The sequence below is a fragment of the Corvus moneduloides genome, chromosome 4 (genome assembly GCF_009650955.1).
Source record: "Corvus moneduloides isolate bCorMon1 chromosome 4, bCorMon1.pri, whole genome shotgun sequence".
Classification (NCBI taxonomy): Eukaryota; Metazoa; Chordata; class Aves; order Passeriformes; family Corvidae; genus Corvus; species Corvus moneduloides.
The window spans coordinates 48,329,855-48,401,943 of NC_045479.1; the positions used below are offsets into that span (position 1 = coordinate 48,329,855).

General features: G+C 39.1%; 1 long non-coding RNA gene across 1 annotated transcript; it reads right to left on the bottom strand.

Moving 5' to 3' along the window:
- Positions 1 to 14,966: 14,966 nt before the first annotated feature.
- LOC116442441 lies at positions 14,967 to 43,209 on the bottom strand. Its single transcript, XR_004239551.1, has 3 exons — positions 27,292 to 43,209; positions 24,561 to 24,623; positions 14,967 to 19,278 (listed from the first exon to the last, which is right to left on the bottom strand). It is a non-coding gene; the product is annotated as an uncharacterized LOC116442441 (long non-coding RNA).
- Positions 43,210 to 72,089: the final 28,880 nt, after the last annotated feature.

Below are 72,089 nucleotides of genomic sequence, written 5' to 3' on the forward strand. Positions count from 1 at the left end.
TAAATAAACACATTAGGTTCAAGGTCACCTTCCTCTTGTATAAGGCCCTGAAGGATGTTTTATGGTATGCATCTGGGTTAAGACAGCAGCTGTCAACTCAGGTACAAAGAATCTGACTATCACAACAGAGAAGTCGGGGGGATGAGGCAGCACTTTCCTGGAGACTGATCCAGGATAACGTCTGATCTCATTACTCTCTGGGCTAGACAGATGAGGAACTTGAGGCCTGCCTTCATGTATAAAAGCTCATGGACTTCATGATGAATGAACACATATGCAACTTTTATTGTGAAAAACAGGGTGGACTCTGTACATGACAGATGCTGTGGTTTGTGGCTCTTTGTTTTTTTTTTTTTTGCCTTGCTGTGTTATGATTTGAAAGCATGGCACAAAAAATGACATAGAAATCTGAATGGTGCTGCATAGTCAGGCCTACTGTTAATGCAAATTGTCTTTTTTCAAAGGCCTGGTCCAAGGCAGAAGTAAGGGTTCTATATAGACATAAACATATGAATATCTTCTATGTATGTAGATGCATCTTTCTCCCCCTTCACTGTACATTTTGATGGGGGCCTTGTGACCTAGGAGGCCATTCAGATGAGGACTGCAAGGTTCTCTTTCTTCGGTTTTATGCCTTTTCATACGGATATTTTTTCTGAACAATGGCCTCATAGTAATTCCGTGTCCTTTGGCACAAATGGTTTGCCGATATTTGGAAGCTCTTCTGGCGTCCTTCAATAATTAGCAGATTTTGATAATCTTTGGTAATTATTTCCAACTCTGTTAGCTTAATTCTCCTAACACATTATACAAATAGACTTCCACAAGCAACTTTTTAACTTACGGTAGCCAAGCATGACCTTCCAACTGGTTCTCTACAACACTAAGCCCTGCATTTGCTCCCAATGAACACAATTTGTGCTGTCTGCCAGGTGGCTTTTAGTGTTTCAGTTTCCCTCAACTGCTAATAATGCATAGCTAAAAACATCTATGCCTCTACCCATTGCCTGGCAATCAACTGAGAAATCAGAGAAGCCTTTTGAGTAAACTGGCTTAACTGCTTACAATACTGACTTTAACCTTAGGCAGGAGTTTCTGTTTCAGGTGTCATCATACATGGGAATATTTAATTACTCCTTCCTTCATCTGAATGAAGGGTACTTACCAGACTTGTGTGAGTAATGGATATTGTTGTGGGGCAAGCATAAAAATCAGATTTAAAATTGTTTGGATTTACTCCACATTAAATGTATCATTCTGACTGGGAATGAAATTGTAATTTTGGGATGACAATTGTTTTAATAAAAAAACCCCATTAAAACTATTCACTTAATTCAAACTAGTTGTAATTCTTTCAAGATTTGCCTTTGCTCTTGTAATTTCTAATCTCTAAAACTTCTATCTCTAGTGTTCAGTATATGCATTTACTTTAATGGTACTGGTGAATTAGTGGCAGTCTTTCTTATGAATATTAAAACTAGACTTTTGGGGATCATAGTTTGAAAGCATCTTTTTCCATCTGACATTAGTTTTGAAATCCATTTTTTTGAGGAGGATTTATTTTCTGATTCCTCCTTTCAATGGTTGCTCTCCCCAAATACAGAAAATGCTGTCAAATGCTCTTTTCCTAGCACTTCATGTAAATGTGAAGGTCCTCATGTTTTCCTATAATTTTTGTCAACTTATATTAATGTCTCATCTTCTCTTACCACATGCTTGGATTTCCCGACTCCGTTTTGTATCAAATGACTGTAGTTATTTCTGAATCATTGTTAATTTCTCAACCTATTGCTCTTTCACATATGTACGTGATAAAGCTCTTCATAATCCTTTTACCCATTTGCCCAGCATTACTAACATGGATTCCTTTTTTTGATGTTCTTGCTCTTTCTGAAGTCCTTGAAATTTGCTTCTTGGAATATAGCTGTTTACATTCTGAAAATGGATCTTCTCATGTTATGCCAAGAAAATGGTGATCATTTGGATTAGTTCTTCAGAAAGGTGGATTCTCCCTTGCTTGAAATCTTTGATTTTAGGATCACAAAATTGTAGCCTGTGTAACCTTGAATGTTTATGCTAACTTTGACTCATGATCAGAAAAAATATGCAGCTGGAGAATCCGCATCTACTGCTAGCTTTCACAGATTTCCACAGAAAGATGTGAGGTTTAGATGTTTTAGTAGACTAGACTAGATAGTCACTCATACACTTAAGGCCTATGATGATACAGTTATGTCTGCTGTTTACTGTTCATGGTCTGTCAGCAGGGCCTTGGAGCTTTTCTGATATGCAGGTTAACTCCTCGTGTTTTGCTTTTTGAAGCTTTCAATTGTTTCTATTTTTGTAAATGGTATCGTGATATTCTCTGAAGATGTGATCTGGTACCTTTATTATACACTAAGCAAGACAGGCTTTGTGTGACTTTGCATGCTAAATTCTGTATAATCTTAATGTATTCTATAAACAACTCATAATCTAAAAAGAATTGAGATGTATAACGTTGATGTATAATTCATGCACTGATTTATGGAGGGTGCAATATGCACATGCTAGCAGTTTCCTCTGGGGCCTGCAAACTGAACGGAATATGGTTTTGACTTATGTTCAATGTAGTGTATAGTTTAGTAATTTTCCAAGATAAATCTTAATTGTTGGAGGAAGAGGTGAATTACTATCTAAAGTAGAAAGTAGAACAACAAAATCTATGTTGTGTCAAAGTCATTAGTCCAATCAGCATATGAACAAAGAGGAGGGATGGTGGAAGTGCTAACCTTGTCAATCATAAAGGAGAACAACCTCAAAATTGAGATTAATCACATAGTGATTATTTATATGTTATGAGTGTCTTCTTTTATAAAGTGTTTTCAACTCGTAAGAGTGGTGTCTGACAAAGTATATAAGGAATTCTAATGGATGATTGGTTGGGAATAAGAGAATAAAATCATTATGTATTGAAATAATACTCATTTAGTCTTCAAATTTGTAAGACTAATTGGAAAAGCAGATACCAGTCCTATTCTAGAACTTAGATAGTATTTTTCCTGGCCTTTTTATCAAGGAGGAGATCTATATTATCCATATTTGATTAACCAGATCTTGTGATTTTAAAAGTACATGTAGTACTTTTAAGTAGGAATGAACAGAAAGTGTTAACAGGAAGAACCAAGAGTATTGTGGGAAAACCACTTGCAAATGTTTGGGGAACTTTTTATTTCTGTTCTTTTTTTTTTTGTGCTGGTTTGGTTTTTCATTTGGTTTGGTTTTTCTTTTTTTTTTTTTTTTTTTTAATTCTAGTGTGTTGGCTTTCCTCAACATTTTGGGTTTTTTTTTAATTTGTAATTTTTACCTCTGAAAAGGCTTTCCTATTCTTGGCTTTTTTCCTTTCTTAGTTAAATTTTCATACTTTTTTTTTCCTTGTCCACTTCCTCTCTTTCCCATCCTCTCTAGCTCCATTACCTTGAAAAGCCCTTGTCTCTGTAGCATCGTCTCTTTGAGATCAAGCATGACCTTTCTTACCTTTCTTTCTATTGCTCAATGTTTGTAACAATTTAGAAATGCTTATTTCCACTATGATTCACATCTTATCCATCAATGTTAACGTCAGTTACTAGAGTACAAGGGTTTACGCTGTTGCATTGTTCTGTAAGTATTACATCATCCCACTGTGGGCAGATATCTTGCTCTGTAGCTGAGGACTCTGGAACAGGAACTTCATTCCTTCAGTCAGCAGCAGAGTCCGGTTGGAGCTGGTCCTGACGTGCATCTCTCCTTCCCTGAGCTGTTAGTGTTTATTCCTTTGGACTGAGCCATGTACTGGTCAGAACAGATGTTATGCACATTTGCAAGTGACTCCTGCAGATTTAGCAGGGAGCATGTGGTGGCACTAACAGTCCTGGAAATTTCAAAATTGGTTTCAAGCTGCCTTCAGTAACAGAGGAGTTGTAGCTATAAACTGCCCTGCCTGGATACATGGAAGAAAACTAAAATAAATTTTTCAGAGAACTCTGTCTGTTAAGTACAAAACATTATGGGAAGATCTGTGAACACACCTGAAGTGAATTTTGACATTTCTAGCAACTCCAAAACAGGAGAGTAACTGGACCTCATAGGTCAGCTCTTAAATGAGCAGTCTGGCTTGGGAAGGTTTAGGGACACCAGACTCCACTTGTGTGTGCTTGGGTGAGCTGGTGCTAATGTCAGGCACATCAGCCGGATTTCCTCCACTGCAACAGAATTAAAAGAATATATCTCAGTGCTTTGGAGACATACCTCTGTGGAGGTTTTGTCCCAGTTCTGCTTCTCTTGTCATTATGGGGCATGTGAGTTTAACCACTACAATAAGCAAAGTCATGATGTTTAAGAAATAAAATCCCCTCTGTGCATACTTCTACAGGGCTTCTTTTGACCATGGGCTTTCTTCCTCCTGCTCATGACAGTATTGGCAGCGTAAGTCTACAGGTATTAGATAAATATGTGAGTGTGGTGCATTAATTTTAATGAGCTGGTCAACTTAGGGCAGCATATGACTGCCATAATTTGGATGAATTCGGAGATCTGAACATCTTTGTTGGAGCCCTGTCTGGGGCAGTTACTGTGCCCGTGGCAGACAAGCACGTATAGGCTAAAACCAGGGCTGTGCTGGCTCATGTCCAGCTGTGTCAGCTCTTCCAGAGCTGTGTCCTATGTGCTTTGCCACTGGGGTAATCATGAGGGGAGTGAATGCAAATCTCCCTGCCTGTCAAAGCAGGCATGGCCTAAGTGAGTTCTCAGTTGGACTAACTGCCCATTACAACCATATTTTGACACTGGTCCACATGCCCTGTTTTCCTCTGAAGCATAGCACCTGAACATCTGAGTACATTCCTTTTGCATAAGGAAACAGTGGATGGTAAGAAATAGATATATCATAACTGTAGATACCTTAAAATGACACGATTCTGTGAACATAAATTCAGCCACTGTCCCATGAAGTAAACAGTTCGTGTGTAAACTAAAGCACAGCACAGGAATAAAGTAAAAAAGGAGCAGGGAGCACAAGCTGTCAGTGAGCATAATGGACAATGGTGTAACTGTGAGCCAAACCTGCTGTTCTGTGGACAGTGCTGTGGAAGAGAAGTTTTAGGAGGTTTTAGAAGACTTTGCAGACTTTTATACTGAAGTGCACTTCACTGAGGAGTAAAACGTTCAGCAGATTTTTGAAGACTTGGCAGACTTTTATACTGAAATCCACTTGTACATGAACGAGGCGTGGGGGAAAAAAAAAGCGAGCCATGAAAACCTTAGACATAGCTGCTCAAAAACTGCTTATGAAGTTAAGAAAGGGGGGAAGTAAACGCCAGGCACAGCAGAGAGTAGAAGAGAGTACAGCAGAGAGTTCAAGAGTTTAGAATAAAAAGAATGCTGGAAAGGGGAAGAACAGGTATTTAATCATCACCTTTCATCTGTGGTCATCACAAGTCCTACAGGTATGCTGGAGACATTTTTGTGCCCTACGGCACAGCGATGGTGGAGTGGGCAAGTGGTGAAGGGCTGCATTTCTCCGCTCTCCCCCTCCTCCTCTGCGCTCTCCATAGCAAGGGCTCTACCACCTCTAGGCTCTGCTCCCGCCCTGACTTTGCTTTTCTCACCCTACAGAGCCAGTATGACAGCCCCACCACCTGGGAAGGCTTTGGCAATGTATTTTCCCACTGTCTGCAGCTCCACCTCCAATAGCAGTTGTCAGACACTCTCTTGCCCCTTTTGTGATCCCTCACACAACCCTACAGAGTGCTATGAAATACTGTCAAGCAGAATAGCACTTTATACCCACTTTACCCAGACTTAGTGACTGTGCAGAAGTCACTAAAGTCCACAGAAGCAGAGAACAAGTACACAGTGTTCTGAAAAGTAATTAGTCACTGTATGTGAAATACCAGTGAAGCCTTAAAGGGAGAAATTGCTAAATGAATCAGTCTTGAAAAAGTACACCCATTTAATCAAGTGAATTTAAAAATCAATCTGGTTCATGTTGGTTTCTGTCAATCCTTTTAACCCTTGTGTACATCAGTTTTGATTGTGTCAGTAAGTTACTGATGGTGAGCAGATAAAATACAGGGCTTAATACCCATGAATCAAGTGCTCCAGTGCCTGAATTCTAAGTGCTTGGAGTAAATTGCAATCATATATGAAAGCATCCAGGCTCCTCGTACAGGCAATGGGAAGAATTAAGTGCCTGAGATGGGGTTTGAACCAGCCCTTGTGCAACAGGAATCTCCTCTGAGTTAGTGATGGGGAATGTTGAGTACAAAGTTATGTCGGAACATTTGCTCCTTTTTGGAGTTTTAATGTCTAGCCTCAAAAAAGAGGTTGTGAACCTGTATCAAGAACTCCAACCCATTTTTGGATGTCTGCAAACACACAGTTTTAGAAGCCTTGCCTTCTGTCTGGTTGTGCTTCCCACTTTCTGCATAACAGCTGAGCAGATGGAGCAGTTGCCCAGAGAAGGGGAGCAAACCCAGGCCATCAGCTTTCTTGGCCTGGAAAACCACAGTGGTTACTGCCTGATTCACCAGGGGAGGCACCTCCCGCCCCTTGTGCAGCTGTGGGATACTAGGGAGCAAGGAGCACAGTCATCATGTGTTTGTAGAGCAGATAGCTGCGAGTCTAGGGTGGCAACACAGGGGTGGGGAGTTTCCCCAGAACAAGAAAATTCTAGTTCCATAGCAAAGTCACAGGGTTTTAGCTAGTGAATGCAAACCAACATGCAACACATCAAATTTTCAGGGAACGGGACGGCTGGTTGGAGGCACCTGCCTCTCCAGTGTAATGCATTGATGATTCTGTGCCTTATCCTGGGCTCCCTTTAGAGCCAAGGGACTAAGGATTCATTTTAAAATGGCCACAAGTTTACTTAGACTGAGGTCTGAGGCCTTGCCTATGCAGATGTTTGGAGCTGCCCTTTTTTTACACCTCCTTCATGTTCATGATGTGTTTTCATATGTAAGGTAAAGCCCTGCTTCTGCTTTCAAGTGCAAAGGGGGGATGTGCAGAAGAGGAAAGGCAGGGCAGATTGCTGAAACATGGCTCAGGATTGCTGCTACCTGGACCCTTTGGCTTCACGTATGTGTCTGAAACAGTGTTGTCTGGGGAAGAAACAGGACTGAAGGGAAAAAAGCACAAGGTCAACCTCATATTGCACCTAGCAGATCAGCAGAATATCTGTGTGAGAATGGATGAGAGATTCAAGTGGCAAGTGGAGAGGTTTATAGAATAAACAATGAGGCATCATTTTGCCTTTGACGGTTATTGAAAGCATATGCTATTTGACCTCAACTAAGCAATCCTAGTGCTGTTTTCATCAAGCTCATGGAGAGTTTTGCTTAGAGACCTCTTGGAGAGTGCTGGGTTAGGCTGATGTCTAATTGAGTTACCTGAGTCTAATTCTGTTGTTGTAATTGCCTGGGGGAAGTAGAAGGGGCTGGTTACCAATTAAGATCTAAATGTTATTAATTTAAGAGGGTTTGAAGGGCATATGTAGTCCAAGGAATCTATTTAATAGATAGAAAAACACAGTAAATATCCTCCTGCCTCAAATTCTAGCTGTATTCTCTCTCCAGGGAATTCAGTTTTCTATTTTTGCTTTTGAAAGGTCATTTCTTTGCAGCCTGCAGGAGGGCTGGCATAGTCATGTCACGAGAAGCTGAAATCCAATCTGCAGCTCTGACTTTCCACAATGAGGGGCTGGGTGATGAATGGGGAGACATCCTCTTCTGCAGAACAGCTGTAATTCATGTAACAGCTTGGTGTAACATCAGTGTTTAGATGTCTCAAAATCTAACTGCTGTCTTCCAGTAGAGAGAGTAACAGAAGAAGAAAACCGCTTAGCAGAAAGAAACAGTAAGGACTGATAGATTGCCTTCAGCTTCACAGTGCTTTGTTGAGAAGAGATGAACCCTCTTCTAGAAATCATAAGGGAAATGTTATGTAAAATTTTTGCTATATACCCCATCCCGTTCATTTTTGTGAATTTCGGCTCACAACTGACCTGGGGTACAGAGTACTACATAGTTACAAGGAGAACTACTAAAATGTGTCAACCATCCTTTTGCAGGTAAAGATTACTAAATCTTCATGACTTAATGGCTGCTCCAGATGTTTGTGATAGTGCAAAAAAACCCCCAACAAAACAACACCACAATTAAATACTAAGAAAATTCCTATTATTTTTTTCCCCAAATTTATTAAATAAGAGAGAGGATGGAAACTGTTAGCTCTGAAGTTGTATAAACTGCAGCCAAAACATAATCCTGCGGTACATTTTGGGTTTGTGTTTGTCAGCCCATAAGCAACTCCTGTATAGGCAGTGCATTCACTGAGCCTAGTAAGTCTTATGCTACTGAAGTGACTTTTGAGATGCTGAGGCTTGTTTTAGTAAGGTAGCAGTGACTTTATAAGGAGTGAAATTGCAATTTATAATAGAAGCTGCAGAGTTCAGTTTCCCAGAGTCTGACATAGGGCAGGTCTGTCTTTGTGATCCAGAGGGACTCCACTTGTATGACCTGAAGGGCAGACCATTGTCTACTAGTCTTCAAGAATGAAGCACTGCTGTCAAAGCAGAGCTCTGTGCCCTTAATGGGCTCTTTGAAGCCACAGCAGCAGAGAAGGTGAAGTACAGCAGCTCCCTCCCTCCTCCTGAAGAAAAGCCAGCACAGCACGGCTCTCTAGAAGTTACATCTATAAAAGTAAAGAAACTAAATATGATTTTGTGGAATGCGCTGCTCTTGGAGAGTTCCTGTTTCCATTTAGTTACCTTATTTGTCACTGAAACTTTAACTGTAAAGCCCTGCTCTGCTTTTGATAACACTTCTCTGGTCTGCAACTGGCGAAACCTTGTGTTGCCTTCTCTACCACTGCAGTCACTTGTACCAACAGTCACTTGTACAAACCTCCATGATGTTCATGTAAATGAATACACAATATGAAAAAAACAACAAAAAATTAATTTGACTCTACAGTGAATAAAGATTGGCTGATGCTTTAGCTACCCCATTTGTTAAGAAACTCATGTAGCCTATTTTCATACTGTTTTGGTGGTTTCATTCTGCAGGGATAGCAACTAAGTTAGCTAGTAGGAGTGATTGCCAAAATGGAGAATAACTGAATATTGCGAAATATTGGTGAAACACGCTACTGAATTCCTGCCCTCATAGGGGTAAATTTATTGTCTGATTTACATCAGTGCAATCAAGGTTTGAAAAAAAAGCCCAACAAAGCAACATGACTAATCTATTGAAATAGTTCATTTTTAATACAGACTACTGGCAGCAAACTACTTACTAATGAGGTTCAGGATGTCAATTATTGTTGAAATGAATCATTGAATAGTTTTATATAATGTGTTGAAGAAAATCACAATCTGTTTGCAACATATTTCAAAGCAGAAAGAGATTAAATTAATTTCACATGTTATATTTCTTTCCAAAAAGCCCCTGGCCCTAATAAGCATTTCCTACTGGTCTTTTATTTTTTATTCCTGGTAAGGGAAGATGTACCTAAAATAGAAATTAAATAAGCAACTTCAGTGAGTATTCTACTAAGTACTGCAATAATAATATGGTTTCTTTCCCATGAGAAATAGGTACCAAAATGTTAACATTAAGGAATTTTGTTTTTTGGTGTAACTTTACTCTAATGTATATTCAAAGATAAATCAGCCACTGATAATCCTGTTACGAATTATAATTTTCTGTGTCTTTTCAGTTTGATCCTTCCTCACTTATAGCAATTTATTACCTAGCAGTTAAATTATTAGAACTTGTTTTCAGAACTGTGAAGGAAAAAAGTCTATTCTGTTTTCTTTCTGGTCATGCTTCAGCCTTGGAAGTTCAAAAGAACCCTCTGGGTTATATTCATGCCTGCAGACTTTATGCTGGATGAGAAAACGTTTGCTTGTGCTATGGTGGTACAATCTTTATAAAAGTCTGAAGAATAACTCCTGGCTTGACTTGCAACCAAACTTGTGAAGTTATCCTTTCAGTTAATAAAGTGCCTTTGGGAATTCCAGTGACTGCCCACTGAGCACTCAGAGTTTACTCTGAATATTGTGAAATATATATGCCAAAGAATAAATAATATTAATATGCTTTTATAGCTTTGTACATAGCTGATGAATTGGGATACAGTATTTCAGACTGGAGCTGGCAATGTTAATAGCGATGGAGCAAAGACAAACGTTAATGAAACACTTTCGTGCTCTGATGGTGGCAGGTAAGACTTGAAATCAGTGTCTTTGTAGAAGTCACCTTCATTTTAGTGTCCCTGCTTCTTGAACACGTAGGAGTTGCCTCAGAAAAGATACACAAGAGCCAGAACATACAAGCAGGGACGTGCCTAAATCTCCCAGTTAAAAAAAAAAAAAAAGTTACAATTTTTTGCGTTAATCTTTGTCTTGGGGGAACTCATATCAGTTATTTTTCTTATGGCAAGAGTTCCCGTGTCTCCGAGCTAGGTGGCAGAGGAAAAGGAAGCTTGGGGCATGAGCCTGCCTCCATCACAACTTTGAACTATTGTTTTCATTTGCCCTCGCTCCAGCTGTGGGTGCCGCGGGTGCCGCCTGACGGGGCCGTGCTGGGGCAGGGGCTGCAGCACGGCCGCTGCTCCCCCGGCAGCGGCCGCTTCCTCCCTCCGGCAGCCCGCGGCGATGCCCGGCGGGGAGCGGAGCTGGCTGGGCTCCCACCGCACTCCCAGGGCTGCAGGAGCAGCCCCTGTGCAAACACGCCTTGCTGGAAGGCTCCAGTGTGGCCACTGTCAGAGAGAAGTGAAAGGAGATGGCCAGAGCTAAGGATTAAGAGAAGATGAGGAAAACCAACGTCCTCAACTCCGGAGTGGAGTTAGCACATGGGGAGGCATGGCCAGACATGTGTGCACCTATTTGGTCAGGAGGGCTGCTGGCATAAACTATAGGATCTGTTGGCTGATGTCTTGGGTTTGGGTCATTTCATGCATTTTGATTTGCCCTAGCTTTCCTCTGTTTAACGAAAACCAGCTGGTTTAATGCAGAAACCTATTTAAATTGCTAATATATTTTCTATCCCTCACTATTGGAGACTGAATGTGAAGTTACCCCATTCTAATTATTTGGTAATGTTTTGTTTGTTTTCTTTCAGCACTCCAGTTGTGCACTGAAAGCAAAACCTACATGTAATTTTCTCTAGCTTTTTTAATTTGTCATTTGCTCTTATAGATTATTCAGTAAACTCAAATTGCTTTTTGTTTTAATTGGGTCTTATCTGCATTCTGCCCCAGCCAATTTTCAGCCTATCACCTAAATTGCTTTGTGCCCTAATAAGAATGACTGGTTGATAAGGGTAGTAAAACATTTATTTTACACCTCAGATTCCCCTCAGCTTGTGTAGAAAATTAATTCTAGAATTAACATATTTTACATCTGATTCTAGCAGACACCAGTTTGCCAGAATGTCTGGCTAGCTAAAAGTAACTGGGAGAAGACTGTTCAGTCAGACTCTCCGTTCAAACATTTAATTTTTTTTTGCCATCACCCATCTAACAGTAAAATTTTCTGAAATCAATTTTTGGAACTTTGATACTTTTCTCAAGATTGAACTAAACTTTCCTGGTATACACTCTGGGTTGGTTTTGTTGGCATAGAAATCTGAGGTTGCTGGAGTTTAATGGTTCTGTTTTCTCAGTAACTAATAAACAACTGTTGACCTACCTCTTCAGCTCAGGCCTCTCCCTCTCTTGGGTCTGTTGTTAGTTTTTAATGCACTTAAGTAACTTCATATATTTTATTGAAACTAAATGTTATATCATGGGTAATAGGCACTTTGAATACTCCAATCCAGTCATAATAAATCTGCTGATCCTTATTCTAAAAAAGGACATATCCTTGTTTCTAATTTCTCTCAACTCATAAGAAAAACTACAGTGAAACTCAAAAGGGATACATCAAAGGAATACATTTTGGTATACAAATATAACTGGTTCTATCTAACTTATATAAAAATTATCCAGAGATCATTTGTGTGTGACACATAAGAGAGAAGGTATCAGAACAGTGAAATTATAGTTTATTTATTTTCAGATAATCATCCCAGAAATCTTGTGAGTTTGGAGTTTGTCAGGTTTTTTTTGCAAATGAAGTGAATCTGTAAGTTTACCTCACAAACGGAAGTTAGAAATTACGTCTTTATGGGAACAGAGGGACTGTGAGATGAGTTATAACTTGTTGGCTCTGGAGAGGTGGCTTAGCTGTTCTGTTTGGCTACCTCCAATGGTTATCTCCATATGCACTCTGTGTGTCAGGGGCCTGGTTTAGGTGGGCATTAGGCTTCAGAGCCGCCTGGTACCAGCCAGCTGAAGCAAGGAGCAGATTAAGCCGTGCTGGTCCCTCCCTGGCAAGGAGAAACACCTGCTTCCCAGAGCCACTCCTGTTCTTCTGTGTGTGAAGAGTCTCCTGCAGCAGTGTCCTTCTGTCCTCCACATCCAGCTGTGCTGTGTGGAACACCAGCTGTCTTTGCACTCAGTGCACTCAGAATCAGAAGGGGGTTTGGGGGGCCACACTGAAATTTTCTGTCCCTTCCTGCTTAGCAGAAATCTGCTCTAATGGGGAACGCAAGCAGTGTTGCATGTGGTTTCTTCCTCCTCACAGATCCCGTTGGCTGGGACTGAAATGAGCCTTCACTGAGTCTCAGTCAACAGAAATCTGCATGTGAAATCTGTCTCTTTTTTGCCAGCCATGATTATATGGTAATCATCAGCTATCCTTCCTTATGTTCTCTTCCCTTGCTTACTTGTAGGTGTCGTGCTCTCTTTTCTCACTTGTGTTTCAGCTGTTAAATAGTCAAAAAAGGCTAATGGTTTCATAGTGTTGAAGCCACATTCAGGGTTTTACAGATTTTGTTTTTATTGTGGTTTTTTTTTCCTTACCTGTTAAAAATGGTAACTTTTTTTTCTATTTCCATGCAGTATAAAAATTAATAGGTGGCAGCATGGCTGCATTCTTCCACAACCTGGTTAGGAAACACAGAAAAAAAAGAAAATTTTCCAGTAGTTACTTTTTCATGAAAGCTAATCTCTAGTAGAAGAGCAAGAAATATACATATAACTTACTTACCAGTATTATCAGCACTGTATATTCATAACTAAGAATACATACATCTTTAAATTGGTGCATACAATGTATTTAAAAAAAGGTTTTTTTCTGTTTATATATCCCTACAATAACAAAATGAAAAGCAGAAAGTGTCATTATCAATGACCTGTAAGCAAGTAAAAAGCTTGTGTGGTCCAGAAACAGGATTTAAAAAGAGACCCAATTTTATGGTGCTGATACAGAAGAAACATGTATCCATTTTTCTTTGACAGCACATGATTTCTGTGTAGATTCATTATAAAGTTTTAGAAATAACACTGTGTTATCAAACAACCTTAAAACTCAGGATATATAGGGTTTGTTATTATTGCCAACCACTTCAATAGAATATAAATGTCATCACTGTACACAAAGCCAACCGTCCTATAAAGCAGTGTAACACATCAGGGTGTTACAGCTGTATATTTTATAGGAATTTTCATATGCAAGCTTAAATTAAAATAACTTGTCTTTCCATAATTAGTATGTCAAAATGGGTGAGAAACTGAAGTGCAACTCAAAGAGTAGAATTTCAAATGTTATTTTAAATTTTTGTCACTTTTCTGTGAAAAAGTACTTCACGTAAGTGTTCCCTTCCAAATTCCCCCCACCTGTACTTCCATATTTCATTTTAGGCTTGGGAAGAAAATCTAATTTTTCTTTTTTTTTTTTTGCATTATTGTGGATTTTGTGCAAATATGGGTTCTTTTTCCATAATATAGGAAATTTGCTCTAGTGTAGTATGGAGAAGAATATAAGTTTTTTTCTGCTGATGTTTTCTTCATATTTTGATGCAAGTATGAGGCAGATAGATTGTAATTTTAATGCCCACAGCTGCCAGAAGCATTGATTAGAAGATGAGGAACAATAGGCCTTATTTCTCCTCCCAGTTCAAACTAACTATAAAACTTCTTGTTATACCAAATTAAAAACGTGGTACTCCCTTTGAGGGAGGAGAGTTTAGGTGTGGTGTTGCACTGGTTGATATGTGACCTCGATGTTGCAAGAAATTTTGGGACCCATGGGAAAAAGGTGGTTTTACCCCAGTCTGCATTGGAGCCGTGGAGAGGATTTTTGCTAGCCTGTACTTCTAAATTCTCTCTTCAGACAGTTGTACTAAGGAGATAAAGCTGGTGTCATTATGCAGAACCTCCCTGCTGAGAATAAGGTATACCATGGCAATGCATCAGAAGATGAAGCTATTTGAATAGTTTAGGCTCCAGCTATTTCTCACCATTCAGAGTTTGCAAAGAAGCCAGTTGCTTTGACCAGACCTGTACTTCTGCTCAGCATGTTGGAAAAGTCCTCCTCAGCCTGGGGGCTTCTCCTGCTTCTACTTTCCAGGTTTAACTGTTATAACACCTTGTTTCATTCCTCTGACAAGAAACAGGGCACCATGTAACTATCCGGTATTTTAGGCCTGAGTTTAGAGGAGCTGTCCAGATCCAGCAAGTGACTCAAGGCAGGCACCTGGTGTGCTCTGCCCCTGCCATTCCAGCACCGTGCACCAGGCTGCTCCTGGCTTGGGTTTTGAGGGCTCCTGTGGGTTTGTAGCTTTTACAGAGTGCATGTGTCTCTTTTGCTACTTTACTTGTCCTGCTGTTGGCCCTGTGGTCTTTAAGGAAGGCTATTTCTGGGCTATTTACTTAACTGTTGATCGTTAATGGTAGGATAATTTCCTTCTAACCAGAGATATAAACTGGTAAGTTTGACTAATTATTATATCTTACTCAACATTGCCTACTTTTCAATTGTGCAGCTAGGAGTTTTGTGTATTGTTCTATTGACAAAATCAGTTGGTTTTTTTTTTTTTTAAAAAAGCAAAAGTCATTAATGTGAGTAAAGCAACAGCTGTTAGTTGTTTATTGTGGTATTTTTCATTACAAATAAGTAGAACACATTCTTCCCAGCTGCCTTTTAGCAAATTTCGGCTCTGTCACCCATCTTTCTTGAGCATATAATGCTTTCTTTGTACAAAATCAGTGTGGCTTTTAGTATTGAAGCAATGAAAAAAAATCTGCCCTATTTAACAGCTGTCCTGTGGATATTAATTTTTCTGCACACTGAATGAAAAGGCACTCCCTCAATGCTTTTCACATCATTCTGTTTCTGACTGAATTGCTTCTGTCCACTGAACCTCATAGGGATTGAACAAAATTTAAATATCAATTGCATCTTAAGCATATATAAAGTATTTGAATAAAAGCAAAAAAAATAGTGTATGGAAATAAATGCAAGGTTTCTGGAAGGAAATTTTTTGAAGGACCTCTTTTTCTATTGAAGATTACAGTGCAGTTTTAGCTAATTTTACTCAGACATCTTATTTTCTATATCCTTTTTGTAGTACAGCTACTCTGGTTGTGTGTAATGGTGTTCGTTCTCCCCTTAGTGCTGTGAATCTCAAGCCTACAGACTTTATTTGACTTTCATCAATTTTTTGGTATTCTGGAACTTCTTGAGTACAAGTTCTCATATGAAAGGTTCTGCTTTGGCCCCTGGGGACTGCAACACAATATTGGATGTGGGGGCAGTGGAGAGCTGACATAGCCTATTCTTTGATCTGCTGGAACTTCTATTGACTTCTCATCCTTCTCCTGCCTGACAAACTACTGGGGATAGAGAGGAATCACTGAAACAGAGATATGAAAGCAGGGATTTGTAGTGCTCCAAACTCAAACATGCAGAAATACAGGGATACACCCTTTATTAAAGGTAGTGATAGTACCAAATTAAAAAACCAAACAAACCCATACTTTCAGGAAAAGAAAAGGAAAGGCTAAATAATTGATCAAGGAGGAAACCTGTTAAACTGACTGAGTGCTCATCCTGCATTGCTGCAAACAGCAGATATCTTTAAAAACAGCTCCAGGATTGCTTGTTTGTCTTGCTAGAAGCTTTGTGTTCATACACATTGTTGTAGCATGTGAACTCCAATAAAATTGTTGTGTTCAACTGATTTTTTTACACTGTTATATCTTGCTTTGCAAATAAATTTGAAATAGCTAGGATTTTAAGAAGAGCACATCTCTCTGCAAGCAACTAGAGCAGAAAATCTTTGTAGTAATTGACCTGCTGAGATTAATTCAAATATTCAGTGGTTCTAATGTCTTCTGCCTTCACCAAAACCTGAACACAACAGTTGTCAAGAGTAACTACAGCAACTACTCATTTCCCCAGGACATTGTTTTTTGGGTAAGGGAGGGAGGCAGGGAAGTGAGAGGCGGGAAAGATGCTTGTATTTGAATTGCATGGTCAGGTTTCAGTGGCAGGGGTCTACAGGGGTGGTTTCTATGGGAAGTTGCCAGAAGCTTCCTGTGTGTTGGATCGAGCCAATGCCAGCTGGCTCCAAGAAAGACTCGTCATTAGCCAAGGCTGGGCCCATTGGCGATGGTGGTAGTGCCTCTAGGATAATGTATTTAAGGGGCCAAAAAGCCTGTCTGAACAGCAATTGCACCAGAGCAGTGATTCCCCTGCAGCCCGTGGGGAAGACCCTGGTCAGTCAGGCTGTCCCCTGGCAGCCCATGGAGATTCATGATGATGCAGAGATCCACCTGCAGCCTGTAAAGCACTCCACACTGGAGTAGAGGGATGCCCAAAGGAGGCTGTGAATCGGTGGGAAGCCCATGCTGGAGCAGGTTCCTGGCAGGACTTGTGATGCTGTGGGGAACCCACGCTGAAACAGTCTGTTCCTGAAGGACTGCACCCATTGAAAAACCCGTGCTGGAGACGTTTTTGAGGAACTGCAGCCCGTGGGAAGGACTCACAGTGGAGAAGTACATGGAGAACTGTCTCCTGTGGGAGGGATCCCACCCTGGAGCAGGGGAAGAGTGTGAGGAGTCCTCCCTCCGAGGAGGAAGAAGCAGCAGAGAAAACATGTGATGAACTGACCACAACACCCATGCCCTGTCCCTGTGCTGCTGTGGAGGAGGAGGGAGAAAAAATTGTGAGTGAAATTAAACCCAGGAAGAAAGAAGGGGTGTGGGGGAGGTGTTAAAGATTTGGTTTTATTTCTCATTATCCTACTCTGATTTGATTGTCAATAAATTAAGCTAATTTCCCCAAGTCAAGTGATTTTGCCCATGGCAGTAACGGATGAGTGATCTCTCCTTATCTCAATCCACGAGTCTTTCATACTATTTTCTCTCCCCTGTCCAGCTGAGGGGGAGAGCGATGGAGAGGCTTTGCTGGACATGTGGTGTCCAGCCAGGGTCAACCCACTACCACAGTGCTGTACTTGAGTAGAGTTCCATCTGAAAAAACATTTTCAAGTTTGCTTTCTTTATGGAGTTTTGGGGAAATATGTTTTGTATTTGAGAGATGTTGGTGCATTTGTTTTACCTTCCTAAGAGGAAAAGCCATTCTGGAGCACTTTGGGATGGCATGTGTGAGAGACTGAAATGTTATGGCAGCTGCTGTACATTGCTTACCTACCTGCTTTTATGACTTTTTGCAAACCCTGAAAAAACTGGTTTTGGAAATAATTTCTTCAGGCTTAAATGCAGCTCTATTTTCCTCCATGGCCAACTTTTCTTTCAAAGGAAATTCAATTGAAATATATTCATTGTCATCTTCACTGCCGTGGTTGATGGGTAAAATGTCCACTGGGTGTTAATTTCCCAGAACCTGCCACCTCCAAAAAGCGCTTGTGAAGCAGAGGAAAGTGTGCTGCTCTAGCTCTTGTCAGGGGCCTTGCTACCCTGGGTTTGGTGAGCATTGGACCTCTCCCTGGGCACAAACCCCTGTCCTGCAGCTGCTGCTGCTGGCCAAACCAAGGGTAACCCTGAGGTGTGTGGTGTGATTCAGTGTGTCTCACTCAGACCTTCTTGACAAGATCCATGGCTGCAAAGCCCAGGCTCTGGGCACTGGTCTGGAAGGGCCTGCAAGGTAGCACAGCTGCTGCTAGGGTTGCCATAGATCAGAGAAAAGGTAAGATTTCCTCTACTACAGGTTTTAATCCCATGCACTGCACAAAAAACATACGGGACATAGCTTTCCATGCGCTTTTGCATATAAGGCATCTGGAAAAGGAGTTTCTGTACATCTGGAGCTGAGTGGCCCTATGCTGCCCATATGAACATTTTTTTTGTGCCCATGATTGACCTGTGTGCTGGCAGTTATGGCTCTTCCAACTTTTCATGATAAATCATGCAGCCAATAGAGACTTCCCCAGACAGAATACTAATATCAATGTTGCTAGACAGCAACTATTTATTTGCCATAGATTCACTGCTCTGAGAGATTGGAGAAAGGCAGCCGTTGGTTTCCCAGCTTGAAGTCATTCACCAAAAGCTTTTTGTGGTTTTGAGAACCTCAAAACCCAATTTTTCCAGGGCAAGTCTGGATACTTTGGAGGCACCTGGTCTTGAGAAGTCCTGGGTGGGATTTTCCAAGTTCATCTTACTTGATGTCAGACATGACATAAAGTGAGTATTTTAATCAGATGAAGTGAATGGAAGAAGGAACAGAGGTGATGTGGAAGAGCCAGCAGATTTTGCAGCGACTCAACTGTATTTGTAATTGATTTGCCATTACTATATATAATTTTAGTCTCTTTATTTATTTCTGCATTTTTATTGTGGTTTCATATTTGTGATTACTTCAGCTCCTCACAACCAGCTTTTGACCTGTTCAACCAGAATTGGCCACACCTGGGAATGCCATCAGTTTAGTGATGTTTAAGGAGCTCTTGTAAGGGACCAGCACACAACATGTTTTGCTCACAAAGCCTTCTCCTCCCTGGGATGAGGGATGAGCAGAGTGGCTCTCTTTGGCTCACATGGACATGCAGAAGCAGGAGATCCTCAGTCTGTCGGTACCCATGCCCACTCCCAGCTCCCCACACCTCATCAAAGTGTGACGAGAGATTTGAGAAGTACCAGAAAGAAGGTAAAGCTAATATAATTCAACTGTGAGACATAAAAACATATAAAATAATAAAAATATATATATATCTCAAGGAGAGCCATTAATTCCGGTGCTCATAAATGGCTTTTCATTTTCCCTTATAAAACATAACTTGCTTCATTTTTCATTGTCTTTCCTGGCTCCATGTGAAATCCACAGACAGTAATTGTTCCTCATTTCCTTCTGTCAAACAGGTGGCATACTGAACAATTAAGGTTTCTGTTCATAATAAGCTGTAATGTCTAAAAGAAGAGAAAAAGTCTTCATTTTAAAATAATCTGAAAAATTAGAGGACAGTCTGCTGTGTCATAGAAACCGGGCCTTACTTTGTAATAAAGTAGAAGCCTTTTTTAGGACTATGAAATAAATTTTACCACTCACCACTTTTGATTTTCAGCATTTGCAATTGCTGGGGGAGGTAATCTACTTTCTATTGTCCCAACCTGAGATGATCAGTGGTATATCGTTATCTAAGAGGGTTTTCTTTGCTATTAGAAATCCTGTCCTCAAAGAATACAACACTCTCTCAGTGAAGCCAGTCTCAGTAGTGCTCCAGTTCAGGCTGCCTGCACTGTGTGCCACTACAAAACCAATTACAAAGTTGTTATCAGGAGACAGACAGTGAAAAAAACCCTGCACGTGTACTGGTGATTCTGTGCAACTCAGTTCACTTCGTAGGGCTGGCTGCTTCAAAACCAGCCCACACATAAACTGAAAAACCAATTTTAATTATTGTTCACTTACTTGAAGTCTTAAACAGCTGAACACAGCAGTAACAATTTAAATGAAATTATAACGCATGATATATAGGAGATAATATTGCTGATTAGTGAGCAGATTAGTCCAAAATGTGTTTTTCAACTCAGTTATGAACATTTGGAGTCATGTTTTCCTCTCAATTTGAGCATGAAAAGGGGAAAAATTACTAAACTTGAAGTAACCTTGTATGAATGGCAGATGAGATGCAAGTGAAACATGTTGCAATAAATAAATATACAATTTGGGTTCTATAATTTTCCATTGCATTAATTTGTCTGAATATATTTAGAGCACTAATTTAGTCTGGAAATTAAGGCTGTTTATGGCAACTGCTGCATGTTGATGGAAATATTGTTTCATGTGCTATATTTTAAAACCATGTCATTGACTTTTTAAAACTGCTTCAAAGTTAACTGCACAAAATTACTTTAGCAAAATGTTTTGCCATACAATTAAAACATAAAAGATGAGAAGTTAAAGGTCTTACATATTTTATGCATAAGTTTTAATTATTCCAAGAGCAATTTAACTGACCTGGAATTACTTTTATAGAAAGACACTGTCAGATGTAGTAAAAAAATCTTAGCTAAATCTTGCTTTGTCACTATTTTCAGTTTGAAATTCTGCATTTGCTAATATTTGCTCAAATTTATTTTTGGCATTTTAATTTTTCAAAGCCTAATTAAACCATCCTATGGTTATAGAATAAGAGCAGAGTCTCAAGAAACTCTGCGAGAACTCTGATTTAATGTTTCATTCCTGGGAGAACATACTGAAATAGTGGATTTTCCTTCATAGTGCCCAGGACTGCTTCTGAGTGAGAGAATTCTTTGCCTGTGCACCTATATGTGGGAGGCTTTTGTTCTACCATTTCATTGCCCATTTCATCATGAGTGATTCCAAAACCTTCACAAAATCATTACTTCTTGGAGGGGACAGTGTTAATTTCAGTTTTATCCACATCAAGGATGGATAGCACATAAGTGAGTCAAATTTTGCCAGTGTCCTGGGTGTCCAGAGGAATCAGTGGAAACAAATGATCACTTCCTACCAGGATACCTGCCTCAAGAACAGTTGCTCAGACTCAGGAGGACAGACATGTTTTGCCTGCTCCTAGAGATAGGTAGTAGTGAGGAGGCAGAGGGGAGGCAGATAGAAGATACTTGTTCCTGCAGTTCTTGGTGGGGGAAACCAATAGACTCCAAACATTACCCATGGTGGCAAGGGGAGGCTGGGATTGTCTTCAAAGAGAAAAGCAAGAGGTTGGGTATTTGAGGTGAGAGAAGGGAACAGCGCAAGCAGTAGGGGAAGAAAGCAAATAATGGTAAAAATAAGACCCTCAAAAAGAAACGTCGATACTTGTAAAATTGAATGCTGTTCCTAAAGTAACAAGTAAGGCTTTGCCATGGTTAAAAATTTCATTTCAGTGGGAGAGAAGAGTGGAATGAAAGAATTATATTTCATTAAATACAGAGAGAGCTTTTATTCTGTATTGTCAATTGTTGACTCTGAAGGGGTGCTCAGAAGAAAATGAAAACCTGAATAAATATATGAAAGGTTCTCGACTATAAAGGTTCTCTTTCTAATTGAAAATCATGCATGGCAAAGCCTCTGGCTGATGGACAACTCTTGGAGAGATAGCCACTGAATCTGAGTGTCTCTGTTCTTGATTGCCTTTTCTGATATGCTCTATAATATGCAATAAATATAAATACATAACTGGGCAGGGCTGATGACTGACAATGACTGGCATGCAGACCCACAAGCTGCAATTGCTTGACAATTACACTGTTTGTAAAGACACTGTTTGAAATTGTTATCCATTGTAATGAGTACTGCAGTACTTAAAAAGAGAGAAATGCAGAGATAGCTGTAAGCAATTACCACAATTAACAAATGTGCCACTATCAATATTCTATCCAATTTAACAGAGACATTATTCTTCATCCTAAAGATCTGCTCAGTTTTTTTTAGTGGTAAGTTATCTTATATTCCCCCCTCTTTTTACACTGAAAGGCACTTAAAATTACTTGAACCTGTTTAAAAAGTGGTTTGATTATAGCAAGAAGGACAACTTGGATAAGTGCTTTGAAAATGCTTAGAAATCAATCATCACTTTCAAACAGATTTAACTCTCATATTCTGTCTCCTGCACTTATTATTGCACAAATTAAAAAAAATTATACAATTCCTTCCATAACCTGCATTTTAAAAACATTTGGAGCTCTCATAAGCCATGATATTACAGCTGAAAAGTTGTTGCAAAAGTTCAGTTTTGTTTAGATATTCTTTCTAATCTTTCCTTCTAATTTCTAGGATGTAAGTAATTAATACTCACTTGTTTTTTGTGTCAGTTTGTTTTGTGAATTGGTGGTTCTGTTCCCTTCCTGCAGTTAATCACTGAGTCACATCCTTTCTAATCCTTAGTTCTAATAACCAAACCAATTTTTTCTGGTATGATAAACTGGGCTTCCCTAGTCATTCAAGCAGTTTCCTCTGCATCTACCTGACTTAAAAGTGGTGGTGCTGAGGAGCCAGTGCTCACATATTTTTGTTTCCGTTTTGGACTTCACTTGTCTCTTTCTGTGAGCTGAATGCCCATTAGCAGTCAGGGCACTTTCAGTGTGCCTCTTGGGTGTATCTTCCAGTCTAGTTTCTCCTCTATGAATCAGGTCCATGTGCTCTTTGACCACTCTGTGGTGTGAACCAAGGCATGGTACACAATGACCCACTTAAAAAACATCCGCCTTGTCCAGACCGAACTGCTGCTGTAGACAATCCCCAAGAGCTCCACTGGACTTTCTTGAGGAAGTGGGGTTTAGTATTGTGTCCTTTTCCAAAACTCTTCCGTCTGTGTACTGAGTCACACGTGGTAATTGCTTGTCGCCCTCCACAGCTATCCATTATAATGAGCAATTGGGGTTTTTTAATGGAGAAGAGAATGTTGAGATTGCTGTAGGCAGTTTAAAAATATGCCACTTCTTACCAAATGTCTTGATATTATATTTTTTACATAGGATAAATAAATTAATAGGAAATCCATTTTTAATAGGAAACAATTCTAAAATACAAGTGCTAAAAGGAGTGATCATTTAGACACTTCAAATAAACAGGCTTCTCGGTTTTTGTTTTAAGAGTTTCTTTGTTGGTTTTTTTTTTTTTTGTTTGTTTGTTTGGCTATTCCAAAATGGCATGATTTTACTTGGATCTAAATGTGTTGAAAGGCACATTAACCAAGAGAGGGGGAAAAAAGGAGCTGTATATAGTTTTACTGTCCCTTTAGGGAATCATTGCTTGAGCTTCATTAATATGCATTTTAGCACAATCTAATTTACTCATATGGCTGGCCCCAGGTGTTTGGAAAGGCAACCAGAGGAAAATCAGATCATACTAAAATTAGAGACAAGAAATATTGAATGCCTTCCCTTTTAGGTCCTTGAAAGGCACGTATTAATTATAACTGTATGAATTTATGAAAACTAACACTATGAACAGCTCCAGTAGTAATTATTTTTGAAAAATTGTCTTTACCAATAAGTGTATGTGGCCAAAGTGCAGGGAAAATTTTCTATTTAAGAACATATGTATCTACTTCCCCCTCCAAACATTAAATTTTTAGTGCAGTGTCCCTGTGACATCTTTCTGATATATATTTAATCACTGAAAATCACAATGAAAACCCTTATTTCATGTATGCTGTTTTTTGAACAGTTTCAAATGGGGCATTAGAATTTGATGGATTTGTCCATTTTTTCTAAGAATGCATCTCTGCTGGGTTATGAAACGCCAAGGCCAGCACATTGGGGAAGGAAAAGTGGTGGGGGAAAAGGTTAAAAAATTATCTCTGTGTGGTCTGATTAAAAGCTTCATGCTTTCACGATGTCAATAGGGAGCTTTGGCAAGCAAGTGTTCACAGCTGGTCTCTGAGCTGCTAACGGGATGTAGTGGTTCAATAAAGGGGCTTTATATATTAATTTCCTAAGTGTCATCTTGATTTGCAGCAGGAAGTGTAAGCAAAACAATGTCAAACACATCAGCCCTGAAGGTGCCTTTGGAGCAACACTCATTGGTCTACCCTTGCCCGGGTACTCTGAACTCTTCAACTGGGGAGATGCTTGCCTGGGGAAGAGACTATTTCAGAATCAGTCTTTAGGGGTTGAACAGCCTGAATTACAGTGGTAGCAGGCTACTGAGGGATGCATATGTTATGAAAACACTTAGTCATCACTAGTGAGATTGTGATCTGAAATATCTGACCTTCCTATGATTCAAAAATAGTGAGACTCCAGGACAAAGGGCAGTAACCACATGTGTAGTAGCACAGGGGCCTGTATGACCTGTGCTTGGAGAAGCAGTGCTGACTAACAGGACTGCTTCCCCCTGCCATTCCCACCCAGAAGACAGTCTACAAGGCTTCAGAGGAGCTCAGTTCTCTCCAGGCTTCATGTGTCTCGCCACAGGGTGCTCTGAGGAGTTTTAATCCTCTAGACAGGAATTTGGGAAGAGATCCTGTTATTTCAGCTGGGAGACAAATTTGGTTGTTTGGAAAGGAGCGTAGTTAGCTCTGTTTCAAGCAGGGTGTGATTTCAGGAGATACCCCACTGAAATGTGCTCACATGCACATCGTCGGATGTTTGTCGGGCACACTGCTCATTACAGCCCAGTGGAGCACTACGGACACACGTTACTTTGATGTGATGAGCAGGGTGACATTAAAGGTGAATACTAGAGTGCACTATTAAGAAGGAGCTTAAAATGTACTTACGGAAAGGAACAGAGTCTTCACAGAGGGTGTCATTTAAGAATAGTCCATCTAAAGAACATTCCCCTAAAGCAAAACATCAAAGAGAGGATAGGAAATATGTTTTAGGCTGCAATTCTGGAAAGAAATCAAAGTCATATGAATTTCATTAAATCACCAAGGACATTAAGAAGTAGATTCAAAATGTACATGAAAAATATTGCAGTAAGTGAAAAATAAAGTATCCAGTGACTGGAAAAAATAGAGAAAAGAAGATGATGAAAAAATGATTATTCAGAAGTAACTTAGGGAAAGATGGGAAAACATATCTGTGGGAAGCAGTTTTTGCTCCTATCTGACCACAAACCGAAACAAAATCTATTCCCAGAACCAACCTATATATAAAGGTGATCCTTCAACCTTGGCACACGAATAGGGCCTTATTAAAAAAAAAAAATATTGTTGAATCCTTTTGCTGTCTATATGCATTGTTTCTTCTAGACTAAGCCAATGAGCTCATTTACAGGCATGAGAATATTGCCTTTAATAGTTCAACTACCTGTTAGCAAAAGTACATGCTTTTGCAGTATGTCAACGAACCACCCTTCTCCAAGTGTCTCAGTAACATTGCTGCATTAGTAGGAATGACCACAAATCTTAATGAGATGGAGATTTGTTCTGCCCTGGCACTCCAGCATCCACCCACATGCAGCTGCGACCCATGGCCACGTGTGCAGGACTAGCTGTGACTTGTGGAGTTAAAAACCCAGCAGTGAAAAGGACACGCAGGGGGAAACACAGCATCCTGGTGCCAGAATGTGCCATGATCAGAGACCAGGCTCTTGGCAAAAGGAACTGCATGAAGCCAGAGCCTTGCTAAGTACCCTTGAACAATGCCAGCAAACCTACAGGGAAGCCCTTCCCCTTGGCCAGCTGCTGTCCCGTCTCTGTGCCTGGGCTGCAGCTTGTGGCTGGGGAAAAAGCAAGGCTGGGGAAAGAGAAGGAATGTGGGGGTAAGGAGAGACAGGATTGGGGCTAGAAATAGTGGCTGGGGTGTAATGTGACAATTAGTGCTTTAATCCCTGGAAAAAATAAAATACTTGAGCAATGCTAATTATATCTATTCCACAAGACTTTTTGATGAATAAAGTCACAGAAGAACAAGGGTATCATTCAAATGGTATTCTGTGTGTCTTCCTTATGTATGGTGCCACTGATATATGTATTTTTGCACAAAAATTACATCCACTAATAAGATCCACTTTTTCCCAAGAGTGTGTTGGCAGGTAATGGCTTAGGGAGTTACATAGAAAAAAACTTGGATGTATGGGACCATGAATCTTTACTGACACTATTCTTTGATGACTGGTTAAGTGTATGTAATCCCGAACACTGTAGTTTTACCCAAGGATGCACCATCAATGTATGTACTTGAAAACAGGGATATTCAAGGAGATCCTGATATGAACAGTAGGCAATTATGGTTTCTGTTCATTCAGACAGCTGAACTCATGAAGAATCTAAAAGAGGAGCTGCCTCTGCAGCACTCAGGGTAAATGCTGGACTGGTTAATGATGAAGCAGAGCAGGAAGAAAAAGTGGAACTGTGGATATGTAGTCTTACTTAGGTATGGAAAGGAGTTTGTGCCTGAATTACACCATATTTAAACCTGAGTTGTACGCATTTACTGCTTAGGTAGGAAATTATCCATCTAGAAATAACTGTACAGTTTTGTATATATAATTGCATGATTTTGTTGCAGACTTGGGAAAAGAAAATTTTCTGTGTTCTTTGCTTTACTGGCCCTGAGGAACCCACACAAATTTACATCCATAAGTAAACTATGCAATTGTTATTATTAGCTAGTCGTGCTTCACTGACATCTAAAATTCTCTGCTTGTCAGATGCCAATACACTGTGAATGGATATTACTGTGCTCAGCTGTAAATATTGTGTCCAAAACATCTTTGCAGAGAGCATCTTTGCCCTTGCCTTATCCTGGAGATGTTGTCAAGGTTACTCTGAAGGCTCCTCAGGCACCTAAATACAAGCATCTACTTCACTTGGACATGTGCAAAACATATTCCCTGAAGAACATCTACTGCAATCCAGAGTTCAGGTGAATTTTCACCTCAGTTCACCCCTCATATGTGCTCTGAAAATCCTAACACCTAGAAAAATAACATTAGAAGTGGAAGCTGGAGGTCATCAAATCCTCTGCTAGTCCCAGGCTGGATGAGTTTGTATCTGTATCCATCCTGTAGCTCAAGTATTTTGATGATGGAGAATCTACTGTTTCCCCTGGTGAGCTGTTCTAGTGCATAATTACCTTGCTGCAAGAAAATGTGCCTTTTTATCTAGCCTAACTATCTGTTCTTTGATTAAAGGCTACTGTTCCTGTCTTATCGCCACAGACATGGATAACAGATCCTACCCACTTAGCAGCAGTCAGTCTTTGAGATACCCAAATTTCTGATCATGACCTCCACCAACAACCCCAACTCTCCCATAACTTTCCTTTTAAATTCTGGATTTTAGCCATTGCCTCATTCTCATTGTTACTGTGTTTTCTCTGTTCGGTTCATATCATTCACAGTCTGTGGTGCCAACAACTCCACACTGAACAGATCAGTTCAGTTTCAGGCTCCCCAGCACTGAATGCTTGAGACAAAATCCAGAGACTTTGCAGACAATATTGCTGTTTAATTCATTATCTACATGGTCATACTTATAGCTGACATTTGGAACCACTTACCCAGGAACAGGAAATTCTGATTTCTACCCATTCCTGAGTTTGTAGGTGTTTGGATCCACACTGTCCCTGTACCAGGAGAGTGCTCTTTTTTTCAGCTGGTTTAGCTAGCTCTGCCTTCAGCTGTAGAGTTGAAACTCTGTAGCTAGAAAAAGAAGATCCACTTGGACAGAGAAAAAAAGTCTCAGGATGGAAAAATGCAACCAAATGGTTATGGCATTGGTATGGTACTGGGCTCTGGGAATAGTCTCTGGTGCTGATCTTTATTTTTGTAGTTGGCCGTCCTCAATTTACTCTAAGAAGTTCTAATACAGGACAAACCTAAGAGGACAAAATGTGTTGCAAGGGTTTACTCTATTTTGTCAGACGGGGACAGGACTGATGTGTTCAGGTTCATTTGCACCATTATTTTGATTTCACATTGCTGGGGCAGGCATGCCTCTGCTTCATGGGAGCTGCAATACGTATGATTCATCTAGAAAAATAAAATTCAAGCATAAAAACCCCATGCATAGATACTCACAGGATAAAGACCAGAGTCTTAGTCATAATGAATTCACTAAGATCACGTAACAGGAACTACCTTTCTTCGGAAGAACAACAGCCATGGAATAAGAAATCACTGAATAAAAATTTCCATTTTAGGCAATGGAAAACTATGTCACATATATTGTGTATGTATTTATCATCAGGGACACACGTGTGTCTGAAAGAGAGACCTGAATTATAACCTGAATTAAAATGTTAAAAATAGTAGGAGTCTGTTTAGCAGAGGTGACATAAAGAGAGCTCCTTAGTCTCCCAGTAATGCACACTATGGTTTAATGGCAGACTGCTCTGTTTTGATCACCAGTACATCACCATCCTGCTTTACAGTGCTTCATAGGTCATTCTCCCCTCATTTCTCAGACATACCACTTACCATTCTGCCTTTTGGGCCAGTAATGCTGCTTTTGTAATCATCCTTATGCACTCAGCTAAGATGATTTATTCATGATGAGAGGAGGAATTACATGCTTGGTGAGGGTATGGAATGTGACTTACCAACACAGTGCCCTTGCAAAAACCCCGGTTACTGATCTTTGTAATGTAACCAATAAACACGTTTGATTTGACAGCAGGGTAAACAGAAGTATTTTCATCTTCTTTTCAGCTGTGAGTTTGAGGATGATCACTTTTTCTTTAAAATCTGTAATTTCTCTTAATATTTTAGCCATTGTTATTGCTTGATGAGGTCAGATGGGGACAAGAAAGAACAAGTCACAAGTGAAAAATTTGCAATTCAGTGTTAACGAATTACTTTAGCCATCATTAAAGTGACTTAATTTGTACCAAATCAGTTTGGATGGCCAGCCAGGCTATGGTGGATCTTCTGCCACCAAATTCTACCATGTTTCTAGGATTTCTTGCGCACACAGACTGCCAGGCTCCACTGCCACGTGCCTATGCAGCAGGTAGGGGAGGATGGTCTGCAAGGGCTGCAGCAGGTGGGCAGTGCTGTCTCCAATGGTGGGAAAAGAAAAACCTTTAAAATGGAAGTGAGTTAATAGGTATTAAGATTCTTTTATATAACTGAGTGCTGTGAATTTCCCCACTGAAGAAGAAAACCCAGGTTTAGTTCTCCTAGCATGACCCTAACTGGGAACTGCAAGTCCCTTTGCATTTGTGATGAGGCTCTTGGCCTCAGCAGCCTGGCCTGAGAGAAACCAGGACCATTTCCGAGGTGTATATATAGTGGTGGGCTATGTGAAAGGGAATTATGTAAACCAGAAATATTAATTTTTTTTTTACAAATTATTTATTCAAATTAGCATTTTTATACAGTCTTTTCAATATTATGCATATTTAATGGTAGTTTCTTTATTAGGTTGAACAGGTAGCTCTTACTGAAATTAAGAAGAAGTTTCCTACAACGCAAACAAAAAACTTTAATGGGACTTCCACTGCCTGAATGAGCTGCTGATGAGCAGCTGATGAGAATCCACCAGCATGCCTCTTAATCCATCTGAAACATGAGGGAGAAAACCAAGGGAAGAGGCTGTCCTGCAGCTTGAATGAGAGGTTTGCCACCAGAGGGAGTCGTGGGAACACAGTAAGAGGGGTTGCTTTGGCACAGGAGAGGTCAGTAGACATTTCAGCCATAAGGCTAAATGATCAGAATTTTCGCTTTGGCCACAGCAAATTTTTTACGAATTCATCATGCAATGAAAATCAGCTTAAAAGTTTGGCTTTTGGCTAAACATGCAAAATTTCCTTACTAAAAATGTAATTTTTAGCTACCTTCATGTTTCATATTCTACCTTCATAATTTGTGCAAAGTATGCACTTGCTCAATTAAAAAAAATTTGCTAACTAAGCCACACAAATTTTGTGCTTGAAAATACAACTCCAGAACAGAAAGTCAAGACATGCTTTAAATACCATGTGCAATTTTACTGAGTTAGTATAAAAACTGTGGTAATCTGAAATTTTTCTGGCAACATCTTTGCTGGTGATAAAGCAGATTACATCTGATTGCTGTAATGCTTCTACATTGCTGATAGCAGACTGAGCTACAGAGCATCATGCAACAAATAGTCTGGCTCTGGAGATGAGCAGAGGGTGGAAGAAATGCAGCACTGTTATTGTAGAATTATTCTTTTGACTAGATCCAAAGTTTAAAGAGGTGCGGAATCTATTCAAAATAATACTGGAGTGCTTTATGCTGCCAATATGGTTTGGAAGTGCTTACAACAGGCAACAAGAGAAGCTGATATGGTCTGGTCTGCTGCTTAAAGAAAAAGAAGTCTAGAGATGTCTATCCATTTAGTTCCTTCTTTGGTCGTATGTGCTACGCTTCAACTCCTGGTGTTTCTGATATGTGCTTTAATGTGGAAATGTATGTACACCCCTCCCTGAAGTGACAAACTTAATAAAATTTTAGGACCCATTTGTCACTCATTAAAACTCAGGTTCCCATTGCTGCACAGGGTTAAGTGCTGTGTATCAGAAATCGAAGAAACAGCGGACTGGAAAAGAACTCAAATGAAAGAGAAATAGCAGTTTCAAGCCCTGAGGGTGCCCACAGATCCCCCACAGTGCTTTGTGGCAGGTACTGGGTGGAATTAGGTTATCTTAGATATATGTAATAAATATAATATGTATAAATGCCTCTGCTTTTCCCTGCTTGCTGCCTATTCCCCCTTCTACTAACCCACTCACTGCTGCTCCTCTGTAGCAATTACACAATTTTTCTGCAGCTCTGCCAACCCAAAGTTCATTTTAAGGCTAGAGCACATCACAGAAGAGGTGCTGATGAGTCTTTTAAGTATTCATCTCTTTCACTGTGGGTGAATTCTTTATAAGCTTAAGATTTCTTGTCTTTTGGGAATTGTGACATTTTCATTCAGACAGACCAAACATCCTTATGATCTTTGCAATTTCCATCATCCTTTCCCCTTAAACTTACAAGAAATTCGATGTCTAGAACGTGTAAAGACTGAAATAAACCACAGAGGTCTTGCTTTCTATCTTGCTTTTCATACCTATCTGAATGGAGCTGTTCTGGTAGGAACCAAGTAACTCTTGAAATTATGGCACATGTAGAATATCACCTGTTCATAAACATAAATATAACAATTAAGGAAAAATATTTGTAAAATTTTTATTATTATAACCTCCATACTTGCAAGAAAATTAACAAATACTTAAAGATATATTAGTTAAAATAATTAAAATATTAAAATGGAATTTATAATTTGTCTCAACTGTGTTGTTGTTAATATTTAAGACTATTGATACAATCCTCACTCATTTTTCTGGGGAGGGAACATGGAACTTTTTGTTAGTATCCATGAAGGGAATTTCATCACAATTTTCAGGAGTAGTAGTGAATCTGTTTGCTGTTTATTTTATAGCTCAAGCAAACTTTGTAGGCGTTGCTTTTTCTGCATTTAGTACTGGAGAATAGCAGAATCTGCAAAGATTCATGATCCTCCTGTACGTTCTTCTCTATCCTGTTTTTTGTGCTTCGCTCCAACAAACTATCATGGGATGTATCTCTACATCACAGCTCCTGTGCTTGGTGCTTTTGGGGGCTTTTGTAGGACGTATGTAATGCAGCTGGAGTGTTGTGCCTTCCAGAGCTCTAGAAGACAGATATACTTGTGGAGGGAAGGAAAATAACTCGACTTTTTGAAAAAAATCAGTTAAAATTAGTTCAACACACACAGCAGTGCTTATGTGGCTCCATAAGCAATGTTAAATACAGTTATTGTCCTTTCCTGCACCTTTGGAAATGAAGAGGTATGTTCACACCATTTTAAATTGTACACATGCAAAATTGTGCCCTATTGCAGTTTTACAGGTTCAAAATATATGTAAAAACTTGCGCCTGAGCAGGTATTTCTAGGATTATTTTACTTTAAAATTGATCATAATATTTTTCGGTAAAACATCTTCTGACAATAGTTATATTAATTTTTAAGTGTTAGTAAAATGTATTTCACCATTTTTAACAGACAATTTAAATGTATTAAATTTAGTTAAGTATAAGTGAAGAAAAATGGCTCATATTTATGGGACAAAATGCTCAGTTCAACTATCATTTTGAATCAGTGTAGATTTGAATGCTAAAATGTCCATTTTAATGTGATATTTTTAACATCAGTATTTTCTAATGTTCTTATATAAAACAGTAAGTGTTCCAATATTAAGAAATCATGCTACTTCTGCATAAATACAATTCTGATTTTACATTTTTATCCCTGTTTGGAGTAAAACACTGTGAAATATTGTATTTTCCACTGAACTACACATTCTATTTTCTTACAGATTCTATTTTGTTGTTTGAAAAATGCCACTAAAACCAGTTCAAACCTGATAATGTTCCATATAATGAGCAAGAAGTTCATAATGACATGCCTGGTGCCTTCTAAGCTTGAACAAAGTGAGTCAGATTTTGTAAAATGCTCAGGTTTGTAAGTACTTCTAAAAACACGACTAGACCAAATCCTTTATCTTTAGTAATATTTTAGTCAACAGAAGAATCTCAACAATTAAAATGTTGCTCCCAAAGCTTATCATTTTCCCAAATGAAGAATACACAGATTAGGGGGATTTTTGTGTGTTTCCTTCTAATTTGGTAAGAAGAACAATGTGGAAGAAGGGCCGTTTTCAGAGCTGATTAGAGAAACCTCAGATTTCCGGAAATACACAGCTCTTTTAAGAAAAGAAGAATATTAAGTAGCCTTTGAGCAGCGCTGCAGTGTGACATTTTTACAAGGAACTCATTTGGAAAAAAGTAAAGAAACGATACTCAGAAGAGACTCAGAAGAGTGCAGCTATTATGCATTCCTATCATCTGGAAAAGGTAATGACTTATTATTTGTATCCACTAGAAAGTATTCCTCAGCAGAACCAAATCCCAGCAAAATAGATATTGTCTGCAGGGCCTTTCTTCTTAATTCTCCCCTTTTATTTTCAGTAGCATTTGTCATTCTTAAGGCCTTGCTTCTAATCTCCTTGGAAAATTAACCAAGCTGTTAACAGATGAGAAAAGATACAAATGCTCACAGGAGGAGATAGGCACAGAGCCACAGATCCACTCATGAACAGCTCTTAGATACTAAAGAGCAGTTCCCGCAGGCAATGAGGTGAATATGTCGAACATTTTTTGCAAAAAAAGCCTGTGCAGTATTTCAGAAGCATTTCCACCCAAAAGACTAACTGAAAAACATCTCCACAAAGATACTTTTAAGGCACTCGCTTTCGGTGTTCTCTATGGAGCTGGACTTTGTGCAGCTGTGAACATCCCAGGAGTCACTCTCAGTTCTGGCAGACATCCATGGAGAGCTGATGACTTCCTCAAGACCCTAAGCTGCTGCATTGGAGTGCTGCTGTCATCCCTGAGAGAAGCTCCTTTGGATCCCACCTCCTATGAGCAGGAGCTAAGAGAAGGACAGGATGGACCTGCACAGGCATCCTGTGTAACCCCTGGCCTGGTGGGGGAGTGGGAGAAGGGCTTGTACACCTGGTACAACTGACAGCTCTCACAAGCACTGCCTGTCGTAATACTTGCCCGTATTCTGACTGAAGCCATGTGGACATATAATAATATATATATATATATATTAAAAAAAAAAAAAAAAAATATATATATATATATATATATAGCAGCTGCATAGGCTGTTCCAAAATAATATGCCCATTTTCACCACTGCTGAAAGGCAGACCAGCTTATTCGGATTCCTTGCTGCTGTGTGAAACCATGCATTTGATTCTCATTCAGGATGCTCTAAAGAGAAATCATACTGGAATTCATCTGAAAACTGTGCAAATGTGAGAAGAATTAGGTTCATTTTGTGCAGTTATTTCCTGAATGTAGATAAATGCAGATCACCTCACCCTGTTTTTGGATTACCTTATTCAGCTGACGTATAACTCTTTCGGGGAAAGCCTCAGTCTGCTGAAGTGAGTCTAGGTAGTCTCACCTGTTTTAATTTGTCTTGCATTTGTTTACTTGCAAAGATTACAGGACAAAGGTTTACAAACCTGTATCTATTATGGATGGCTTAAGGAGGAAAAAAAGCCCATGTATCTATTTGCCAGGTTGAAGTGGCAACATCTTCTCTGCACCACTTGAGGGCTTTATATGAGGGAAATTACCATTCCTACTAGGAATGAAAACCTTTTTCTGGTTAGCTACCACTAGTTTTACTACGGGCTACATTTTTTCCCTTTGTTTTGTGTCCTCTCTGCTGTGCATTGTCTGAGCAATGAGCTGTGAAACTGCGTTTGTTCACAAAATGAAATTCAAGTGATTTGGTCCCAATGCAGCAGAAATCCAGAAATTTGCCTTTACCTATAAAAGAATTTTTGTCCGGAGAGTTACAAGGCTTTAATGGGTTTGGATGGCCAGGTATTATCAGTAGGGGGCTACAGAGGTGGCTTCTGTGAGAAGCTTCCAGGAGCTTCCTCCATGTGTGCCAGGGCCAACACCAGCTGGCTCCAAGAAAGAACTGCCACTAGCCAAGGCCAAGACCATCAGTGACAGTGGTAGAGCTTGTGGGATATGGTATTTAAGAAGGGTGAAAAAACCCTGCAGAATTCCAGCCAGATAGAGGAGTGAGAACATGTGAGAGGAAGAGCTCTGCAGCCACCCAGGTCAGTGAAGAAGGAGAGGGAGGAGGTGGTCCAGGTGCCAGAGCAGAGATTCCCTTGCAACTCTTGGTGCAGACCCTGGTGAGTCAGGCTGTTCCCCTGCAGCCCATGGAGGTCCATGGTGGAGCAGAGATCCACCCGCGGCCCATGGAGGAACACACACCAGAGCAGGTTCTCTGGACTTGTGACCCTGCAGGAGACTCATCCTGGAGCAGTCTGTTCCTGAAGGACTGCACCCACACAGTTCCTGGCAGGGACCCACGCTGGATCAGTTTGTGATGAACTGCAGCCCATGGAGAAGTTCATGGAGGACTGTCTCCTGTGGGAGGGATCCCAAACTGGAGTAGAGGAAGAGTGTAAGGAGTCTCCCCCTGAGGAGGAAGAAGCGACAGACATGTGATGAACTGACCACAGCCCCCATTCTATTTGCCCCTGTGCCACTGGGGTGGGGTGAGAAAAAAGTTAAGCCCAGGAAAAAGGGAAGTACGGGGGAAGATGTTTTTAAGATTTGGCTTTATTTCTCATTGCTCTACATTGCTTTTATGGGCAATAAGTTAAACTAATATCCTCAAGTTGAGTCTGTTTTGCCCATGATGGTAACTGGTGAGTGATCTCTCCCTGTCCTTATTCCAACCCATGAGCCTTTTGTTCTATTTTCTCTCCCTTGTCTAGCTGAGGAGTGGAGTGGTAGAGCAGCTTTGGTGGGCACCTGGTGTCCAGCCACAAAAGGGATATAAAAATAAATGGAAAAATAAGAGCAAGTAGCAAATATCTGAAGTTCCAGTGTGGTCTACAGTAGGGCTTTGCAAGGCTTTATTTGTTTCAAAACACAAAACAAGCAAGCAAAAAAACAAACAAAGAGATAGTCCTTAAATTTTGTGATGCACTTCTAAGTGCAAACAACAAAACTCTTTCCATAGATATTGTCATATAGCAAGAGCTGGAAATACAGAAAGAGTTTTTTCATCCACATTAGGAAAAAAGAATATGTCAGAACCCCATCAACAGCATCTGTGAGCTGGTCAATACCTGTCAATACATTAGAAGGCTCCCAGCCTTGGCATAACACAGGCGAATAAGCTACAGACTGTTAACTGTCTAAGAGGCCAGCTGGAGGAGGATTTGAAAACAAAATTCCCAGTGAATTTGCAGGACAAGTATTTTCTCCCAGTCTCAATTTCCAGTCCAGCAACTTCCAAAGGTTCCCTTTGTAGGGGCTCCTCTGAGTTCCCTAAGAAGCTTCCTGCTTTTTAACACCCTTGAGGTTAACATTGTTTCTGTACCCTGCTCCTCTCAAGCATCTCCGGGACTGCGCTAACTCCCTTCTGCTCGCCCCATCCTGCAAACCCAATGCCTCCTCCAAGTAAGCAAGCACAGCTGTATTTGAGGAAAGGCCAGTTTCATTGCATCTTCCCCTCCCTTTCTCTTGTTCCACCTCACCAGCTGTGGTATTTTTCCCTCTGCCACAAAGCTGCTGGATTATTTTATATACAGCATACACTATACCGTACCATTTATTGTGAATAAACACAAATCAAACTTCACAGACGGCAGCAAACGGGACAGGGCAGCCCTATACATAGCTGTGAACAGCTGAGTATCCTGCTGCTCTGGAGAAAGTATGGAAACAGATAATATGAACTGGTATATGAAGGAAAAAGGAAAAACTCACTCTCTTTTACTCCTGCAGAGTTCCCCATTGCCCAGCCACATTCCTCAACTGGATGCAGAGAATATTTTAGCCTGATGAAGACATTCTCCTGACAGAATATAAAGGTCAAGACTGATATAGTTTTCTGATACAAATACTTAGTCCTTTTAATTTCCTTAGAAAATGTTACTTTTTAGATTGTGTGTGTTTCAGAGTAAGCCAAACAAGTTTGCTCTTTGATCTACAAAGACAGAGGCTAAGCCATGAACAAGCTTCTCATGTCCTCTCAGATATCCACCAAATGCTGTGCTCTTTGAGGATCACCAAGCAAAAATGCAGTAGTTTTGGCAATCTAATGTGGATTGCTAACTCCCACACATGATGCTCCTGCATTGTTATTGCTTAGAGAGTAGATGGGTGTTTGGGATTACATCCCTACATCCCGCCTGCAGAAGAATTTTTCCAGGAATGGAGCATCTTGGTGCATGGCAGAATTTTGTCTTGGCATAAGGCTAGATGGAAGCCTACTCTTCCTACACATTTTGTGAAGGAATAGGGACACAAGGTTGTATTTGCTAAGTCAGATGTCCAAAGACAGAACCCCTGTGTAGAAATTCTACAAATGACCTGTTTTTCATAATCACCAGGAACCTGCACCTATGATTGCCTCTAGTTTATCATCTCATAAACAAACCATGGGAAAAGCCCTTGACCAGTGTCTTAATTAGACCACTTGTATTTAGGTGAGTTTTAACAGGAGTTCAGCTTGAATAATTCTTTTGCAAAGTTCTAACATTGCCAAGGTGGCATTTAGCCAGTAACACTTCATGAGCTCTAACATTGTTTAAAATCTCAGAGCAGTTTCTCTCTTCTTCTGTTGGAAGCTGCCTTGGGTAGAGTGGATTGGAGGGTAAGTGGTTAGCATGGTTAGTTTGAGACCCAGGAGAACCAAGCTCAGTATTCAGGTCCACTATAATCTTGCCTATTGACAGCTCATTGTTTCTGCTTCAGTTCATCATCTTTGTTACTTTTGAAACACAACTGAATAAATTCCGAGTTTTCTTTTCAGACCATGAGTTGTTCTGGTCAGTCTGGGAGTCACTAAATGGAATGGAATGGCCTGAAAATACGGGAGGTTAGAGTGGGAAGGTTTTATATCCCTGGGAAATAGGGATGACACTATTTCCTTACTTAGAGCTGTAAAGTCTACTGAGATATCAGTAACTTGGCCCTTAAAGTACAATAGCTAAAAATAAAGTGTTCAGTTAAAAATCTGATACAACAACAGCAACAAAGCTTTTAAAATTAAAATATCTGGTATTTGCTGGGGATGGTGGCAAGTTTCAATTTTTTCAATTTTTGGAAATCCTGTGTCAATGTCAACAGAGTTCATAAGACATCCGAGTACTTGATTATGTAAACCCACAAACAAATAGTGAATAATTGAATAAGAAGGTTGGTCCAAATTTAATTGTAAGAAAACTCACATTTTAATACACATGTGGACTTAATATGAATTTCCCACCATAACCAGGTAACTAAGAAAACAGCCATTGAAGCTGCAAAAAATCCAAAGATTTTGTGATCTTATTGAATCAATGACAAATCATCTACTGTCTCAGTGAGGCCTGAATTTCACTTACAACACGAATGGAAGAGTAGCAGACAAGGAAAACCTATTGGGTTTTCATTTACTTGTATCCATGACCACAAAAAATGGACTTAAGAGTCCAAGGTTACAGTTTGTGAGGTTTTTTTTTTTTGGAAGGGTATAAAATATTTCAAAGCTTTTAACACATAAGCATTCCCAGGGTTACTAGGTCAGATGAATCTGACAATCCATTTCACACTTTCTTTTCTCTTACCTGAGCTAAGTGATGACAGAGTTTTAAAAAACATTAAAATTGATGTCTAAAATATGGTTACTCAAAAAAGGGAACAATGAGAATTTCATTTACAAAGGCCTGAGAAAGGACAGGAAAAATGAGTTTATTATGACGCAATTCACGACAAATGGATTCCTTTGGAATAGATTGGAGAATGGGTGACTGGAGATCCCGGTCTAACACTGTTCTTAGAAGAATGCTTAACATGAAGATGCTTGTCTCTTATCAGTTGGAGAGAAATGTATTCCTTAGTTTTGTGATGAGGGAAAATATATAGTGTTTCCTTATGGCAGCCTGTAAGAACTACCTCTGCCGTGTTAGTAACGAGGGAGCAGATGAAGGTGCACAAGTCAGCTTCCTTCCCCTCTCCATTTCCCTTGGCCACTACAGTTGTTCAAACTGCTGTTTGAAGTTTTCGATCACACAAAATGGGTGGTACTGCTCTCTCCATGTAACTGAAAAAGACTGACTTGGCAGAGCACCAGAAAGGATTAGACCTATTCAAGGATGAGCTCCCAGCTTTACAGCTGATGTCAGATATTCTTCATGATGAGACTTTGACATTTTTGAAAAAAGGATTTGTAGAAATAAAACTATCTCTCCGTCCATCCATCCATCCATCCATCCATCCATCCATCCATCCATCCATCCATATGTCAACTACTTTAACAGTAAGGCTGAGATTTCATGTGGAAAAATTGTGGACCGCAAATGAATCTTAAAGATGACATCTTTGCATAGCGAAATGGAGGCCTAAAGGCATTGTGAGACATAGTCTTTGGTTGTTCACATCATTTTAATGACTTGACATGAATCGACGAATTTGCATGTGAGTTTAATACAAACAAAGATCTGTCACAAGTTTTAACTGTTTAGTGCTTGGGAATTAATTAATTTGTGAATTAATGTGCAGTTTTGACCTTTCCAATTACACTCTGATGGAAGAATATTCATCATAATAAATTATAACAGAAACCAAATTCTGGGACTACTTTTGACTTTTTGATAACTTGAACATGACTGAAGTTTGCTGTCTTACCTTATATCATCAACAACATAACTGTCCCAGGAACCATCTCAGAGGAAAATTGAGTTAAAGCTCTTCATTAACACCTCTTTCACCTTATGGATGGAATGAAAACCTATTCCATATTCTTTTTTGGGGCTTAGATTACTTCCAAGAAGACGTTGCAGTCCATATTCATCTCCACAAATATCCTTCTGAACCACATCTCACAAGTTAATTTCCCACTGAGAAGCAGAAATGAGTATTTTGAACTTAGTTCCAGTATTTCTGGTTGTGGCCTAGGAACCAATGAACAGTGATCTGAAACAATTAGGAAAACCAAACCAAACAGATCATGCGACATGATTTGGTTACACGAATTTGACTCAGACATGAGATACTTACTTGAAGCTGGAGAAGATTGCTAGAAAAGGATTCATAGGTGCAACTCTGTCCAGAAAAGAGGTTAAAAATTACGTAGAAACTTGTGGGGAACAGTTACACAAAAAATTGACAATCTGCTGAGTCAAAATAACAGGGTTACCTTGCTTTTGTCAATATTCTGTTGAAGTTAAGAGACAACAGTTAAAACATCCACAGATACAACAAGCTCCACACATAATAATCAAGTCTACAGAATTTAATTTGGAGCATTTTTCCAGACTTTTTTCTAACCAAGTGTATAGAATTTTGATTGATTTATCATAGTCCATTACATTCCAGAAGTTTTTAGAATCACTTCAGTTGGTGGTATTGATTTTCAATGGTCCTCTTGGTCTCTAATTATACAGTCCTACAGGACTTGACAGCCCTTATCAGTGACAAAAACCAGTCCCACTGTAATGATGGGAGAGTCTTTATGAAAAACCATGTTGTCATTAATATTTGCTCCAGAACAGTATCCACATGCTGTCCTTAGTCATGACTGAATTTCCTTTAGAGTGAAAGATGAAACATAATATGGTGAAAACAGTATAATTCATCTTCTTCAACAAAATTGTAATTTTACTTACAACTTTCATCACAATATACTTACAATTGAACTTCAGCTTACCAATTTATCTCCAGGCTTTTGCAGAGTCTCACCAAGCACAGATATCATGACCCTACACAGTTATTTCTACAGCAGGTAGCAAGGTATAAGACAAAATAATGCAATAGATGTAATTTTTCCTTAAATAATTGTATAAAAAGGTGCACAAATCCATCTCTTTTTAGGTAAACACTCATACACATGCTTTAATTTGAACTCGTGTTTTCATTGTTTTGAATACAATAGAATTTGTCACATTGATGCTTTCCTGGGATGGAGCTGTCAAGAAATGCGTGAGGGAAGATATTATTAAAGTATTATCAAGCAAATAAAATAAGTAGACGTCTATAATATCTATTGCCTACCCTTCATAACCAATATTATGCATTATTTCTTCTTTTTCTGTTTAAATACAAATAAATTAATATTGTTAATAGCAGTAATGTGTGCACACAGAACTTTTCAAAAGAGTTTCAGGAACATGAATTAAAGAAATACAACCTTTGGAAATATCATGAAACATGGCCTTTACCTTTTTTTTGGAAAATATAACTTCATACTTTCATGTCTGTGGAGTTGGGTAAATTGTTGGCATTAACATCCTGACAAAATACTTTTCTGTAGAAACTTAACTTACTTTGAAAATGAAAAAAAATGAGAACAGCATTTTCCTGAGATTTTGCCAGCTCTATCCTACCCTATGATACAAGTTTTGCATTTGAAAATTTTACTGAACATTAAGAAAAACAATAAAGAGAGTACTAGCATATATTCATTTTGTCACTCTAGTTGCAATTTCTGGAGATCATGCTAGTATTTTTTTCTATGGTCTGCAAGGCAGCTTGCCTTTCAACAACCCAGGCAACTTTGTAGGTCTCAAGTATCACTTCATAGATGTTTTATTGAGTGAAATAAAAGTTTCAACATTTAAGAGAAATTAATGGTTAAAATCAACATATTTAAAAATGGTTATTTTCTTTCAACACTGGGCAGACACCAAGCAGGGAGAGAAATAGGTGGGATCTGGTGTCTGGGACCTCCAAGTATATGAGGTCATGCTTTCCATTTTATACGTGTCAGAAAACACATGGACGGAGGGCTGGAAATGTGGAGGGAGGTTCGAGGAACAAAGCAGCATCCAAACAAAAGTATGCACTTACAGTATGCACTGAGGAACCAGAACATGACACACTCAGTGTCTTTTTCTGAAAATGTTGATTCATTTTCAAAAGTGTGTGTTTTCTTTCTCTATACAGAGCATACTGTAAGATGATTCTATTTCTAGACAAACAGATGCCAGTAACTTAATATATTCTTTCTAGGTTTCACATCTTATACTGTGTTTGTGAAAGTTGTGCCCAGTTCTCCATGGTGTTTTTGCTACTGGTGTCGATACTCTAAAAATAACATATGTGAGGTTGATATTCATTTTACATTACCTTGTCATTGGTTGAAATCACATTAATCATGTCTTTGGGTGCTCAAATAAATGTATGTACCTCCTTAGGAGCATTGTTATAATTTAATATCAACATTCTTTTAATAGAGGCCTCAGTTTTAATGAAAGAAATATAAGATACCACTTGTGTGTGAGACTGAGGTGGATTTTTGGAAAAGATTAGCTTCTGTTATTTTTCTCAGATAAGGATGACAGAATAAAGAATAATATAAAACTTAATTGGTCTAGAGAAAGACAAAAGAGTCTACTGTGAACAAAAGCACTGATGAGTTACAGAGCTTGGCCCCTGAGAGCACTGTCTGTGTTTCCTATCTTTACTGGGAACTGTCCCTTCCAGGAGGAACAGAGGCTGAGAGATGCTCTGTGTTATTGCTGGGGCTCCTACACAATCTGGATAAAATACAGCTTTTGCCCCACAGTGAAAGCCTACAGAAGGTAGTGACACAGCCACTGCCTGACTTTGCTGGGAGAATTAATCCTCCACCAAGGAAACTGGCTGGCATGGGGATGTGATTTTCATATAAGCACTGATCCCATGGGTAAATTGCTGTTATGTAAAACAAACCTTAACAAAGGTTTTGTGTCATTCTCCTATGTGGCACAATGTGTATGACTAAAATCTATTTAACAAAGGGTTCTCTCTGTAGCCCATGTCTTTGCTATGTTATATGTTATATGTTATATGCTATAAGCTTCTAATTTAATTCAGGATTCCTAAGTTAACAGCATTTTTTCATTTAAGGGAAAGGTGGTCATTTTCTGTCTTGAAAATGTCTTACACTAAATTTCAGTTTTTCCCTTCAGTTAAGAGATACTTTTTGACATTTTTAATTCATTGATCTAATAATTTCTGACAGCATCAGTGTGCTTCGGCCATGGCATCCTGGAATGCTACTACTTCTAAAAATGTAAGGGAAAATGGCCATAATTTTTTATATTTGGAAAAAATAAGAATATATATTTATTTTAAAGGCATTTTAAAAGAGTTGAGAAAATTCTGGTTGTCCTTCAGCAACTTTTGCTGTGAGAAAGTCAGCTGTTATTTCACAGAATCATAGAACTGTAGAATTGTTTTTGTTGGAAAAGACCTTTAAGATCATAGAGTTTAACTGCTAACCCAGCACTGCTAAGTCCACCACTAAACCCTGTTCTTGAGTTCCACATCTACATGACTTTTAAATACCTGTAGGGATGATGACTCAACCACTTCCTTGGGCAGCTTATTCAAATGCTTGACCATCCTCTCAGGGAAGGACTTGTTCTTAATAGGCAATCTAAACCTCTTCTGACACAAACTGAGGCCATTTTCTCTTGTCCTGTTGCTTGGTTCTTGGAAGAAGAGGCCAAACCCCACCTTGCTACAACTTCCTTTCAGGTGGTCGTAGAGAGCAATAAGGTCTCCCCCTGAGCCTTCTCTCCTCCAGTCTAAACAACCCCAGCTCTCCCAGCCGCTCCTCACAGGACTTGTCCTCCACACCCTTCACCTTGCTCTTTCACCTTCCCTTGCTCTTTCTTGCAGTGAGGGCCCCAGAACTGGACACAGCACTCAAGATGTGGCCTCACCAGTGCCGAGCAGAGGGTGACAGTCACTGCCCCGGTCCTGCTGGACACACTGTTGCTGATACAGGCCAGGATTGGGCCCATGCTGGCTCATGCTCAACTGGCTGTTGACCAGCAGCCCCAGGTCCTTTTCCACCGAGCAAATTCCAGCCACTCTGCCCCAGCCTGTAGCACTGCCTGGGGTTTTCTGTGACCCAAGTGTAGGACCTGGCACTTGGCCTTGTTGAACCTTGTACAACTGGCCTTGGCCCATCAATCCAGCCTGTCTGGGTCCATCTGTAGAGCCTTCCTTCCAGCCAGCAGATCAACACTTCTGCCCAACTTGGAATTTCCCAGTTACTTAGGGATGCTGCTAAAGTGGTTTGGTGAGCTATTCTGCCAGTTGCCTCAGCACCCTTAGGCAGATCCCATCCAGCTCCATAGATATGTTTGTTTCTAAGTGGTGCAGCAGGTCACTGACCATTTCCCCTTGGATCATGGAGGCTTCGTTATGCTCTCTGTCCCTGTCTTCCAGCTCAGAAGGGTGGATACTTTAATGGTCTTACCATTACAGACTGAAGCAAAGAGAGCATTAAGTAGCTTATCCTTTTCTTCATCCTTGGTCATTATCTTTCCCCTCAAATCCAGTAAAGGCTGGAGATTCTCCTTGGCCCTCCTTTTGTTGCTGATTTATTTCTATAAATATTTCTGTCACTTGCTGAGAACTGCTCTCTTAATGATACAGACCTGTGCTTTGTGGCAGAGTCTTGAATCTCCGAAGGTTAGGCTGAAAATGCTCATGTCCTTTTCGGAATTTGGGAAACCCGTCTGTCTCAAAATTATGGTGAATTGTGCCATTAAAAAAATACCACAGCAAAGAGCTTTCAGGCTGCTCTCTGCTTTATTTAATGCAATATTAAGCTATCCTTAAAAATGATTTTCAAAATCTTGTACAGGGACAAGGTTTTTTTTCCACTGGCAATCTTTTGTCTAATTAAGAGCCCTCCAACCAGACATTTTTTGTTGTTTTAGACAGAATATTTTTTCACTATTTGGGACTCAATTAACTCATGCTTTTAATGAGCAAAGATATCTAATAAGCAAACATGGTTAATGAAACCTAGTCTAATAACATTCCTATCAAGGAAACAAAAATCTGTGTGTCAAAGAAAGTTCAGGAATTCATTAGGAGCTGGTAATCATCATGGTTCCTTGCTCATAAGAGCTCTATGAATTTATGATCTATCAATATGAAATAAGAAATCCAATCTTTCCTTGCTTTGTATCATGTATAAATGTAAATCAAATTTACACTCTTGTTTACTTGCTGCATAACCCTAGGCATCAGAAAAAGTTTTAGTTAAGTTCAGGGTTCCTATAAAATACATTACAGAGGATCACCTTCCTCTTTGGAAACCGCTGCATTTTGGTGCAGTGATATAATTTTTTTTCCATATTATTCATCTCGTCCAACACACTCCCCCATCTCACTCTCTGTAAAATATCTTTAAAATCAAATCACAGTTCCCAGAAATGTATTTGCAAAGTCTCCTAAGATACTTCTTCCAGAAATGAAAACTGTATCTTACCAAATTTCATAGGCATAGCACTGCTTGTAATTCTACAAGTCTAAATAATTAAATTAGCTGTTGAAAGACAGTTGTAGCCTATTTATTGTGGCAATATGAAATTTTGAGTGTTGAAATGTACCTCTTACTGCAGACTGATCACAGAAATTACTGGAAATTAAACTGCTTTACTCATGAGCTCTATGACAATGTTCAAGGAGAAGTTGTGACACTAATGCCTGTGATGACATTCTAGCACTCTCTGTGCTGGAGTTCATTAGTATGGCCTGCAGGCTGTCTAAAGCAAAGGACTATAATTTAGCAGCATGCAAGGTGTTTTTATGTATGCAAAGGTGAAGTTTGTCCCAGACCCTTTCTCTCTGTAAGAGCCTCTAGACAGGGCTCCTGTCATCCCCTCTCTCCAAGTCATGATGTTTCTGATCCTCCTAATTTCCATTTAGTACATTGTGAAGGTTAGTCAAGATTGTGGATTAGAAGTACTATTGGTTATTTTCTAAGCCTTTTAAAACGAAATCTATTTTTTTTTATTACTATTATTATTTTTTCCAGCTTTTCAAACCCCACAGTTTTAACAGAATGCCTAGGTATTTCTTTTGTATGGTTCTAGGTAATCTAGAATCCATCACTGTGCCTTTCCAGAGTATTCAGCTGAAAGTGCCTTGAACTTTCAAAAACCAGCTCTTTCTCACAGGTTCAGTAGTCCAAAAGCACAGTAAAACTAGTAAATATATAAATATAAATGATTTCTCCTTTATTTTTTCTGTAAACAAAATAATTCCAGCAGATTTAAGACATGCAATCTTGTTTATTTGTGTTTTGTGTTTTAATTTTAAATTATGAAGCTGTGGTGTCACAACCATAGCTGGATTTTTTTTGCTTTGGTTTCAATTATTTCTTGCATTTAGGATGACCTTGAATTGGATTAAGTCTTACTGATTGGTAATTTTGGGTTCACCGTTTGAATGTTTTTTTAAGAGCAGTAAAACACTTGTTTTATGTAATCTTTCAGTAAAGATTTTAGCAGCAGATCATATACCTCTGCTTCCGTCTCCTTTTAAGCATTCATCTCAAGTATTATTAATAAAATCATATCCCAAAATTACTTAATTTTTATGAGAGTTTTGGAGCTGTAGAAACAGAAGATGGAATGGTGAAGTGACTGTCTCAAAATCAGCCAGGAAATCAGTGTGAGGGCTAAGAAGTCAGATTTCCACGTCCCAGTGCAGGAGTAAGACTGTCTCTCTATCTCAACTTCCTTTTGGGTTTCACTGCAAATCCATTCTGTACTATGGGATTAGTTTCCCTTTATTTTATCTATTTATTTTAGTGCTGTCTTGACCATGACTTCAATACAGTCTACTCTATTAGAACAAGGAGGTGCTTCTATATTCTCTCTGATAAGCTGCAACGTAAAAAAGTATAACTTCTCCGCAACACCTGAAGGCTTCTCAATTTGTTGCTTTAGAACTCTTTGATAATTTAGCCCAAAGTATGACCCATCATATGGATACAGTCTGCCTAACAGTTTTCAAAGCCCACAACCTATTCCTTCTTTTCCAAGTACCCGCAGGCATGCGCAAGGAGTGGGATGGTGATTGAATTCACGGTTTTGCCAGCCTGTGATGTGTTCCCTGCTTGCTTCACTCCCTCCCTCCACAGTCCCTTCATCAACACATGACTGGATAGATGTGCTTCTATCATGTGGCAAAAATGATAGCATCTCCAACTAAATTGGGGGTCTGTTTCTGGTCCTAGGAATGCACTGGTCAATGTGTTTAGATGCTACTTGTGTGCTATGGTGTCTGAAAAGTTTTTTTCTACACTGATTGATTCTTTAATGTCCTTCTTTGATATTGGTGCCTGTTGTCAGCTGGTAGAGTGTCTCCTTTACCTCTTAGATATAGGACACAGTATTTCATGCTCCACTGTTGGCAAGGTGCCTCTCATGAGAAATGTGTCTTACTGGATTTGCAAGCTACATCTAATATGAAAATGTTTGTTTGGCTGGCTTAATAGAAAATAATAAAGTATTAAGTCAGATATCTCATTTAGATTAATATTTCTGTGCAGTTCAGAGCACATTGCTTGTCTTTGTGTTTTCCCAACTAAGCCGTTCTTCCTGCAAGAGCAATTCCCTGCCTTTATCATGCTTTGATGGTCTGTTTACTCAGTGCCTCAGGCACACCCTTAAAGTTAAAAACTTACTTAAATGTTTTTCTTTCAATGTGTTTATTTCAGTCTGAAAGTAGGAAAATGGACATTTTTATTGGATGGCCTACTTTAAAAGATGTTTTATTTTAAAAGAAGCCGTGACGCATTTTTCAGATAGTGCTTACTCCCTTCCTCAGTCTTCCTGTTTCTTGGAAAGATTCTCATTCCCTTAGCTCCACTTACCTCTTTACTTGCAAGTTTCTGGAACAGAGAATTGTGTACCAAACCAAGAAACACCAAAACCTCATTTTCGCAAATCAGTTCTGTAAACAAGAATGGGTTCGGATGTGCACTGAAGTGGTTTCCTGAATTTCATTTCATTGAGGATTTGGTTTCAAGAAACTCTAACATCTTTCCTCTATATACAAAATTTTGTTGTAATACACTATAGCTGTTCCGATTCCATCAATAAAAGTCAAATGATCATTTTAAGGTTAAAACAGAATTGAGATTCAGTATTATCTAGATCTTTTTCTTCTAACAAGTATTTTCTCTGGGACTTTGCTATAAATCACTTGTCAAATATGTTCATATCCAGCACCACAGGGTACTATTTGACAGGAACAAGAAATACTTTAGGAAATAGCAGGCTTTTTTCTTATGGCCTCATTTTACCTACATCAATATTCCAGTATTTCTGGAATACTGATGTGTTTAATTTGCAACTCTCTGGGGAGAACTTTTGGAGCCTCCAGGAAATATAATAGAAATCAAATAAAAATGTAGAATTGTTATTTTTCAGAGTAATCATCCTTGTTTATAAAGTTGTGTGGAATTTAGAAGATTTGAAGTGAGAAATATTCCACACGAATTGTGTGTTAGAAAACATACCTTAGAACTTAGAAGGACATAATGACATAGTATTGATAGCTACAGTGTTTTCAAAGAAAAAATACAGTTGATTTACTCACTGGAATGTCTGAGAAAGCCTAAGAAAATCATAACTTTTTCTTAAAATCCTTATCACTTGTCCTGTGAGAGAGGTAGAACTATGTTGAGATTTTTGAGCCCATAAGGCCTTTGGGGAACAATTATGATGAAGATTTCTCATAGAAAAATATACAGATGGAAAGGTTTGTTATGATCACAGTTGGATGAAAACCATCCTAGGGATTTGCAAGTGGCAGTTCACAGAAAATTTGCAAATTAATATTCTGGTGTAGTATGTCCAAGACTAAATTTGTTGTGAGTTACTGATTTTTATAGAGACTTTTCCCTTACTATTTAAGTAGCTTTTTTTAAGTCATAAAATGACAAAATAACCTTGCTATGGGGACTGATATTACTATCATCTTGAATGAAGATGGGACTTCGTACTTTTTCATGTCACCATAGTGACTGAAAAAGAAAATGGAAATAGAAATATTCCTTGATAGAAACAAATACTACATTAATGCTGGGGATATGGAATAATGTCAAAGATCTTTTAATGGGGAGTTATTTCCTTAGACACTTGAAATTCATAGGAAACTGGAAGCTTCATTGAAATCTGACTTACTGACTTATTTTTACCAATTGTGGAAAAACCATTTTTTTTTCTTTCTAAAACATAACAAAAAATATGCAATAACTGATAAGAAGAGATCCCAAGTCTGAAAACAGACTGAAAGACTGTGATGATGGAACTTACATCTATAGGAGGGAATGTTTAGGATCAGATGTTTAAGACGTGATTATCTCTTAAATAAATGTGAGGAAAACAAGAAAAACATTTGTAACAGTTGACATAATTTAAGAAATACACATCATGGCATGGAAAGCTAATGAATCCATGTCTATTAACCTCAGATGTTTATCATAGTACTATAAATAAATAACTTTCAAGTAAAAATTTTTACTTGGCCTTTTGGCTGAGGTCTGTACTGAGGTCTGGACAGGGTAGGCTTTATTAGGAGGCTGGACACCTAAGTCTGAGCTTCCCACTGCTTCTGGGACTGCCTCAGTATAGTCAACAAGAAATGCAACTTTGTCAGCATCCCCATCACTGGGTAAAATAATAAGTCTTTGCAGAAGAGAGGGCAACTCTTCCCCTGACAATCTTTGACCATAACAATAGAGTTCTGGTTCACAGAATCACAGAACCACAGAAGGACTGATGTCCAAAGGGAGGTCTGGAGTTCATCTTGTCCAACCTCCCTCCTCAAGCAGGGCCACGTAGAGCATGTTGCACTGTACTGTGTCCAGACAGTCTTTGAATATGAAAATCCTTCAGTCTTCCTGCACAACCTCTGCCGAGCCTCAGTCACTTTCACATAAGGTGATGGTCAGCCTGAAGCTGCCATGTTTCAGTTTGTGCCCGTTGACTCTGGTTCTGCCACTGGATGCTACTAAAAAGAGCCTGGCTCTGTTTTTGCATCCTCATTACACCTATTTGTATACATCGATGAGATCCCCCGAAGCCATGTCTTCTCTAGGCTTAACATACCCAACACTCTCAGCCTTTTCTCATAGAAGAGATACTGCAGTTCCTTAATCATGCTCATAGCCCTTCATTGGACCCTTTCCAGTGTGTCCATGTGTCTCTTACACTGAGGAGACCAGAACCAGGCTCAATACTTCAATGGTGGCCCTTCCAGTGCTGAGTAGAGGGGAAGGATTACCTCCATCAACCTGCTGGCAACACTCCTCCTAACGCAGCACAGGATATACAATTAGTCTTTCTCACAATGACTATTGCTGGCTCATGGCTGATGGGGTCTTCACCAGGACACCCAGACCCTTTTCTGTTTTCCACCCTGTCAGTTCCCAGCAAGTACTGGTGCCGGGCTTGTTCTACTGCAGGTGCAAGACTTTGCATTCTCCTTGTTGAACTCCAGGAGGAACCTGTCAGCCCATTTCTCCAGTCTGTCAAGATCCCTCTGATGTATCAGCCACTCCCCTCAGTTTTGTCTAATCAGCAAGCTTGCTGAGGCTATACTCTGTCCCATCATCCTGACCATAAAGAACAGAATTGTTCATAGTATTGCCCCCTTGGATACACTGCTAGCTACTGGCCTCCAAGATGACTTTGTAGCACAGATCTCCACCCCCTGGCCCTACCTGTACAGGCAGTTTTAAACCCATCTGACTGACTGCTTATCCAGCCCATGAGAGACAGCCTTATTGAAGTCCAGGTAAGCAACACCGCCTGCTCTCCCCTTATCTACCAAGCCAGTCATTTCATAGAAGGACATCATGTTATTCCAGCTTTACCTCCCATTGGTGAATCCATGTTTGGCTTAGCCTATGTGCTCTTTCACAGCTCTTTGTGCCCTGTTATGACAGGGAGTTTCAATGATCACTTTATTTGAAAAATGCCTGTGGCCAGTAGCTCAGGCATTTTCCTAAGAAGAGAGTTGTTGTAGCCTGAAGAAAATGAAATAATTAGTAAACAAGTTTGATAGTTACTATTAACATTGCTGTAATTAGACAGATTTTAAGGTATTAGTAAACAATTAGAAAGGCTCCCATCCACGTATATAAATGCAATATATCATGTTTAATTCAATAAGCTCTTTTTACATAAAATTTTTGCTAATTCTATATAAATTGAATTTCCAGGAACTCTGAGAAGGTACTTGGTGCTCTTGGTACCCTGAATGAAGAACATGCACAAAGCTATCTTGAGTCACAAGAAGGTCATTTAAAGTATTCTTTCAACTTTTCATTTAATAATATGCATTGAGCATCAGCTGAAAACCCCTGTTTCTAAATAAAACTGATGTTTGAAGTACTTGCAGTCAATTTGCCTGCTTAATCTATTCCATCTCCAAGCCAAACCCTTCACTGGAATTTTCGAAGTGAGTTAATGTGATGGTTTACATTACTTTCAGAAAGGACAGCATGATATTTTTAGGACTGTGAATTAAGCTTATGGGGTGCCAGTCTTACAGATTTCATTTAGACAGACTGCTATCTTCCATAAAACCAAAGTTCTAGAAGCTAAAATTCTTTTGTCATAGGATCTGCTGTCATTTCCCCAGCGACAAAATCTCATTATGAATGACTGTATGATATGCAGTATAATATATTACCAAAATTAACATATTAATGTTAAGTACTGTAAGATATAATGAATATGTACAAATTTATCCAGGTCAGTGTCAGACCACATGCACAGGACACTAGTGATCCCTGCTTCAGGGAACTCTCACCTATAAACTCGGCTAGGTTAACTCCAGGGTTTGCAGTAGTTTTGCACAAAGCAATAACTTGAGGGTGGGTACAAAATGAAAAGTGGATATTGTGTTATTTTTCAGCTCCAGTGGCATAGTCTATATGCTGTTTGATGAACAAACCAATAGTCTCTAATGTTTTGCTGGAGAAAAATGTGAACTCTATATAGGCCAAGCAGGATTATCTTCTTAATGACAGCAATTTGCATTATTTTAATAGGATTTATTCTGAGTGTTTTGTAGCAGAGAATGAAAGAAACATCCTGGCTCGTTCAACAAGATGTTCCCTGAATGAGTTCACGGGGTTACATGTAATACTGGCATTGTATAGGCACTGCTGTGAAACAAGGCTGAATTCAATGGCAGAAGCTAGAAGAATCATGGAGGAATTGTTTCAGTCCTTTTGAACATAAGCAAACATTTTGTTTGTGAAAAGAAATCCTCACACCATTTTTGATTTAGACAAGGCTAGAAAATGTGTTCTCTTGTGAGGAGCAGACTTCAGCATCTATAAGGTACAGAGAGGAGCAGTTCTACCCCAGTGAGAGAGTCAGGCTGACAGCCTCCTGTTGCTCCTGTTGCCTTCTCCACAGAGACAGAAAACAGGATTGGGGAACACAAGTTAAGATACAAAAATTTTGCTCGGATTAAAGTAATGGTACCTTAGACTTGCCCTCTGAATGCCAAATAAGGTTGCAATTTTTCAGAGCTTTCTGATTAGGAGGGTCTAGTGGAAATGCACATGACCAGGAGAAATCGCTCAAGAGCGATGCACCACTGCCTGGCTGCTCAGAAGCTACTCTGTTAACCCACACAATGAAGGTGAGGTGGTGATGCAAGAAGTCTCCACTATCAATATAAAAAGCACAATACTGAAAATATGCAGCTTAATGGTAACAGTGTTTCAGATGTCATTTCATGCTTGCCGCATACCCACACATAGGCTAAGTCTTTGCATAATTTAGGCCAATGTCTTTAAGTTGTGTCAAAAAGCAGATGCTACTCAAGGAGCTTTGTGCTGGGGATGAGTAGGCTGCATAGTAAAGCAGCTAACCAGATAGCCTTAACTACAAAACCTTGCTAATTTGTGAACTATCATGCCCCTTTACACTTTTCTCATGTTTTATATGTTTTATGTTTATGCATTTGTAAAGATAAAGATCGAGCCCAACATTTAACACAATATCATATGGTGCAATATTATTACTAGCTAAAATAAATTGAAACTATGTCATTGAAGAAACTATACCAGAGAACTAAAGCTGAATGCATTCTGCTATAAGCACCTCCAGCTGTCTAAAATCTGATCACAAAATATTGCAAATATTGAACCATGTTAATTTGAACAGAAATATGATCTGCATTACACTTTTCAGCAGTTGAATAACTGACAAGTATTTGTTTGAATGGATCCATTTAGTTGAAAGAGACACCAGTATGATATACAAGCCTTTAACTCTATGGCTTAAATTACTGTAAGACACGACTGGCAGCTGGCTGACTCTGAAATCCCCAGAGGAAGTTTTCTTTCTGAAGAAATCTTAACAACTGTATCACTGAAGTGTAGAAATAATCAAGAATGATATTTTCATAGATTGCCTCCTGTTGTTTGATAAGTAGGCATAGTGTCAAATTACTTCATGGGACCTACTTAATAGGAACCTACTGAAGAAGTACAGGACTATTAAACATTCAGAGACATTACATAAATAGTCTATAATGCTTAAGGGGACAGTCTTGAGTTGCTTTCACAAAAGCTAAAGGAAAATATTATGAGAAGGTAGGCTACTGACCAGAGCTAACCTGTCAGATGTTTTTGGATATGGCCCAGGATGTTATAGACTATGATGGCACCAGCTATTTTGCACAAAGAAAAAAAATTTCAAAGTTGCAGAAAGAAATAATGTTAACACTGCTTTTTATTATTGAATGATAAGGAAAGATACAACTTGTAGACTGCAAGAGGGAAAATTATTGCTTGAACTAGTGAAAATGTCCCTTTCTTGATTAAAACAGAAGTTCTGTTGATAAAAGAGCCCGCTAGGACTGTGTTTTAGTTTATCAAGAGAGGACTGGGCAAAATTATGGATGAGAATAGGAACATTGTTGTAGGAATGTGGATGGCTTGTCTGATTGAATCATGACAAATTAATCAGTGCAACTCTTCAAATAAGCTGAAAAACTTCACCTTCCCATCAGTTTCAGCTTGTAAGATAAAACATTACTTTATTTTCCCCATTTACTGTTTACCTCAATAAAAACTAGTTTTAGTGCTTCTCAAAAGAGTCCATATCTGAGTTAAAAATGCACTGGATTGCTAAAAGTATGTTATGTATTTCTATTTGGCTAAAAAGATAGCCCAGCAGCCATGCCAGTCAATTTATACCAACCAAATTAGGCTACTGAAGAGGGCGAAATTCAAGACACCAAGAAATGATGCTCCAGTACAGTAGATATTATAGCAAAGGAGCATGAATGAACTAAACCCGTGAATCACGCGTACTGTGTGGTGAAGAGCATGAACCACCTCTTAGAATGAATGAGACTCTAGGAGTTGGCCTTGAAAGCTAAAAATATTACCTGCATCTCAACCTTTAGCTAGAGGTCATTTTGAGCTGACCTTTTGGAGGAATAAATTTCTCGTACCTTTCCTAATGTACTCAGAATAGCATAGGAAATCCTGTAACTCCACTGGCATAGAAGCTTAATTAGCATGAGGTAAGGACCTGCATCAGAAAATATGATTCAATTTTAGTAGCAAAATCCTTTGTGTGGAGTCAGCAGAAACAACTATGAAAATTTGAGTTCGCAACAGAATCGTGACAAGACTGAGCTAGTCATTACCTCTTGAAAATATTAATGTCAAACTCTCAGTCTTTAGTTTGCTTGTTTCCTGTTCCCTTCAAGAACTATTTTAGGTAATGCAGTTCTCTGCTGTTTACTTTAGGGTAAAAAACTCAGAGAAGGAAATGATCAGCCAGATTACCTAAATGGTGGGGCTTGGGTCTGCTGCTCCTCTGGGATGCCAATTATACTTGCATGATCTCCCCATTACTGCTGCTGCATGTGTGCCCACAGTACATTACACTTGCATCAGGAATCTTCTCTAATCACACATTCTATGTTTGGGGACAGGTGAGGAAATTATATTCTGGTTTGACAGGACTTCTTATCCTTGAGATTCTGGTCCAGGTCATATTTGTTACTCCATGAAATCATTTTGCTTGGTTAAACTGCAGGCAGCCACATAAGACTGTACCAATGACAGAGCCACTGACAGTAACACAAAACATGCTCAGTGCATCCTCTGTGGGCTGGGTTGCATTTTTTTAAGGCTGAACAGGGTGCTTACACACTCTGTCCTTGGGCAGGATCAGGCAGCTGTGTAAATCCAGTACCATTAAGTAGCAGTAGTGATGTCTTAAAACACAGAACAGGAGAAGCAATTATGAAACCTGGGACCTAGATTGGTTTTAGCTGCAGATGCAAGCTGGGACTGCATACAGAACAAAAAAGAAGAGTCTACAAGAAAGGTATGATAAAGTCTAGTGCCATTTACTGTGACAGTGGCATAAAAAATGTAGGACAGAAGACATCTGTGATGTCTCTTTGTGCTTATATTACTAAGGATACCTTTCAGAAGCTTGCCAGTAAACAGATACTCACATTTTTCAGAGCTGTAAAGATGCCTGTAAAAAAATTATCCGTTTCATCGTATCTGTGAAAATGGTTCATTTTTAATGGTAATATTTTAAATAATTAATCCCTTTCAGACCAGGGAATAAGCAAAGGCATTTTCCATTTGGTTATTCATCCTCTTTATTTGGAGATGCCATGTAGGAATTCAAATTAAATTAATCTAAAGTGACTGTCTTTTGATATAGAAAAATATAAACAACACATATAAAATTATTCTCCTTATGGCTTAAGAGGACATAGTCCATATCAGAATGATGTTAATTCTCTATTTCTGCAGCAGCTATCTCACATCTTTCCCTTCAGATGTTAGCCTGAGAAAAAATTAATTTGTTTTCCCAGTATGATTTGAAATTAAATATTGAGTAGTAGATTTATCAGAGAACTTAACATGTTGTTTCCAAACAGTCTCCTTTTACTTTAAACAAATTTACTGCGGGAACAGAGAAATGTATATTAGTCATCAAAAGCTGTTTATAGATGAGTTTAAAGAGCTATCAACTAAAGGATTCTCATGATGCCGACTAAATTCTAGACCAGTAGTGCAGATGAGAATTAGAGAAGAATGTATTAAATAGCCAGAGGTAAGTGAAAATGAGGAAAGGTAAAAATTTGCATTTGGTTTGCGATAGAAATCCAATATAAGGGTTTATCTTTTCTAATTTGGGGTGATCCAAAGCCAGCTTTTGATACTGAGGCCAAAAATTTAAAAATGACTGCTTATTTTAAGTATGTATTTCATGGGAGCCAAGACAGATTCTGAATATGTCAGATTTTTCAACTTGGAAATAATCCTGACTTCAAATGTTACTATATCAGCGCAGTCTCCTAGTGTGAAGAGGGAAAGATAATTTTGTTGTGGGGTTTTTTTTTGGGTTTTTTTGGATGGGCGAGACATGAAAGCTGTGTCTGGGCTGAGTGTGGATGTCCTCTGCACTGGAACTCAAGGTCCCTTTCCGTTAATCCTTCGCCTCGAGGGATCTGACAGGCTGCTTAGTAGTTTCCTTGCAGTCTCTGCATCCAGATCTGTGCCTTTGGCACAAGACAGACGAGAACTTTCCTGAGGCTTAACACCCACCAGTATCCTTCTAACAGTGGAGCAAGCCTCATGGTTTCCTTTCAACCAAGCACTGTCTTCTGTAAAACCAGTCTAACAGTTACCATGCCTGCTCAGGGAGAAGGAGCCTCAAGTTTTAGGCTTTCTTCAGCCTCAGTGATACTAGTCCCCACACTGACCAAGGGCAAAGCTGGAGAAAATTCCTCATTCTTCTTGCTCATTATCAATTTCATATTCAACCAGGACTGGATGGAAATCAATACATTCTCCCCTCCACCTGTTTCAGATACTGCCAAGGCCAGGAATCTGAACCAGGATTTCTTCTGCTGCAGTTGTAATACTGGGTTTAGTACTGAAATAAACTCTGCTGCCGCCCTGCATGAAGCTTGGCCTAAACCTGCATAATGGAGAAGGCCTGGGAAGGACACGGACAGCTTGTCTGTGAGTCTTGGCTGGGAAAGGGTGTGAGACATTCCCTTTTTTTTAGTCTGGGAAGCATGGTTGTAGTTTGGATATTATGTATGCAAAATATTAGCATTGCTGATTTTTTTTTTATCACCATCAGAAACATGAAAACGAAGGTGTTGATAGATCTACTATTGCCTGAGGACCGAGGCATAGCTTTGAGGGCTGCACCCTTGGGATGAAGTGCTTCAGTTCCACTGGCATCCAATGTCAGGTATGTGCTTTGTGGGTCTGCACTAGCTCCTCCATGAGTCACATGGGACACCTGGGCAAGGTTTGTGGTCCTGGGTTCATCAGGAACTTGAACCTATGTCTACATCCTAGACTAATATTCAGCAAAATGTAGATTCCTCTGCCTAAATTCTGTGTTGAGAAGTTACTTGTTAAAACACCAGGATTCCCAGACTTTGGCTACTGTCTTTTGTACTGAGCAAAAAGCTATGCTACCTGTACACTACTGCTGTAAATTTATAGCTTGCAGAGCTTGTTGAAATCCTTTGGGATAAAGTCCTCTGTACATGTGGGTATTTTATCAGCATGCAAGAGAAAAGATATTTAAGTACAAAGTAAATACCTCCAGGGTGCTAAGCAAAGGTTAACTATCACTGCCAGTCGAGCTGGGACAGTGACAAATGACCTGAAAAGGGGAGATAGTCTAAGGGCAAGAGAAGATGCTCTAAGGTTGCACAAAGTATTGAAAACAGATACTTGAGCCCTTTCGTTTTATAGAGTCTTTCTTATGTACAGGAGTGATGCCACCAAGAGGGTGATATGCTTGTTCCTCCCTCAGAATCCTCATGGCCAAAGAGCATCAAATGTTCACAAATAATGGCCGAGGATGAGAAGCTGAAGGCCCATATGTAAAAGAGAACCCATTAAAGATCTCATAGGACTAGGGGAGTGTTTGCCAGTAGAGATAAAGTTGAGAACTGGGAGAGTTTTGTAGATTGTGAATTATAAATAATCCTTTGTGGTTTTTCCATCTAATGTCTCTATTCAAAAATGTATTGACTGTAAGCAAATTAGATAAGGATCCAGCATTTAGTATTGTGACATTTTCTTGTGGAGGGCAAACCTCTCTCATCAGCTAAAGGCTTTGCCAGAATTGCTATTATATTTAATGAACCAGAAAATAATATACAGACAGGTTAATATTCTTCCAAAAAATTCCATTATAGGGCCACAGCTAGGGGAAAGGACACTGTATCAGTGACATGTGGTGGGAGGTCAATTACCATGCAAAATCACCAGCTAATATTTAGTGCTCAAAACTTCGTCTGGCTTGCACTAATTGGAAGGCAGCCTGCATGTGAAATGCCCTCGGAAATGCAGGGATGCTTGCAGTGGGTTACTGCATTGCAAATGCTATCTTTTGCATTTTTGCCATTTCCACGCTAACAAATGGTGATGGCTGTGCCCTTTTAGTTATAATAATGTGCTGCCAAACCCCAACAATGCCCTCCCTAGGGACTAAGTTATTTTAATGGAGAAATTTAATTAAGATTGCTCCCCATTCCTCATTTTCGCAAGCTGGTGCACTTCTAGGCTTAGTGCTGAGATACTATGGAAAAATACACTTTCCCCAAAGAGAAGAGCTTGACTAGACATGTGAAATCTTAAATTTTTTAGGACATTTTGTCCTAATAAGATTAGAAAGTAATTCTGCTGATACAAATGATTAAAGTAGGGTATGATAAACATATGGTTCAGATAAGTACCAAGATCTAAGATGATTATCTAACCTGACCTTCTCTGTTTCTTTTGTTCACCTGGCACTGCACAGCAGTAACAGCAATGAGGGGCCAAGTCATGGGACCCTTTCTTTAATTTAGACTGTTTTTACAAGCTGTTGCTACTGCAGAACCACTGGCTCCCAACAGGGCTCCAGTATTAAAACACTACATTTCTAACCCTCCCTGTGAACGCATGAACTCAGTAAGGGACTTTGGTAGAGTTGCTGTTTCATCAGCCCTTCTGCTGACTTATGCCAGGCTGATCTTTCAGCTAAACAAATTCTTTTTTTCCTAGATGGGATTAAGCAATAGACTCAAATAAAACAGTTCCCCTAGTCTTTCAAGCTTAATAGTCTTTGCACAAATTTCTTTTAAGTGCTTCTCTCTGCTTTTCTAAATCTTGATCAATTTTTCACACTTCCCCAGCAAGAAATCGGTCACAGCATTCTGGTAGCAGTCACATCCCTACCAAATGTGCAAGTGAGATGGTCTCTTTACTCCTCTTCCACATGGCTTTGTTTAAATATTGAAGGATTTCATTCAGTCCCTTCAGCCACAATTCTGCTCTGAGAACTGGTGCCTGGCTGATTACCTGGGCAGTAAGTCATCATCAGAGTGATTGCTCATTAGTACAGAGCTCCTGATCTTAAAGTATGAGCCAATAAACTGAACAGAAATGCATATTGTTTGCTTGTGCCTGCTCAAAAACACAATCCAAATTCTATCAGTGATCTGTCAGCCTCATTGTTTACTGCTCCCTCATTGTTTACTGCTCCCTCTATTCCTGTGCACTTTCTCCATCACGATTTGTTTTTCTTCCATGTCACTGATAAAAAGCAAAATCATCTGAGGCCAGGAATAAACCCAGGAAGGGTGCGGTAATTTTTTCTGTTTGATGAAAATTCAGAGTCTACAGTGTCACACTGTCAGTTCAGTTTCAATAGCTTTAATCAGTTATTTTTGTATCCTGTTTCTTAAGCAGAAGGTTGTACAAGTCTAGGTCAAGTGATGTACCAAAGTGCAAGTATGTCACACCTGCGATATTGCTTTTAACAATTACGTTTGTATTTGAGTCAGAAGTATTGAAGTATGGGTCAATTAAGTTTTTTTTCACTGGAAATAATCATTCATTAATCCTATCATGAATCCCATCACTGGGACGAATTATTGTCTAGGTCTTTCTATCTGTTCCTTATCTATCCTGATATTGATACCAGACTAATAAGTTTGCAATTTAAGAAAACACTTAGAAGTATTCACCCTGCATGAACTCTTTTTGCAGACTGTGGTCCAAGATTACTAGCAATTATTTTAGACACTATCAGGTAGGCTACAACCCAGGGCAGACATCTCTTAGCAAACAGCTATAATCACTAAGATATCATCCCAAATTCTTTCATGCTTGCTCTCCTTTTGGTTTTCAGCCTCCCTCAGGAGAGGATTTTGTGCTCTGGATCTTGATAGAACAGGGCAGAAGGTTTTCAGTGAGCTCTTACTTTGCTCAGTTTGTAGGCTTTCCTGGTTGCCCTTTGTGTAGGCCTGTTAATTTGATACACTCCCTAATGATATGTTGACACCCCTCTGAATCAACACGTATGAAATAGTTGCCTCATCTTTAGTCATTCCAGTGCCTAAATTATGGTCATTTCAATGGTCATTTTGGTTAAGTCAAGCGTAAAGAGTCACTGACTTTGCTGGCAGTGTGCCCAGATGATATTCCACATCCTCAACTGTATATTGATTTCACTACTATCATGGAATCATAGAATATGCTGAGTTGAAAGGTACCCATCAGGATCATTGAGTCTAACTCCTAATATCAGAGGACCTATGACAAATAATGACTTGCTCTTAGCCTATAATGGGTAAATATCCAAATAATTGGGGTTTTTACTTTGTTTTTGAAAAAAATAATGCCATTCTATTTCTAAAGAAAAGTTGTAAATTGTTCTAAATTTAATTGAGTTATTATTAATCTTTCATCTCAAGTGTCCCTAAAGTGTTAGATGCCCATATTTTCTAGCAAAATGAAAGTATAATTTGATAACTATACTTAAAATTGAACTTAATTTTGGTGTGTTGAGGATCTCAAGATTAAATTCAGTGAGGCCAATTCAATTAGATATACTGCAGACCTCAGAGAAGATGCCAGCTTCTGGAGAACATAGTTATTAATCACTATGAGCCACATCATGTCCTCTGAGTTAGCTAAATACACACATAGAGCTGGACTTGAACTGATATTCTTGAGGACAAGACCTTCCACTACTTGAGTGATTAAACAATGATAACAATGCTATCAGTGAGAAATTAGTTAAGACAAATTTGACTATCCAAACCTAGAAAGGAACATTGTAAATATTTTGTGTCTGAAGTTATTCAGCTAGAAAAAATTCTAAAACTCCCAAGTCATAATGCTGGTATCCACCAAAATGTGGCTGGATGATAGAGATAACTGTATAAACATTGGGTAGAAAAAAGTAACTCCTTCAGTGATTTCTCAGTGGTTTCTTCTTTGGCAATCATATCTGGAAGGGCTCTCAGAAATAAGTTTAAACACTTTTCAGTGTATTTGTACAGTGAATATACAATGCACATTGAACATAGGAAGTGATCTTCACCTTGCAAAGAAAAGAGCTCTCATCAAGAGTTTTAGATCAATTTTTAAGGAAAGAGTAAAAGAAGTAAATTTTGTAAAGTAAAATTTTCTAATTTAGATTATCTAACAAACACTCAAGTAAAACCAAGCAACTCAGGTCTCTCATCTATTTTTACTTTAGGACACATTTGAAGAGTCAAATCTGCTTCATAAGTTATCTTTCAAAAGCAGCCCTAATCCATGGTCCTTAATTCAGATCCTATTGCTTACCTAACCAGGACATGTGCTGGAAACATTGTATTCCAATTTCATTCCAGCTTGTATTCTGTGATGAAAACGTATTTGAATTACAGCTTCTGTCTTACCCATTTTTCCAAATAAAGTATTGGGAAAATTCAGTTCGTTAAGAGGAAAGCAGCTTTTAAGAATGATCTTGATACACATATACGCAGATCAGCCAAGCTGACCCATGCTATCCATTTGGATCTGAAGTGAAATTAAAACATGCCATTAAACTTGGCCATCTGCACTGAGGATGCTAAGGAAACCTGCTAATTATTATTGGCTCTATTATATACTGCAGTATTGGCATCAGTATTTCATAACTAGCCACACAGAGTAAAATGTATAATCATTTATTTTTCTTCCTACTTGCATGGCAGTCAGCTGCCTAGGACATTTATAGGAATTTGAATCTTGTAGTGCCAAGCTAATTTTTTTCCCTGATCAATGGAGAGAGGACAGTAGATTTTCTGTGTTATTATTTACTTCGGATCTCCTTTCCCATATATGTATCAGTCCTGCAAACATTTATGCATGTATTTAATTTTTTTGCAGGTAAACAATTACCTCACTGATGTGAAGACTACTAATGTTCTTACTTAATATTTTTACATTTTCCATACTCTAAATTTATTAAATATTTTCAGAATTTCCCACTATTTCTAGAGGCTTGCTTTGCTGCTGCTTATTTTTAGCAAGATAGAAAAAAAATGTTATGCAAATATTCTTCCTTTCTTCATAGTACATTTTGGCTTCATTTAGTGCCCCCCAAACCATAGAGAAGCTCTCACAGGCTTAAATATACACTGGCTCAAGCCCTGAGGGAGTCATTCAGGAGTTCTGTTTCTATGATCAGATACTCATTCACATGAGGATCACTGCTTCCCTTTTCCTATCCTTTTTGCTTGTTTCAATCTACTCCCCTTAGTCTGCTGGTATTCAAATAACCTTTCTTTCAACTACAGTAACACAAGTCATTTATTCCCAAGTCATCATTTTGGATCTTTTCAAAACTGGCAGCTACTATCCTGATAACATTGAGTTGCGCTACGAATTCTTCTCAGGAGGAAGAGCCCCAGGCACCAGCACAGGCTGGGGGCTGACTGGCTGGAAAGCTGCTTTGCAGAAAAGGCCCTTGGGATCCTTGTGGACCCCAAACTGCACATGGGCCAGCAACAGCAAAGGCAGCCAACAGCATGTGGAGTTGCTCTAGGAGAACCCTTGTCAGCAGGATGAAGGAAGTGATCCTTCCTGTCTACCAAGCACGGGAAAGATACATCTGGCATGCTGGGTCCAGCACTGGACTCCTCATTACAAGAGACATGGACATACTGGAGACAGTTCAACAAAGAGCCGCTAAGACAGTTAAGGGTTTGGATCACCTGACATATGGGGAGAGGCTGAGAGACCTGGAACTGCTTGAGGAGGGATCTTATCAGTGTATATAAATGCCTGACTGGGGGAGTAAAGAAGTCAGACTCTTCACTGTACCAGGATGAAGGTCAATGGGCACAAACTGAAAATCAGTAAGTACCACCTAAAAATAAGAAGAAACTTTCTTATTGTAAGGGTTGTCAAACCAAAGAACAAGCTGCCCAAACAAATGGTGGATCCTCCATCCTTGGAAGCACTCAAAACCTGGCTGAATGTGGCCCTGAGCAAACTCCTACAGCTGACCCTTCTAGGAGCAGATGTTCGCACTAGATAATCTCCAGAGGTTCCTTCTAAATTCGTATCTTCCATCATTTACTTTAATAGAAAAATACTGTGTGGAGAAGGTATTGGAATGGTTCTTAAATCCTTGAATCCAATTCTGTGAATGGATATTACTTAGAATAATATCTGCTACCAGAAATATCAGCAATGATGAGTTGTTGCTGGTTATGGGCTGTATTTGCAAGACTCAGCCCTTCATAAACTCAAGAAATTCACTTCTAGTAAGTCCATGCTTTCAATTAAGGATTGTGGGTTGTTCTTTAACTGAGCTTAGTACAACACAACATTCTATATACACTGCACTGCTTAGACAGGTTTGATTGAAGGTGGGAATCAATAATTTAAGTTCTTTTAAAAATATGCAGAAGTACATCACAGAGAATATAAAAACTTCAGGGGAAAGGTGATATTATTATTTAATGCCTTGTTGATGAGGTTTATTTTGGTAAGCTTTTGACAGCACAGGGTAACATACCATCTTTGCGTTGACACAAACACTATCAAAATATGAAAGGATGCACAGTAGAAAAAGAACTGCATCTAAAATAGATTTTTGAGAGAGCAAATTATTTTTTTCCTTCCCAATAGTTAGATTTTTTTTTGTTAGAGTGCTGCCAACACCTTTAAGCAAAATTAAGCAGAATTTTTGTTACTGTATGTCACTCTTTCCAGGTCTGTTTAAAATTCTCAGTTTCTTTCCGCCTTCCATTCAATGCTGGAAAATATTTCTTGGCACTTGAGATGGGGATGAATATCTTTATTTTTCCATTGTTTTTGCAGTATAGCTGCTTTCATTACTCACTGCATTGTGTATAGTGCTATGCATTTTTACATTGGAGACCAAGGCCTTTTCCTTTTTTTCCCCCTCTATTTTTCCTTTGTTTGGTTTGCAATGAGCATGATTCTGAGAGCTCCAGAGGGCAGTGTTGTGCTGAAAGCATCGGTTCTCTTGGCTCTGCCTGGATACTTTTTGGGAACCAGGAAGCTGAATGTTATTTACTGAATGTTATTTACAGACTTGCTTGAATGACTCAAGTCTTAATTCACAATTGCCTTGGATATACAGATTTATAGCCAGGGTCCTTGCAACAAACAAATTAGCTGAGTTTGTGCACATACTGTGATCTTCAAGGTTTTTCAAATGCTGTTAGATGAAATAAATTTAAAAAATAGATGTAAAAGTATCAGTAATCTTAAATAATGCTATGCCAGATTCGCCAAGAAGGTCCAATGGGCTGGAATATTAATTTTACTCCTTGCTTCATACTGCAATGAAAGGAGGAAAGAAGTCATCTCCACAAGGGTACAAGGAAATACTGTTCCCTTTCTCCCTCAGGAGTTCTGCAAAAGAGCAGTTTTCAGTTCCAGTTAAGGCCTCTCAGGAGCACATTGTGAGAAAGCCTGCAGGGAAAGCATCAAACCTCCAAGTACGGTCTCTTGCATCTTCCCTCCTACTTGTCCTGCCTCAATGACGTGTACACCAGAATTGCTATGGACTTGGAAAAAACAGGATCACCAGGTCAATTGCCACTGTCCTCCAGACTCCTTGAAAATCTTCAGACTGCATTTTTTCTCATTTTTCATGATTCACCCTAAACCATGGACATTTTGTCCATGTCTAAACAGACTAACTCATCAACCAGTTGCCTAAGGACATCCTATGCCACCAGAGCTCTCAAGTATAGAAGCACTTGCTTACCCCCTCAGACTGTAGAAATCACCTTGTGAGCTGTGTGTGGCTTACAGCCACAGCTTGAACTGTTTGGATGCAAGCCTGCACTCAGGAGGACGTTTTCAAGCGCTAGCATGCCACCTTTTTTACCATGCCCTTCAAGCAGTAGCAATTGGACAGGCGTAACCCCCATGGCATGGCTTGAACCCACTGGACGGACGTGTCCCAGAATACCAGTCTGTTTGGATTCTTTGCAGATGACACGTATAGGAAGGTACTATGGGATGGTCATTGGGAGCTGAGACGAGAACCTGTGACAAGGGGCATGGAACATTTTGCACTTTCGGTTGCTCTTCAGCCTCCATACCACTGAATAATGAAGATAGACTAAAGAGCAGGTGCTGCAAATCTTTAGAGATTTAAGTGGTCCTGGCAGGGTAAATCTAAGTTTTCACCTGGACATGAACTCTGTCTTCCTACAGTGAGACACTTGGCAGCAAGCATGGGGGCATCATGAAGAGCAAGCTTAGGACATGAGTTAGTTTTTTGCTGAATTTTTGTTGAATAGGGACAAATATGATTGAGTTCTTCAGTTGTTGTCTTCCAAGAACACATTGTCTTAAGGCTGTAACAAACGGAAAAGGAAGAAGGAAAAAAATTACAAAGAGCGGGGCAGTACTTGGGCAGATCAAGTGCTGATAGGACAGTTGCCATAGAAATAGTTAAACCCTGTATCTCCAGTAGCAAAATGTTACAAGTCTGCTTTTATATTCTTGGTGTTGGATGCTGGCAGAAGTCTCTGCCCTATGATACTACTAAATTCTACGTGGATTTTGAGGATGTACTAGAAGGTGTCACTTGCACCCACACAGGTGACATGGGCACCCCATGGGTATCTACAATAGCCTCATCAACATGAACAGCTATTGGCAAGGTGCTTGGAACTGCTCACAAGTGAAGTAGGTTTCCAACATCCTCATGACACTGAGAAATATATCACTCTTTAAAACTGCTCATACAGCACAAGCAGGCTTTGTTATTAGCTCTGTCGATAAACATGTCTCGGGATTTGTGACTTGAAGACAGTGATGCTCCATGCCGAGAAAAGGGAGTGGAAAAGAAAATGTTGCCATCTGTTTGTGTAGAAGTTTAAATTCATGCATCAAATCTCCTGCACAGTGAAAGATGAGTCTCTCTTTTTCTTACAGTCAGTCTTGAGAGTGAGGCAGTGTTCATGTAGCGAGACCTGAAAATAGACTAAAAGGGTGTTCACCATCAAGCCTCAGCCTCTGATTCAGATGCTTATATTGAAAGCCTCCAGAAATCAGAGAACCTCTCTCCAAAAATATCAATCAAACCATCATCCCGTTTGCTGAAGCTGCACTGACACTCAAGGGAAGCTGAGTTGCTCATGCAAACCCCCAAGGGATTTCCACAGTGCTACTCTCCACAGGGTCACTACGAGTCACCCAGGTTTTGCAGGCTTGGGTTCTAACATTTTATTGGTATGATACAATTGCAAATATAAAGGTTTCAAAATGACATTGCTAAAATTCACCTTAATGATGACAACATTGCTGCCTTACAGAGGTAAATTTTAAAAAACCTCAAGTATCAATACTTGTTTTTATTTATAATAGTTTGTGGTAAGCCAGGTATAGAATTGCCCAGACAACTGTGACTTAATCATGTGTAACTGCTAGCTTGCATTTTTGTAGGCACATCTACCCTGACAAAGGCTTTTAATATTTAAAATCATGCAGATTATCTATTCAGCCCTCAGAAAACTCGTTGTGATTAATTCAGTATCTCAGTTTCAGGCACTTCAACTTCTGACACCTTTCTTCAGGCTACAGAGAGCTTTATTAATTGTACTAAAAATCCTGTGCAAATATTTTTAAAATATTATTTAGTACTCAGTAAAATTTTTTATATGAGTATGTTACCATCTATCAATGTTGTCATGAGTCTCTAGATCTCAGAACAGTTTTTTACTCTGCTTTTAAAACACAATTTTATTCTAAGAGCCTCTGTTTATGCACATTTATCAGTCATATCTACTCAGAAATGCTTATATCATATCTGAGTTCCGGAATTCAGCTGCATTTAAATTATAGATGGATGGGCAATGCATACATTTCAGTTCTTTGACAACTTAATGAACATATCTCTTGGCAAGATGAGGTTATCTGAACATCCCAAATCATCTGTTACATTTGTCTCCAAACTTTTGGGCTGTAGTCTACTGTCAGCAATTAAAGCTGGCCACCACACTGTCTCATCAACCTTTAACTGAAAAAACAATCATTTGCTTGCCTAGAGCAGCATCTTACCATGGCCTTGTCAAGTAAAAGGGGTAAATCCTGATTTATAATGAGTTTCAGAAATTTAGAAACATTACATAACTAAACCTCTCATCCTTAAAGTAAGTTACTTTGTTCACCATTTAATTCAACTGGCAAACTATGCAGAAAAAAAGTTTTTAGCACACATTTTCAAGCTGACCACTAATCTGGTTACCTCATTTTTGAAAAACTACCTACTGTTGGCCCTAATCTTAAACAGTGGTCAGGAAACAGAACTTTAAATAATATTTTCAGTTTCTCAGGAAGGAAAAGTTTGAGATGTGTAAGTTGAAATTTCCTGCAGAAGACCAAAACTTAGCAAAACAAGTCAAATAGAACATTTCTGATCAATTTTACCATCTATACACCAACAACATTAACAGAATCTATGCTTAAGGTTGCTGTATTCCCTTGGGAATTGATTCACTAGTGTCTTAAACTGGAAGCCCAAAATGTCCTTGAGTTGCTTAAAATTAGTAGATAGCTGAAAACTTGGCTTATACGAATCACCCAAGGTCACCTATGCACTGATTTTAGTGGCAAAGCTGTGATGAGAACCTGGAAGTTACTGGCTTTCATCCTAATGGTCACTTCACCAAACCGAGATACCACCATTATGGGAGACAATGACAATAAAACACGCCAGTGCTCTCAAATTGCACTAAAACTGCACTTTCACTCTTCTGAAAAGCTATAATTAAGTCTGAAAGTTATCAAAACTGCTGGGCCAACATGCTCTAAATATAAGAATGTAGTTTTTCTTAGTAGAGTAATAATACAAAAAGAGCAAGAAAAATAATATGGAAACAGTACAGAAAATCCTGTTAAAATGTTAAAAAGGAACGAATAATAAATAATGGATACTATGCAGTCATTCTTCAAGCTCCTACTGAGCTCAGATGTAATACTAGCTACAAGACTTTGAGAACACTGAGATGACGGTTCATAGAATCATAGAATAGTTGGGAGTTGGAAGGGATGCTTTAAAGATCATCTAGTCCAACCCTCCTGCCATGGGGGGGCAGTTGTCCAGACCTCACAAGTGTTGGAATCCCTTGGTATCCCTTCCCTTCCTTTTACCATGGGTTAGCACAACATCACTGATAAGCAGAACCTCTAACAGACAACCTGTTCCTGTCTGGGCAACCCTCACTGCTGGCTCTTGTCATCCTCCTGCCAAGGCAGCTGCTCAGCACTTCTTTGTGCCTCCCTGTCCCTGACTGATATCATTCCCATTTCTTGTTGTCATCCTCTCCATTTTTCCCAGAGTCTGCCACCTTCTGGAATATCAATCCACATCTTCCCATGTTACTCCAAGGACATTCATCCAAATTTGTTCTTTCTGCCAGCTTCCTGTCAGCTATTCTCACCTCCCATCACCCTTTCCAATAACTAGTTCTGACTCTCAACATCTTCTTTATGTTTATCACCTTCTTCTGTCCTCTCTCTGCTCACCTAACCATTCTGACATCATGTAGTCCCTTCCTTAATTTGTAAAGAAAAAGAAAGGTGGTGGTGGTCTGTATGCCCCTTATTTTGGTAACCATTCTGCCATTTTATTCTACCTTTCCCTTTTAAGCTCACAGACTAATCACTACCTGGAGTAAATGTTCTTGGCTTTCACCACCTGTTTTCATTGAACCTTACTTTCAACATGACCTCTAATTACCTCTTTCTAACTAATGCTGTGAATCAGTAGTCATTTTCAGTTCCTCCCTCAGCTTCAATGTGACTTCATTCTGCTCTTCTTGGCCTATCATCTTTTTCTCTTTATCAAGAGATTCCAATCTGCTCATGTTGACAGACTACCACTGACAATTATCACTGACAATTACATTTTCAGGGAACAGCCTTTGTACTTTCTCCCAAGCTGCTCTTCTCTTCTGAGAATCCACCCCCTTGCTATTTTTCAATTCTTTTAAAACTTTATTTTTCAATCATTTCTCTTGCCCACAAAAAAAAAAAAAAAAAAAAAAAAAAAGAAAAAAGCTGGAATATGATGGGATTGCCTTGCTCATCATATTTACCAGCACTGCCTCAAAACAAACTTAACAGCACTGTCTCATAATTTCTTCAAATCCCACTTGTCTGTATCCTTCTTGTGTTATCTTTTAATTATTTACTTTTAGACAGAGGCTTTTTCACAGAACCTAACATAAAGGGGTAATTTTCTATAAAGAGGCTATCAAGCATCATGATGATACAATTACAAATTACAACAGGACTTCAGATTTCAGTGTTGTAAGAGCATAGTACGCAGACCTTGACATAAAGAAAACAGAACTAGAAAGCTTAAGAATGTGAACTGGGCCTTAAAAACTCATTTCTCAGACATGCTGGCCATACATGAGTGTAATGTATACATCAGTTGTATGGCATACATCCACTGTCTTTAGAAATTAAGGTTTATATATAGAATCCTGTCTTCACTGTAAGCTATAGACATTTTATTACTAATTTCAGTATGGTCAAGGCTTTTCCATCTGAATCTTATCATACACATTTTCTTCAATATTTGCAAAGAAGACGACAGGTAGAATATATGTAATGATAACATTTTGTAGTTATATTCAGTGACTAGAAATTATCTTGACAGCTTGGTTTCTAATTCAGTATTAGGTTTGAATGCTAAGTTCCACAATACCCAGGTTCCAAAGCCAGTATTTAAAGCATCACATATGTGACTTAAGAAAACATTGCTTGTTTCTTTCTTTGTGGCAGCTATTTTTACAAGGTCTCCTCTGAAATTTAAATGAATAAATTATTTAGCAGCCAGCACTTGTCCTTAGATGGCATAACTTAGATGTCAATACCACCCCAAACACTCACATTTGCCAAACCTGTCTTGCATGAAATGGAATGAGGATATTTACATAAGGAAAATGCCAAAGCAGAAAATTAACCCGTTCAGGGCTTTCATATATTCACATATTGTAATAAGTATTATCATATCAAATATTTATTTAACTGATAAAAAAGGATCATAATATTCCCACTGAAAGTGTGTTTACCAGTTAGACTGGTGGTCTTCCTGGTTGGGAGGGAGCAATTGGCTTTTCTGTGATACTGCCTTTCAGTTAGTGTGCCAAGAAGAAAATTCAACACAAAATTTTAATACAAAACTTACAAAATTGATTTGCTTTCTCTGATACAAAAGGATACAGCAAATCTCAGTTTTTGTGAATGTGTCTCTGAGAGGAAGGTCATCTCTGATAGTAAAGTGCCTCCACAAACAATGGTGTCTGCGTTTCCGTGTGTGTACAGGGGAAAGGGGAGACTGAATGCTGACAGAAGGACACTGTGTGAGCCCCTTATGTGCACGTATGCTAACTGTGCCAAAGTACAGGAGTGCCTGACAGATGTGGTAAAACTATGAGGGGCTTCCACACCTATCTGCACTCTTAGAAAAAGGCCTCACACCAAGACTGGGCTGAAAAGGATTTGCTCAACATATGCATTCTCTTTACATGCATTTCTTTCCACCTTTAAGAACAGAAACTATTCACAGAGAACACTGAAAGAAAAGTTTCAGAAATTTGACTGTGACCAAATGATCCATCTAAAACAGATCCCTAGGCTGATGAGCTTAGTGAATGTTACTACCATGCCAGGTGGCTGGTGCAGGAACCAGACTATAATGTGTACTGCTTCCAGTCCACCCCCATCTAAAATAGGGGGACATAACCCTATCTAAAATAGCGGGACATAAGGACTCAGCTGCAGCGTTACACCCCACCCTACTGCCGATGCCCTTACCACTACGCAGGAACTTAGAAGGAGGTTTACAAATTAGTCCAAATGCATTATTTACAACTATTAACATAAGAAGCTATTACTAAATGTCCCTCACCTTCCTTGCATCTGATTTTATACTCACTTATCATACTCAAGTGTGATACCTCGTGCCCTTCCAGGGCTTGAGCTGTCCCTACTTGGTATCAACAACATTACATTAGTTTGGAGAGTTTGAGAAATGTATCTATGTGCATATAGACTCCCTCTCGAAACTCAATACAAGATTGCTTTTGCACATACACTATGACAGAGACGACATTTACAGTCCTGTTATGTCATGCTCTCACTGAGAACTAGTTAAGTAAAAAACATAAACATTGATAAAAATTACAAAGATCTTGTAGTCTTTATTGAGATGAGTTTCCACAAAAGAGAGGGAAAATTTTCCTAGAGTAGGTATTGCAGGAATCAAGCCAAACTTACAAGGATTAGGTTTCAAATGGTAAGATACTTTCTCTTTTTGTTTTTTCGCTTTATGCCTATCTTCTAGAGCTATGACTGAATATGTTAATCAAAATCCTATAGAACTGTACTCATTTTTGTGTGTTTACTTTTCATTTACATAATTATCTTATAAAAGGAGCATTTCTCCTTTGTGTTAGATGCCTTACGATGTAATTTAAAGCCACAGTTACCAAAATATCCTATTCCAGCAGTCCCACCACTATCGATTCTATAGGCCAGTCATTACCATAAATTATTATACAGGAACTAAATATACATTTCCAGTCTCATGATGTCCAAACAGCCCTTCAGTCAAAGAAATCAAATGTTCCCTGTGGCGTGTCCTAAGAATCTGCATTTAGTGTTTTGGAACAAACAGGAGAAACATCCAAAGCTTAAAAGGCCTTCACAGAAAAATCAGGAAACACATAATTGTAGAGTGCCTTAATTTCAAAAATAAGATTTGTATGTTTGAAACACAGGAAATGCTTATGGAAATGAGCAAGCACAAACAGTGATACATATCTGCATAATCAGTGCAAAGCTACAAATGCATCTTACTATTAGATATGTATTTTAAAGAATATACAGACTTGATTAAGGATGAAATCAAATGCTCAAGTGGCAATGGGTGGGATGGAATAGAGCAACTGAGATGGCATGCATTTTCAAAACAGCAACAACAACAACAACAACAAACAAAACAAAACAGAACAAACCCCCAAACAAAATCAAGAATGAAACAGGTCTTCTCACTCACTTCTGAGGGGGCCAAGAGGGCATGAAATCCCAAGCAGCTTACAATAAACATTTATCTCTTGGCCTCCGTTTATTCTGTAACTTCTGTTTTGAGGAGACAAGCACCTATCACTTGTCTGTAGCCTATGAGTGTTGCCTAGGAATTTCTGACTCTGCTAATACTGAATTTCTCCCGTGAGTACTCAAGAGTATGTACGACCAAAGCCCCACTTAAACTCAACATGGAGTGGGTTGCAGGCCTGTGGTGGGCCAGTTCTACAGAAGATGGTTTCACTGTGGGACAATAGCAGGATTTTAAACGGCTCTTAAACAGGGATGAATACTTTCTTGCATCCTTCCCCCTTCTGCCTAGAATAGTCATTGAGTATCTGTGCCACCCTTTTGTACTATCTCAAGAACCTGATCCACCAAGATTATTACAGTGCAAAACTTTCTATTTTTAGCAATTTCTTCAATTTGCGTAAGAATGTCAGCATGCCTGAGCTTGATGGTTATAGAATGAAAATAAATACACATCTTTAACCAGACTGCTCTTTAACAAAGGTGAAGTAGACTTGTGAAGTAGCACAG